The sequence below is a fragment of the Trichomycterus rosablanca genome, chromosome 6 (genome assembly GCF_030014385.1).
Source record: "Trichomycterus rosablanca isolate fTriRos1 chromosome 6, fTriRos1.hap1, whole genome shotgun sequence".
NCBI classification, from domain to species: domain Eukaryota; kingdom Metazoa; phylum Chordata; class Actinopteri; order Siluriformes; family Trichomycteridae; genus Trichomycterus; species Trichomycterus rosablanca.
The window spans coordinates 30,819,824-30,881,633 of record NC_085993.1 but is presented as its reverse complement, the minus strand read 5'-3'; the positions used below and the strand labels follow the sequence as shown (position 1 = coordinate 30,881,633).

At 40.3% G+C, this 61,810-nt stretch overlaps 1 protein-coding gene and 1 pseudogene across 3 annotated transcripts; one reads left to right on the top strand and one right to left on the bottom strand.

The window, feature by feature from the left end:
* Window positions 1–2,730: 2,730 nt before the first annotated feature.
* On the top strand, window positions 2,731–28,130 carry LOC134317023 (NACHT, LRR and PYD domains-containing protein 12-like; annotated as a pseudogene).
* A 19,782-nt stretch (window positions 28,131–47,912) lies between these two features.
* Window positions 47,913–57,990, bottom strand: etv5b (ETS variant transcription factor 5b). Of its 3 annotated transcripts, none has more exons than XM_062996819.1 (12): window positions 57,909–57,990; window positions 55,587–55,726; window positions 55,414–55,501; window positions 55,268–55,315; window positions 54,711–54,761; window positions 53,592–53,715; window positions 52,894–53,163; window positions 51,988–52,277; window positions 51,180–51,242; window positions 50,648–50,886; window positions 50,154–50,261; window positions 47,913–49,189 (listed from the first exon to the last, which is right to left on the bottom strand). In XM_062996819.1, the coding sequence occupies exons 2-12, from the start codon at window positions 55,632–55,634 to the stop codon at window positions 48,956–48,958; spliced, it is 1,563 nt and encodes a 520-aa protein (XP_062852889.1). In that variant the 5' UTR covers window positions 55,635–55,726; window positions 57,909–57,990; the 3' UTR covers window positions 47,913–48,955. The 3 variants fall into 3 exon arrangements, with proteins under 3 accessions (XP_062852889.1, XP_062852891.1, XP_062852890.1); XM_062996821.1 differs by having other exon boundaries at window positions 50,160–50,261; XM_062996820.1 differs by lacking the exon at window positions 57,909–57,990 and adding an exon at window positions 55,885–55,925.
* Window positions 57,991–61,810: the final 3,820 nt, after the last annotated feature.

The window sequence follows — 61,810 nt, the reverse complement described above, 5'->3', positions numbered from 1 at the left end:
GAAAAGCATTCCAGTGGCAACCTGTGAAGCTCTGGTAAACTCCATGCCCAGGAGAGTTAAGGCAGTTCTGGGAAATAATGGTGGCCACACAAAATATTGACACTTCAGGAACTTTCACTAAGGGGTGTACTCACTTTTGTTGCCGGTGGTTTAGACATTAATGGCTGTATATTGAGTTATTTTGAGGGAAGAATAAATTTACACTGTTATATAAGCTGCACACAGACTACTTTTCATTGTGTCAAAGTGTCATTTTGTCAGTGTTGTCCCATGAAAAGATATACTTAAATATCTGCAGAAATGTGAGGGGTGTACTCACTTTTGTGATACACTGTATATATGACAAATATAGTATATCTTCTTCTTTTAAAAGGGCGTCCATCAAAGGCTTAATCTTTGCAGGCAAGGATGGGTCGCGGCTCGCCACTTTGTGCCAAACTTTGTGAGAGCAGTCATCAGAGAAACTGTCGTGCTATCATGATAAATAGATAGAGATAGATAGATACTTAATTAATCCCGAAATAAATTATTGATGGACAGAGCAACATGGGCTTAAGAGGAAAATCTCTGTCACTTATCATTAACTGCTTTATCAAGAAAAACAACCTTAAACAAAAGCTGCGTTCGAAATCGCATACTTAAACAGTACGTACTAGATTGGAGGCGGTGCGCACTGCTTGGCCACTATAGCAGTTCACTCTTTCAGTACGCAAGAGTGCAGACACATCGTCACAGCAATTTTAAAATCAGACAAAATTAATTGTCATTCTCCACAAAGCTGCTAATAATGTTATTTAGGGTTGTATTTAATCATAACATGTTTTGATTTTTGTCTCCACTTTCCAACATTTTTTTTGTCATCCGCTTTGAATGCCTTTGCAGCTCCAGTTGAATTATGGCATAGATTATTGGATCGCACGTGTGCTGTGTTTGCATATCTGGCCATGCTTCTATGAAAAGATAAAAAATGTCCTCATCCATAGCCGTCAGAAAACTAGAGAGGAACAGTTTAGGAGAAAAGCAGGTTTGTCAACAGCCAGCAAACAATAAACCAAGACTATATAAGAAACCTTCCACCTGTAGCAAATTAAAAGTCAGATTTTGGCTGGGGGATGAGTGGAAAATGACCTTTATCAACCTGTTGGGCCTTTATGAGTACAGACCATAACTGAATGTTACCATCCCATCTTGGTTTGGCTGCTCCAGCACTTCTTGGGCTTTGTGGTTCATTCACCATTTTGGTACCATTGTGATGCCCCGACCAAGAAGTCTTCAGGTAGGCCATATGGATGCTGGAGGCCCAAGAGGCCTTTAAAGAAATAAAAAGGCTCCTTGTGACTGCCCCAGAGCTCCAACTACCTGACCCCAAGCTCCCTTTCATCATAAAGGTGGATGACCAAGAGGGTCAACCAAGATCTTGAATGAACACTCTAGCCCTGACCAACCCCACATTTTGGTCAAAACATCTGCTCTGGGCAAAATATGCCCACAAAACCTTTGCCACTAATCCAGCAGACATCGGCTTTCTGTTTGCACTGAGCTTCATCCAGTGCTGCAATAGAGTCTGGAGGGGAGTTACCGCTGCCACTAGAGTAGCTGCTGACCAGCTAGTGTGAACAGTTCAGAGATCTGACCGCTGTAAAAGTCATGTAGTTTTTCTGTGACATTATTATTTCAGGTACTGAAGCTTCAAACCACATCAAACACTGTTAATACCAACAGTCCAAAACAAGTCAATTCATTCATCAAATAATTTTATTTATTTAAGCTGCTGGTTATAAATCTGTACTGAATTTACTTTTAACAGCACAGATCATCTCAACCAAAAACCTGCTAAGAAGCTACAGAAGAAGATCACAGACTTCATCAGCATCTTTGATGTAAGAATGAAGTTTTATTTGCACTAAAGCATATCTTCTCCGAACAGTCAGATTAGGGGTTATAGGCACACTAAATAGTAATTAAAATGGTGATTAAATGTTTTGTAATTGAAAAGCTTAATGTCAGTAAGAACCTAGGAGAAAGAGTCTTATCCTAGTGTGCTAGATGAGATGCAATCATCAATCCAGAAACTCTCCAAACCTTCCAGGCTAAAAGATTCACTCTTGTGAGCTCTTCATTATCTCTGCTAACAGCTTATCAGTGGGCTTTAGGTCAGGTAAAACATGGTAAAAGCTTTATTATGTGCTCTTTTAACTGTTTTATGTTTGATAGAAGCCAAAACCTCAATGTAGTTGTTGTTTATTGACTAAGACAGGCAGATTTTTGTTTAAAACTTGTCGGTACTTTGTGAAGTCCATGATGCATCCTTAAAACATCACCAGAAAGAAAGCATCACAGATCCATGACCATCCCATAGTGCAGGGACTGGACTTCATTTTGTAGATCCATCCTTACTTTGACACTAAATTCCCCCTCGTTGTGTAGAATAATGATAAACTCATCAGGAGTTTTTTTAGATTGATTATTAATAGTATTTTGTACAGATATGAGTATCAGAAGTTACTATAAAATATTGGTGCATCAGTAATGGATCATTGTGATGGGTCTAATAGTTCTGTGTTTTATATTTTTATAGTCTGTTTTGGTTTAAGGAAGTGGAAAAGAAGATCGTGGGGTTTGTAAAAAAGGAACTGGAAATGTTTAAAAATCTTTTGAAAGAAGAAAACACAAACTATAACGAGGAAATGATGGATGAGAAGGTGTTCAGTCTGAGAGACTGTTCTAAATATGATATTTCATTTTCTGAAGATGGAACGGGATGATATCTCTGATGCTCTTCAGAGTAAGACAGATATTTAACACTTCATACATTTATAAACACATGCATGGTGTGTTGTGTTGCTGCCATGATAAAGACAATCTGATAGTTGTTATAATCTTTAAATTTGCTTATAAATCATTTAAAAGCATTACATTATATTTACAGACACTTTTCTCCAAAGCCACTAATGATTGTGACTGAATTCAATGTGAGCAATTGAGGGTTAAGAGTCCTGCTTAAGGGCCCAGCTGTGACAGAGTGGTGGTGGTGGTGGTGGTGGGGCTTAAACCAGTGACCCTCTGATCACAGTCCAGTACTTTAACCACTAAGCTACCACTACCCTGAAGGCATTAAAACTGTGTTTTAATATCAATACAGAAATAAATAACCAGCATCTACAAGATAGAAGTGTAATATAATTCAAAAATCCAGATATTAAAACTTACATTTAATAACTGATTCAGCTGTGGTCCTTCAGCAAATCACGATAAAGCTAGATTTATCAACTTTACATCCACCCACTCCAGCAAATAAAATTTTTCTAACCAACTCTCAACCTCTTTTCTACGCTGCTGATTTGCTGATATTGAAAATCGAACTGAATTGAAGGACTCTGAAGGTGGCATGATACCCATTCTGATACAGCCTCGTGTGTGTGTCTATACACTGTATATACTGTAATGAGACTTATATCAAAAACAATCCAATCAAAACATCATTCCATTAAGAGTCAGATTATTTATATAGCAGAACGATACAGCTGTACAGTTTTACTTCAAGCTTTACAATATCACCCCCTCCTAAAGTGTATTTGAATCAGAGTAAACTTTATTTTTAAAATGTTTAGGTTAAAGCGCATAAACCCCTCATTAATGACTAGATAACACACACTATGATGCCAATCTAGCTGTTTCTTTTCACTCTCCATCTTCTAAATCCTTCCACAAGTTCTGTCATACAGCAATGTCTCATCTCAGGCCCAGAGTAACAGAGCTTGTGGGACCTTATGTGGTTCTGTAGCTCCTTTCCTGTTCTGGCTGTCTTGTACACTCGCTCAGTGGTGATCATCTTCCTTCATTAGATGAGATTCAGCAATTCTCTGATGCTCTCGTTCTCAAAAACCTAAATGCATATTCCTCTTTCTTCAGCATCAAGACTACTTACATCCAGGCTACTTACAGCTTGCAGCTTGGTGATGGTGCTAATTTACTTGTTTTCCTGATCCTTGTCAATTTGACTATCGCCGTCATGCCCACTGCCATTCTTGACCTGACTTCACCAGCACAGTCTGCTGTATTTGATACTTCCCAAATTTAAAAAGTCCACTTCTTCCAGGCTTCTGCTTCCCTGACCATCTCCAGCATGTGTTCATCATCACTTTAATTTAGCTGTGTTTATCAGCATGTTATTTTCTTTTGCAGCTTTTTGAAATGACACACCAGCTCCTGTAGTTCTTTAATTGTCCTTACACCAATTCTGAATCCTCCAGCAAATTTGTGTAGCATCTTTCTCATATCTTGTTTTGCATGGATGTAGGGCTGAAACGATTCCTCGAGTAACTCGAGTAATTCGATTACTAAAAATGATCGATTCAAATTTTTCGCATCGAGCAATCGTTTATTCCATATTCCTCACGGTGTTCCGCACGGACTTTTACTTTCACAACGTGTTTACGCTGTGTTCAGGTGACGCGAGGAGGCTGTGTCCCAAATCTCTCACTTAAACAGTACCTAACAGGACTTTTCACCTGTTTGTACACACTCGTACTGTTCAGTATGTAGTAGTGATTTGAAACGGAGCCGAGATTTGATAGCGCGGACTGTAAAATGGAGAGAGAGAGAGAGAGAGAAGAGAGAGAGAGAGCATAGCGGGATGAGCAGAGAGGAACAGAGAAAACGACTGAAAGTTTGAGATCAGTTGCACAAATTAGAGGCAATGTTTATGTATTATTGTTTATTATATATATAATTAAAAGATGAATATGAGACAAAAGATCAACATTTCATACACAGTTCAGAAGATAGCACCTTTTGTCTAAACCGACCCATTTTTCTTGTGAGCAAAAGTATTGGAACAGGTGACTGTCAGGTGTGTTTTGTTGCCCAGGTGTGTCCTGTTACATTGATTATTTAAACAATAAATAGCGCTAAATGTCTACGCTTACAAGAAAAATGGGTGGGTTTAGACAAAAGGTGCTATCTTCTGAACTGTGTATCAGATCCAGATGTAAATACCTGGAAATAAAAGCTGAAATGTTGATCTTTTGTCTCATATTCATCTTTTAATGTCAAACCCAAATGTTTTCAATCTACAGCAAAAATAAAGGGATTGGCCTCACTGTTCCAATACTTTTGGAGGGGACTGTATATATGTATATATACTGTATATATAATAAACCCTTCAAACTGTCCTGTATGCAAGTAATAAAAATATATAGTTTGTTTCAAGAGACATGTCGTATTTAATCTTACGTATTATGTATTTATTTTTGCTCTTTATTAAAGCAAAAGTATTTCTTATCCGATTACTCGATTAATCGCTGGAATAATCGATAGAATACTCGATTACAAAAATAATCGATAGTTGCAGCCCTACATGGATGTTAAACAAAGTAAGACGTTACATCCTTGTTGGATTTCTTACCCTTAACCATGTTGATGTGTGATTGTCATAACAGCACCATGTTGTTGGCTGTACAGATTCCTCAGTAGTTTGACCCTGTGTGAAGAGACACCCATCTCAAACATGGTTATCCATAATTGGTCAGGCTGTACTGTGTCGAATGCCTTTGTGAAATCAAAATACCTATAGTGCCTGGTTCCTTTCTCTTGCTTTGAGTTTTGTGATCTGATCCCGTTTAAATTAATTTAAAATGACTTGCAGCAGAATCCTGCTAGCATGTGAGACCAGTGGTCCTGTAGTTGCTGAATTGGAGCAAGGCACCTTTCTTAGACAGTAGAATAAAGACTAATGGTGTCCATTCTTCTGACCAGATCCCAGTCTCCCACACTTTCCTGCAGACCGTATGCAGCTTGTTAAGATTGATCTCTCTACCAAACCTGACCAGATCAACTGCTATATCATCAGGACTATGTGTCTTTCAATTAGCCAGTCCTAGCGGGGCACACTTCTGTTGTCAACAGGTCAACAGGTCTGCTATGGCTTTTCCTTCCTTTAATGAATCCAACTCAGCTTATTTATCTCTTCTGATCATCTTCTGTCCTTCAAATCAGTTTTCTGTATCCATCAGGGTTTTTGGTTCATGCTTTTCTCTTATCCAGTTCTTGCATACGCTTTTTTATCTAAAGCAACTTACAATTATGACTGAATACAAGTTAAGCAATTAAGGGACTTGCTCAGGGGCCCAACAGTGGCAACTTGGCTGTGGTGAGGCTTAGACTTGCAACCTAACGCGCAGTACTTTAACCACTGAGCTACCACGGTCTTCTTCTGTACTGTTTCCTTTATCTGCTGCCACAGTCCGTCTGGTATTTGTGGTTCCTTAAGTTTCTCTAGCTCTTCAAACCCTAACCCTAACCTTAACCCTGGTCTTTTCTGAGCTTCTATGCATCTTATCACCCACACATTGACGAGTGTTGTGCCACCTAGAGTTGTGTACGAAGAGACACACCCTAAGAGCACTCTATACAGGCGCCTCTAATCAGCCAGCAGAGGTCGCAATTGCACCAGTCTGACATAGAGAGACCCATATCCGGCTTAGTCCCACCCCACCTGAACAACCGGCCAATCGTTGTTCATGTGACCGCTCAGCCTTCAGCCAGCAGGGTAGAGCTGAGATTCAATATGATGTATTTGAGATCCAGCTCTGGTTGCAACGTGTGTTTTTACCGCTGCGCCACCTGAGCGACCGTTTTCTGAGAGAACAGCTGCTTCCTTTTGAATCAGAGCATAATAATCAACATTACAAGATTGTGATCAGGGTCATTAATGATAATAAACACTAACTAAGAAATTAGGAGAACATGCTACAAAATTTAATAACAGTATAGAATTCTCTAAATCACTAATTGGTCGTCTGTGTTGCTGTACGTACATTTTTAAGCAAGACAGAAACATTTTTTCCCTCAAGTGTTCTATACCTTCAGTCGCAAAAAGAAAAAAAAGTTTCACACAACACACCCTTTCATGTGTATGTTAACTTTTGGCTGTAACTGTAATTTAATTGTATATTTTTTTATATGTTTTTTGTTTAGATGAACTAATTGGGTTTGAACAGCATAAGCTGAAACTGATAATGAGAAAGAAGTATCAGCACGTGTGGGAAGGAATTTCAAAACAAGGAGAGTCCACCATTTTAAATCAGATCTACACGGATCTCTACATCACTGAAGGTGGAGCTGGAACTATAAACCAGGAGCACGAGATGAGACAAATTCAAAAGCAGAAAACCAGAGTAACAAAGGAAGCAACTCAAATGCAGCAGGAGCGACAAATTGACTGCAAAAACATGTTTAAACCACTGCCAGGACAAGACAAGAACATCAGAACGGTGCTGACACAGGGCGTGGCCGGCATTGGAAAATCCATCTGTGTGCAGAAGTTTGTTCTTGACTGGGCTGAAGGGAAAAAATATCAGGACATCAAATTATTGTTTCCTCTGCCTTTCAGAGAACAAAACTTGAAGAAAGAAAAGCGCAGTCTGATGGACGTCATCTCTGAGTTTTTCCCTGAAACTAAAGGACTGAGGTTCACAGACAGGTATAAAGTCATGTTCATCTTTGATGGACTTGATGAATGTCGACTCCCTTTGGCATTTTAGGAAAATAAGACATTGACAGATGCATCGATGCCAGCCACACTGGACGTTATTCTAACCAGCCTCATCAAAGGAGACCTGCTTCCCTCAGCTCTGATCTGGATAACCACTCGACCTGCTGCAGCTGCTAGGATCCCTGCTGAATGTGTGGACCGGTTGACAGAAATCCGAGGCTTCAATGATCAACAGAAGGAGGAGTACTTCAAAAAAAGAATCAGTGATGAGAGCCTCGCCAACAAAATCATCAAACACATTAAAGCATCACGGAGTCTCTTCATCATGTGCCACATTCCTGTCTTCTGCTGGATTTCAGCCACAGTTTTTGAGAAGATTTTGAAGGAAACAGAAGATGAAGAGACACCAAAAACGCTGACCGAGATGTACACCTGCTTTCTGATCTTCCAGATTATCCAGGGAAACCTGAAATATACAGGAAAAAACTCCTCAGATATTCCATGGGATAAAGAGGCCATACTGGCACTGGGAAAGCTGGCATTTTATAACCTGGAAAAAAGCAACCTGATTTTTTATGCAGAAGATCTAGAAGAATGTGGAATTGATGTCAGTAAAATCTCTGTCTACTCTGGCCTGTGCACTCAGGAAACAAGCAGGTTTCATGACACAGTTTTTAGCTTTGTGCATCTGAGCATTCAGGAGTTTATTGCCTCTTTATATGCATACATGTGTCTCAGAAATGAAAATGTGAATGTTTTTGACCAAGAGTCGACATCATCAGAGAACCCTAATGAGAAAACTATGGAACTGCTCAGGATAGCAGTGGACAAGGCTTTGGAGAGCAACAATGGACATCTTGATCTTTTTCTTCGGTTCCTTCTGGGTCTCACAGTTGACTATAATCAGAAACTCATCCGAGGTCTGTTGAAGTCCAGTGGAAGAAGCTTTGACTTCCAGAAAAAAATTGCTACATACATCAAGAAGAAGTTTGATGAAAATCCATCTCCAGAGAGATCCATCAACCTGTTCTACTGTTTGAATGAGTTAAACGATGATACTTTAGTCAAAGAGATCAAAGCTACTTAAGCTTAGGTCGTTTGTCTGAAGCTGAACTCTCACCTGCACAGAGGTTTGCTCTGGTCTTTGTGTTGCTGACATCAGAGGAAGATCTGGATGTTTTTGACCTACAGAAGTTCATAAAATCAGATGAATGCTTTAGGAGGCTGCTGCCAGTCGTCAAGGAGTCAAAAAGAGCTCTGTAAGTAAAAGAGTTTCATTTTAGCTTGTTTTTGTTCACCTGATGCTCATAATTAGAGCCATGAGGGCAAAAAAAAAAACTGTAGGCGTGTCTAACCACATGGAAGGGATGAAAAATTTAAATGTTTATGTCAGTGGTTACAAAACCAAACACTATATTCTCTTTCTGACATTAGATACTGGCAAAATTAATAAGGAAGCAACGCTTTACTGCTTTACACCAAACAATAATTGGAACTTTAAGAAGGAATTACTGCAGAAATCCAGAGTAATATTTTTCTGATGCTTGTAGGTGATCAGATGTTCTGATGTATTTTCAGACTCAGTAGCTGTAATCTGACAAACAGAAGCTGCTCAGCTTTACTCATGATTTTTTATTCTGAATCCAACCTGACTGAGGTGGATCTGAGCAACAACGACCTTCAGGATTCAGGAGTAGAGCTGATATCTTCTGGACTGAAGAATCCAAACTGTAAACTGAAGATACTGAGGTGAGATACTTTAAGTACAGTTTAGCTGTCTGTTAAGGAACTCCTGACAGTTCCCTCTTCTCAACGGGCGCCCCTAGACGGCCTACCTGGCTTTTCAGGGTAGTCACAGTGAAACTGCTTGATGAGGTTGGGGTCCAGAATTGCCAAGCGGGGAACCCAGGAGCATTTCTTGGGATCATAGCCCTCCCAGTTATCAAGGTATTGAAGGCCCCGGCATCTGGAATCAAAAAGGCGACGGACTGTGTGGGCTGGGTGACCTTCAATGAGTCGGGCTGGTGGAGGGAGCTCGGAAGGAGGGCACAGGACAGAGTGGTGGACTGGTTTTAGCTGTGGAATGATGGGTGGATACGCATGTATCTGGGGAGCTTGAGACAGACAGCAGTGGGGCTGATGACCTTTTCGACCATGTAGGGGCCAATGAAACGGAGTCCCAGCTTCCTGGAGTCAGTTTGCAAAGGGATGTTTAGGGATGACAACCAGACAGAATGACCGGGAAAGTTCTGGGGACTGGGTCTACAGTGGCGGTTGGCTGAACGCTGGGTGGAGATCTGGGTGGAGATCTTCCTGCAGCTCTGGGACGGCAGCACGGTCTGACACAATATCTAGGGGGATTTCATGAATCTTTAACACCTGATCAAAGAGAAGCTGGGCTGTCTCAAGGGCCGAAGGGAGCTTGGGTAGGGCTAACAGAATGATGGTCATACCCTGGGATTCCGGAAGGCTTGTAACAATATCGAGAACGGTGTGGGACCAGGGACGCCCAGGAACTGGTAGGGGTTGCAGCAAGCCTGCAGGGGATTGATGAGATGCCTTGCTACGGGCACAGGTAGGGCAGGCAGCCACAAACTCCCTCGTGTCTGCCTCCAGGAAAGGCCATCAGAAATGTCTCTTCAGGAGGGATTCTGTTTGGTTGGCTCCTGGGTGACAAGCAAATTTAGAGCAGTGAGCCCACTTAAGGACAGGAGATCTTACCGCAGAACAAAGAGGCAATTGGGAGGTCCATTTCTTGGGTTCTTGTTCCTGGGCTACTTAAATGGCCCTTTTGATCTCCCAGGTGACACTGGTGACATTGGTGTTGCGTGAGCCAGGGCGGTAGTTCAGGGTGAAGTTAAACCAACTAAAAAACAGGGCCCACCTGGCTTGTCGAGAATTCAGCCGCTTTGCAGTCTGGACATAGGACAAGTTCTTATGGTCTGTCCAGACCACTAATGGCTGCTCCGCTCCCTCCAGTGCCTCCACTCTTCCAGGGCTAGTTTGACAGCCAGGAGCTCTCAATTGCCGACATCATAGTGTGCTTCTGTGGGGGAGAGCCGTCTGGAGGAAAAGGCACAAGGGTGGAGCCGATTGCCAAGGTTAGAACGCTGGGAAAGGACCACACCAACTCCACTAACGGAAGCATTGACCTCCACAATGAATTGTTTAGATGGGTCTTGCTAAATGAGGACAGGTGCAGAGGTAAACAGACTCTTAAGATGGTCAAATGCAGACTGGGCTTCAGGGGACCAGGAGAAAGGGACTTTAGTGGAGGTAAGGTGGGTGAGAGGAGCAGCTACCTTGCTGTCGGCCTTGGGTCGGCCACTCTGCCCCAGCTTGAATCTTTTCTATGTCAGCCTTGATTAGCCCTGGCTGGATCACAAAGCCAGGGAAGGTTATAGTGTCCACATGGAACTCACACTTTTCTGCCTTAATAGCTGGTTCTCTAGCAAGCGGGTCAGGACCTGACGGACATGGATGACATGCTCTTCTAGGTTGTGGGAGAAAATCAGAATATCAGCCAGGTACATGAAAACAAATCAATACAAAAAGTCACGCAGAACATCATTCACCAGGGCCTGGAAGACAGCGGAAGAAAAATCTGGCACCCAAGGGAGAGGAGGAAGGACAGATGAGACCAGCTGCCAGGCATTCAGAGATGTAGATCTCCATAGCTTTCCTCTCTGTGTTAGACAGGTGGTACAGGTGCCTGAAGAAGCGGGGCCCCTGGGAGGAGATCGATGGCACAGTCATAGGGCCAGTGCGGAGGTAGTGTCTGAGCGCGGTCTTTACTGAAAACCTTCCAGAGGTCGTGGTACTCGGAAGGCACTGCCGTAAGGTCTAGAACCTTGTCAGATGGCTAGCGGGGTGGACAACAGACTGCAGGCAATATGAGTGGCAAAAATCGCTCCAGGCAGTGATCTTCCCTTGCTGCCAGTCGACGAGTGGGTTGTGGGTTGAGAGCCATGGGAAACCCAGGACTAGAAGGGATTTGGGAGTCTTGATGACAGAAACAGACAGGATTTCGCGATGATTTCCAGAGAGTACCAGGGTCAGTGGAGCGGTATGGTGGGTAATGCCTAGTTCACACTACACAATTTTAGCCCTGATTTTCGCTCTGTGCTAGATTTGACGGCTCGGGAGCAACTCTGCGTTCACTCGGCGATCGAAACTCGGCTCTCAATCGCTATGTGTGAACTGTTCAACAACTCGATCTGAGCGGTTCGCGGAGCGCTCGACTGATTTCTAGCATGTCAGATATCTAAATCTGAGTTGCACAACTGCCAATGAGTGCTATGTCGAACATCTAATGAGAAGTTGTAAAAAGGTGGAACAGGGGCATAACATAGTTTAAATCAGAATACATCAGCACACACACAAGTTTTACAGTATTTCTGACCTTATCGTTCACTATAAAACATAACACCCATGCTGCATTGCAAAAATATTTATTAACCTCCAACTCACTCTAGAACAATCCAAGCTGGGCATGTAGCCGAATCCACTCAGATTCATTCATTTTTCCTCTTTGTTTTTACGTTGCAAATCAGCACACAAACTTTGATTGCTACCTGTTGGCGTGTATTTTCGGACCTTTGGTATCGTTAAACCTTTCGTCACTTCTCGCGTTTGTTTTCGTGACAAAACGTAGTTTGGGAGACCAGAGAAGCTCGCCTGCGATTCCAGTTGGTGATAGATCGTGTAGTGGGAAACCCCCTATCGCCGATCAGTCGCGTAGTGTGAAATACACACCGACTTGAAATACTCCTGATTACAAGAGATCCAGTCGTGTAGTGTGAACTGTACAGCGGCCTGACGACTTGGAAAGTCGTATAGTGTGAACTTGGCATAATGTGAGCAAGAATCCGGCCATCCAAGGCGTAAGCAGTGACAGGGGAGTCAAGGGCCTCTAAGGTGCAGCCAGCTTCAGTGGCCAGATCCTCATCAATGAGGTTGTCCTCCGACCCAGAGTCGATAAAAGCGGAGAGGGAAAATGAACCTCCTGGAAGGCAAAGGGTGGCAGGGACCAGTAGGCATGGCCATAACAGTGGGGGATCTGTGTCAGAGCTCGTCAGAGTACCCACTCCTACTATCGAACACCCCTTTCGGGCGTACTGGGCAAGAAACGGAGGTGTCCGATTTGGCCACAATAGAGGCATTTACCTTCTTGAGTGTTCCTCTGGGGTAAGTCGGGCACGACCTAGCTGCGTGGGTTACAGGGCTTCAGTGGCAGGAAGTGCCAGTGGTGGCTTACCAGGTGTTTTCGGTTGAGGGGGCCTGGTAGCTGTGGGTCTCTGGGTTGACTGAGCACGCCGAACTCTCTAGGCTGCACTCTCGGAGACGTCCATCTAACCGAATGGCCATCACTGTGATAAGGCTCGGGATGGGTGGTGAATCCTTCTGCCAGAGAATATGGAGGGGCGTATGGCGCCATAGCCGGAGGGGCAAAACCGGAGTCAGAAGTATGATTTAACAGGTTTGTTAAGACAACAAGGATAACAAAAATATTCAGGGCAAAAGGGACTAAGTGATTTAGTGTTTCAGCTTTTATTTTGTCCCGTTCTTTCTGCAAACACGTCTTAAGATGTACAACAGTACGGGGTCATCATTGTCTTATTTTTCCTTTCAAAATTCTCTATTGGGGACAGGTCAGGACTGCAGGCAGCCCAGTCCAGTACCCGTCCGGTACCTGTCTGTCCTTTATTTCTCTTTCTTTTTGCACTCTTTTATGAAAAGAAGATTTTCTCTGTTAAATTACAGCTATGCGCAATTACTTTGGTCTGGTTTCGCCCCAAAAGTGGTAGAGGAGTGTGATTTCATCTTATCTCTAATTCTTTGCTGGCCGAGACTGTTTTGAAATGTGCGGCAGCCATTACATTTAGAATAAGCAATATTTACAAAACTTACATAAATATGTTAAAGGTTCATGAATAATTGCTTTTTTTCTTTTGTTTGCGATTTACCCACTGGCTTTTTTGGGGGATTTGGGTTTATACAGTGCATAATGATTGTCCTGTTTCTCCAGATTACCAGATTGTGGTGTAAGAGAGGAAGGTTATGCTGCTCTGGCTGAAGCTCTGAAATCAAACCCATCATCAGAGCTGATGGAGCTGGATCTCAGAGGGAACCATCCTGAAGATTCAGGAGTACAGAAGCTCTGTGAGGTACTAGAGGATCCAGAAACTAAACTGAAGAAACTGATGTTAGTAATTTATAAACCCAAGTACCAGAACATTTTAAATGAAAATCTGCAGGACTGCTGGACTAAATTACATGTACTAATATGAATATTTTTCTTTATTCCACAGGTTGTTGAGACCTGATGCAGAAACAGGTTTTGTATATCTGAGGAACATTGTGGCTATAAACCCATTACTGCAAAGAGTGCTGGATCTGAGTTAGAAGAAACATGGAAATTTAGGAGTGAAGAAGCTCTCAGATTTTCTGAAGGATCCACACTGTAGAACAACTAAACTCTTGTATGTAGAATGAAAATAGAAATATTTACTAACTAAATGATTACTAAATGTAATGAAACAAAATTCATCCAGGACCAGGATTCAAAAAAGTGAAAACAATAAAACAATCTACGTTACACGGTGAAGACACAATACAGTGTAATAAATACGTAGATCATAAAAAAAATACAGGGCACATGTTCTGGCCTGAAAAAGTGATGGAACAGGACCGGAAGACCAGTGTGGTGTTGGGTAATACACGTTACAGAGTAATTGTAAAGAGAGGAAAATAATCTAAAACATACTTTAATGTATAAAAGGGTTGCACGATGGCTCAAAGGCCTCAGCGTACTTTATGAGGAGACGACGTTCGCCTGGCTTCAGCGACCAATGTGACTTTGAGGAGCGTCTCATCTATGATCATCGACTGCGTCCGAAATCTCTACTATTATACTGAATAGTATGCAGGAGCGGGTAGTGTGTCAGAATATGTAGTATTTATTAAACTGTATGTGAAATGTACCAGGAAGATCGGCTGCTTGGGTAGCATTTTTTGTGTATGCAAACACAGCACACTTGTGTACTGAAAGATCTTCTGTACCGACCAAGCAGTGCACACAGTCTCTAATTTAGTACGTATTGTTTTACTATACTTGGGCGGCACGGTGGCTTGATGGGTAGCACTGTCGCCTCACAGCAAGAAGGTGATGATGAATCTTGTGTAAGCGGTAACTACCTGTCCTGTGATTGGACAGTGATTACTTTTCATCTTGTCTCTAATTCTTTGCTGACTGAGACTGTTTAGAAATGTGTAGCAGCCATTACATTTAGAATGAGCAATATCTACAAAATGTACATGAATATGTTAAAAAGTGGATTTGGGTTTGTACAGTGCATAATGATCGTCCTGTTTCTCCAGATTATCAGATTGTGGTGTAGGAGAGGAAGGTTATGCTGCTCTGGCTGAAGCTCTAAAATCAAACCCTTCATCAAAGCTGATGGAGCTGGATCTCAGAGGGAACGATCCTGGAGATTCAGGAGTAAAACTGCTCGATTTAGTACAAGATCCAAACTGTAAACTGAATAGACTGAGGTAAATAAAGTGACTTATACTACCTTTGTTTAAATCCTTTTACAGGAAGTGGGTGGAGGTGGTCGACCCAAGTGCAGAGCATTTGGTGTGTGTGTGTGTGTGTATTTACTTATGATTATAATAGAAATAAAGCGTGTAAAATACCAACCTGTGTAAATATATAGATATACTGTATATGTATTTATGATATCATAATAACAGCGGCAGTAGTAATAAAAAATTTTGGCGGTTTGGCTCGTGACGGATTCGAAGCACCAACCTCTAGCGTTGTAGCTCGGTGAATTATAAGCATGTCACTGAGCCAGACATGGAAACAAATGGAGAAACCGCTACAAAAGTGGTGGGACCCTTACAGTACTCCCTCCCCTAGGAACGGCACCCGACGTCCCCAAACAGTGGCCCTGTTTTGCTGGAATTCCCAGATTAATTCCGGATCCAGGATCTGCAACCCGTTTCCTGGCTGTAGTTACCTATATGCCTTCTGCCTGCGGCCGGGACCCCTACCTCCCTTTTTTGCTCCGCACTCAAAAGTCGACATGCCCAGGGAAAAGTGCCAAAGGGTTTTATGGGCGTATTCGGCCCATGGCAGTTGGTCCGCCCAGGAGGCAGGGTTATTAGCTGTCAGACAGTGTAACATTTGGCCTAGGTCCTGGTTTACCCTCTCGGTCTGGCCATTGGATTCCGGGTGGAAGCCGGAGGCAAGACTTACCGTGGCCCCCATCTGTTGGCAGAAAGCTTTCCAGAACCGGCTTGCAAACTGGGGTCCCTGTCAGACACCAGGTCACTGGGCATCCTGTGTATCCTGACCACATACTGCAGCAGTAGATCGGCTTTCTCCTTGGTGGTCAGAAGTTTGGGCAGAGCCACAAACTTGCACACCTTGGAGATCCGGTCCACAATCACCAGGATCACCGTGTTACCACCATGTTGGTAATAAAATGATTTTTCTTTCTGCAGGTTGGTGAGTGCTGCTGCAGAGAAAGTTTTGGATGATCTACAGAAAGTGAATATAAACCCGTTATTACAGAGAGAGCTGGATCTGAGTGAGAAATTACAGGGATATTTAGGAGCAATCAAGCTTCTAAAGGATCCACACTGCAGAACCACCACACTCAGGTGTGCATTAGGATTTTATTTTGATATTCACTTCCAATTCTTAATACAGAATCTTATTTTTAATGGACTTCTATATTGGACATGAGCAATGTTCACTTTGCATTTTTTATTCTCAGCATTGTTATGGTAAAAAATCTTAACTGTCACTACAGTAATTTCTGTTTATACTTAAAGTAAAACACTTTTAAAGCTTGTTGTTGTCGGCAGGTTAAAGAAGAGTGGAATTACAGAGTCACTCTGTTCTATTCTGGAATCATCTTTTCAATCCAATCCTTCACACATCAGAGAGCTGGATCTAAGTGACAATCGTTTTGGAAACTCGGGAGTAAAGAAGCTTTGTGCACTGCTGAAAAATCCGTCCTGCAATCTACACATACTGAGGTGAGTTTTTTGCTTGTTTCAGAAAAGCAATATAAAAATATTCAAAATGAAAAGACAATCACATTTTCACCACATATTTGATGGTGAAATAAAGAGCAAAAGTGAATGGGAGGTGATTGTGACTCGGCTGGGTGGTATAATCATGGTATAATCATGGTATATATGGATCATCTAAACTAACAATTGATTGTAAGTAGTGCTGGACAATAATTCAATATCGATATATGTCGCGATAGAAAATGTTTCAATAATGGTGATATGATTTTTAAACAAATTCGATCGATATACATTACGTCAGTACGTGATGACGTACGCCACAGGCACGAAGCAAGTGCTCAGCGTTACCGCTCTGATTACACTACCTACAACACGGTGGATATTAGCGGCAAAATGAGTTCAATAGCTGTGAGTGAACGAGCATCCACAGCCAGGGGCGGAGCCAGGGGGTGGCTAGTGGTGGCCAAGGCCACCATAAATGAATCTTCGGCCGGCCCCCCACCACCGCTTTGCCGGTGTTACTTTTTTGCGGAAGCATTTTTGCACGCAGGTGTTTCCACAGGAATTCAACAGCGCACCTCAAGCAAGTAGTTCTCCACCAAAACAGTGCAGTAATACACTCAACATAAATGTCCACCATCAACACAATTACAGAAGAAGTACTACTACTTAGTAGTTGTGGCGCGCTATGAGTAAAGGCACCAACGGCACCAAAGCCCCTGCGCGTTCCAGTGTTGCCAGATTGGGCGGTTTTCCTCTAAATTGTTTTTTTTTTTTTTAAACAATTTAATAGCATTTAAATAACACTTCTATTTAAAAGAAAATATTCAGTTTTAAGAAGCCCCAGCATTGTAGAAGGCTATTAAATGTAAAGTCAATTTTAAATGCTGATTTGGCTTAATAGTGTTGGTCAGTCTGTATCATATTCTTGAAATAAAATTCAAATGTGTTTTCCATGCATTCACGCTAGCATGTTCTGGGGTTCAATTGAGTCTCATCAGTACACACAAGTTTGCAGCCAAATGATTAAGTATTGCAAAGAAATATCTTTGAAATTCTTCCTCATAATGTTAAGGTTGCTATATTTTAGTTTTTCACTTGTCAGGGAAAATGAGAAAAAATAAAAAGCTTATTATGCTAGGCTTGATGTAATTCTACATGGCACTCACTGCCTGTATAGGTAAATGAGTGTATAGGTAAATCAGACAGTTTCTGTGCCACCCCTGTGTGAGCAATGGTCTCAGTCTGGCCACCCCTATGAAAATTGTCTGGCTCCACCACTGTCCACAGTTGAAAAAGAAGCAGATGAAATAGCTGATAAGAGAGGAAAGACTAATTCAGTGGTGTATTCAGCTTGTATTTCTTGCCAGAAACCTCTAGGAGTCATCATCCCTCAAACAAGGCCATTGCAACAGCAACATGTTTTAATTGTTGCTCTTTTTTCTGTATTCTTCAAGCACAACACCTGCTGTAGCAAATTCTGCAGCAACTCTAAGTGTTTTTTATATTCTTTATCCTGGTTGAGCACTTTTGTTTGAAAATGTTTACATACAAATGAAATAATCAGTCCATGTTGTGGATTAAAGTTGGTTAAGACATATGTTAATATATTATATATTTCAAAGCTTAAGTTTATTTGAGAATGATGTCATGTTTTTGTTTGTATACAAATGATGAATACAAATAAAAGGTGATATTTCATAGACATTACAAATAAATTTTTTAGAGGTTTGCAGGTACAGCCATCCAATTTTGGTGTTCATGGCAGTTTTTCTGACATTTGTATTATTCATATCGATATCGGAATTATATCGTATCAACCGAAATTAGGAGTTATATCGTGATATAAATTTTAGCCATATCGTCCAGCCCTAATTGTAAGTATAAAGTGCATGGTGTGGTGTTATCTTAGCAAACTTGGGAATAAAACTCAAACTGTCGTCTGTTAATTATGGACAAATTTGGGTGTTCCAACAATACACTGAACCAGAAGCCATCAGAACTGGTTTTACACTGAATAAATCAGGCTAAAATAAAGTTTTTGTAATGACCTTTACAAAATCCTGACCTCAATCCTAACAAAAAAAAAGGACAAGACTGAAGTCGTAAAGATCTCTACCAATTATGGCAAGTAACAGATCCAAGCGGAGTTGTAGCGGAAGGTTGTAGATGGTTATTAAAAGCTGATTGAGATGAAAAATATCCCCGAAATAGAAAAAGATGAAGTGCAAGTAAAACCTGTTAAAAAATTAAAAGTTCAAGGAGAAATTATTTGAAGATGTTGTGGCGCTTGGGTGGTACAGCAGTCTAATATGCTAGCACACCACAGCAGAGTGTTGGAACCTCAGCAGAGGCCTTGACCTGGCTGGGCATCCATATAATCACAGTTGGCCATGTTTAAGTGAGGGTAAGTTGGACGGCACTGCGATCTCCAGGACTGGTCCGTCTGAACTAAATACTGCAGAATGAGAATGAAAGACTTTTTCAGAACTTTTGTATCTTGTTTACTGTTCAAATGTCCTATCCCTAACCCAGTCATTTTATAAATATTAATAAACTGATAAAACGTACTGTACAAAATTCCAATAGTGATGGATCTTCACATTTTCATAAATCAATGTGTTGATGATTTTACTTTCAGACTGAGGGACTGTGAGATCTTACAGGAAGGTTATGCTGCTCTGGCTGAAGCTCTGAGATCAAACCCATCATCAGAGCTGATGGAGCTGGATCTCAGAGGGAACCATCCTGGAGATTCAGGAGTAAAACTGCTCTATGATCTAGTACAGGATCCAGAAACTAAACTGAAGGAATTACGGTAAACCCTCATAAAACTCACATGCAGCTGATATATAACATTAAAGAGTAATTCCACTTTAACAGACATGTTTCATTCTAAACCACCACGTGAAAGCCTAGACCATAAAGCCCAGTATAAATCCCAGCAACTCTGGTAACTAGTAAAAGAGAGAGAATTTAAAGTAATCAAAATTAAAACACACCCTCTGCAATCCCTAGTAGCAGTAGTAGTAGTAGAACTTTATTGTCACTATAAATTGCAACAAGTACAATTACAGACAGGGGGGAGACAGGACGGGAAGACAGGATAAGAAACAAGAAATAATAAACACATTGGGAGGATAGGAGATAAAAAAAAAACAGCAACCAGATTGTGCTCCCTGAGGAGCCCACTATGGTAACATGAAAAAAAGCTCCTTACAGCACACAAGCACATGTAAACAAAACATAACATAGTCACACGACCAGCCACTAGTAGGGATGAGGGGATGAAGAGTAACCAACTGCGACAATCAGCCATCTGGTGATTCGCAGCCAAACCAGCGCGCACTACAGACCTGTCCTGCCGTGTTGGTGGAATTAAGCTAAGAGTGGAAAGCGTTGGGTAAAATAGACGAGAGGAATAGGCGTTGGGGAAATAGACGAGACAGTACGATACAGGAGAGGCCAAGCAGGACAGATAAGGAAGGAGGGAGAGTGCGACCGCCTTTCACGAGAGCAAGAATGAGAAGAACAGAACAAACCAAACGCTTCTTTAAATATGTGGTAAAAGTTTATCTGTATTTCATTTATAATAGCCAGTGATTTTACTTTTTGCAGGTTGTTGAATGACGATGAAGCACTGAAAGCTTTTGATTTCCTGCTTTCATATCTGGGCCAAAACCCTTTAATCCTTGGAGATCTTGATCTGAGTGGAAGGAAACTGGAGGATTTAGAACTGAAGCAACTCTGTGCTTTACTACAAGATTCCAACTGCAAAGTGAAGAAGCTTCGGTTCGTATTGAGATTTTATTAGATGAATGCAGTACCAATAAAAGTAGATAAAAAGAGAGTTTAATAATTTAAATAAAAGGAGAGTTTAATACATTTAAATAAAATGAGAGTTTAATACATTTAAATAAAAAGAGGGCTTAATAAATTTAAATAAAAGGAGAGTTTAATACATTTAAATAAAAAGAGGCCTTAATACATTTAAATAAAATGAGAGTTTAATTTGATTAAATAAAAGGAGAGTGTAATACATTTAAATAAAAGGAGGGCTTAATAAATTTAAATAAAAGTAGAGTTTAATACAGTGGTACCTCTAGATACGAGTTTAATTCGTTCCAGAGCCGAGCTCGTAAGTAGAGCAGCTCGTATCTCGAACTAATTTTCCCCATTTAAAATAAAGGAAATAGAATTAATCCGTTCCAGCCCTCTGACAAGTCCCCAAAATATCGTAAATTATGAAAAAATACACGTTTTTAATTAAGAAAAACACATGTATAAACATATAAAACATAACAAAATAAATAAATAAAAGAAAAATGTAGAAAAAACAGTAAGAAAAATTTATAAAATACGTAATAATCAGTATTATTATAAAAAGCACGCCTTGCTCATGCTTTTCTATTATCTCTTGCTTTAACTCAATCGACATCATCCTCTTCTTCTTCTCGCCATTGTCACTTGCACTTACTTTCTTGGGACCCATGAGAAGAACGGGATGAGGGGATGCTAGAGGATTGTGGGACCGAGGATTGTGGGAGCGAGTACTGTACTAGTAGTAGTAGTAGTTGGGAAATTCCTTTGAAACGGCTCCCTTGCGCCGACGCGCAAACTGGCGGTAGCGTCCCCGAAGCTCCAGCCCGGCTCGTATCTTGGCTCGGCTCGGATCTCGAAAAGCATCCATATAATCACAGTTGGCCATGTTTAAGTGAGGGTAAGTTGGACGGCACTGCGATCTCCAGGACTGGTCCGTCTGAACTAAATACTGCAGAATGAGAATGAAAGACTTTTTCAGAACTTTTGTATCTTGTTTACTGTTCAAATGTCCTATCCCTAACCCAGTCATTTTATAAATATTAATAAACTGATAAAACGTACTGTACAAAATTCCAATAGTGATGGATCTTCACATTTTCATAAATCAATGTGTTGATGATTTTACTTTCAGACTGAGGGACTGTGAGATCTTACAGGAAGGTTATGCTGCTCTGGCTGAAGCTCTGAGATCAAACCCATCATCAGAGCTGATGGAGCTGGATCTCAGAGGGAACCATCCTGGAGATTCAGGAGTAAAACTGCTCTATGATCTAGTACAGGATCCAGAAACTAAACTGAAGGAATTACGGTAAACCCTCATAAAACTCACATGCAGCTGATATATAACATTAAAGAGTAATTCCACTTTAACAGACATGTTTCATTCTAAACCACCACGTGAAAGCCTAGACCATAAAGCCCAGTATAAATCCCAGCAACTCTGGTAACTAGTAAAAGAGAGAGAATTTAAAGTAATCAAAATTAAAACACACCCTCTGCAATCCCTAGTAGCAGTAGTAGTAGTAGAACTTTATTGTCACTATAAATTGCAACAAGTACAATTACAGACAGGGGGGAGACAGGACGGGAAGACAGGATAAGAAACAAGAAATAATAAACACATTGGGAGGATAGGAGATAAAAAAAAAACAGCAACCAGATTGTGCTCCCTGAGGAGCCCACTATGGTAACATGAAAAAAAGCTCCTTACAGCACACAAGCACATGTAAACAAAACATAACATAGTCACACGACCAGCCACTAGTAGGGATGAGGGGATGAAGAGTAACCAACTGCGACAATCAGCCATCTGGTGATTCGCAGCCAAACCAGCGCGCACTACAGACCTGTCCTGCCGTGTTGGTGGAATTAAGCTAAGAGTGGAAAGCGTTGGGTAAAATAGACGAGAGGAATAGGCGTTGGGGAAATAGACGAGACAGTACGATACAGGAGAGGCCAAGCAGGACAGATAAGGAAGGAGGGAGAGTGCGACCGCCTTTCACGAGAGCAAGAATGAGAAGAACAGAACAAACCAAACGCTTCTTTAAATATGTGGTAAAAGTTTATCTGTATTTCATTTATAATAGCCAGTGATTTTACTTTTTGCAGGTTGTTGAATGACGATGAAGCACTGAAAGCTTTTGATTTCCTGCTTTCATATCTGGGCCAAAACCCTTTAATCCTTGGAGATCTTGATCTGAGTGGAAGGAAACTGGAGGATTTAGAACTGAAGCAACTCTGTGCTTTACTACAAGATTCCAACTGCAAAGTGAAGAAGCTTCGGTTCGTATTGAGATTTTATTAGATGAATGCAGTACCAATAAAAGTAGATAAAAAGAGAGTTTAATAATTTAAATAAAAGGAGAGTTTAATACATTTAAATAAAATGAGAGTTTAATACATTTAAATAAAAAGAGGGCTTAATAAATTTAAATAAAAGGAGAGTTTAATACATTTAAATAAAAAGAGGCCTTAATACATTTAAATAAAATGAGAGTTTAATTTGATTAAATAAAAGGAGAGTGTAATACATTTAAATAAAAGGAGGGCTTAATAAATTTAAATAAAAGTAGAGTTTAATACAGTGGTACCTCTAGATACGAGTTTAATTCGTTCCAGAGCCGAGCTCGTAAGTAGAGCAGCTCGTATCTCGAACTAATTTTCCCCATTTAAAATAAAGGAAATAGAATTAATCCGTTCCAGCCCTCTGACAAGTCCCCAAAATATCGTAAATTATGAAAAAATACACGTTTTTAATTAAGAAAAACACATGTATAAACATATAAAACATAACAAAATAAATAAATAAAAGAAAAATGTAGAAAAAACAGTAAGAAAAATTTATAAAATACGTAATAATCAGTATTATTATAAAAAGCACGCCTTGCTCATGCTTTTCTATTATCTCTTGCTTTAACTCAATCGACATCATCCTCTTCTTCTTCTCGCCATTGTCACTTGCACTTACTTTCTTGGGACCCATGAGAAGAACGGGATGAGGGGATGCTAGAGGATTGTGGGACCGAGGATTGTGGGAGCGAGTACTGTACTAGTAGTAGTAGTAGTTGGGAAATTCCTTTGAAACGGCTCCCTTGCGCCGACGCGCAAACTGGCGGTAGCGTCCCCGAAGCTCCAGCCCGGCTCGTATCTTGGCTCGGCTCGGATCTCGAAAAGCTCGTATGTGGAGCAGCTCGTATCTAGAGGTACATTTAAATAAAAGAAGAGTTTAATACATTTAAATAAAATGAGTTTAATACATTGAAATAAATGGAAGGCTTAATAAATGTAAATAAAATGAGAGTTTAATACGTTTAAATAAAAGGAGAGTTTAATACATTTAAATAAAAGGAGAGTTTAATACGTTTGAATAAAAGGAGAGTTTAATACATAAAAGGAGAGTTTAATACATTTATTGAGATTGTAAAGATTTCCTCCATAATCAGGTTTTATTTGGAGTATTTTGACAGTAATTCTACAGAAATATCAGAGCTTCTAAATTCAGGACATTTAAGTTTAAAACTGTAAAAGAACTGGAGGGGGGTTTAAACTTTTGCACACAACACAATTGGTGTGTATTTTTAATCTAGTATATTTTTTATGGTTGTTAATTTATTTTGCTGCAGAGGTTTTAGTGACTTTTTCATTGTGAAAATGAACATGAATGAATGAAAATGAATGTTCAGCTTTAGTTCTAGTAACTGAAACTATGAATCCACCTGCTGCATCATCACACTGACAGTAACAGAAGTACAACATTAGTTCAAACGTACAGAGCTCAGTGGTGTTATATATTTATTTGTGTTTATTTTGTACATTTAGGATCAGTAAATGTGATATAAGAACAGGAGGCTGCATGATTCTGGCCACACTTGTTAGTTCCAAATGCTCATGTGTGAGAGAACTGGACCTGAACAGCAACGACCTACAGAATTCAGGTGTCGAGCAGTTAGCTGGAGGACTGAAGAATCCAGACTGTAATGTAGAGCTTCTCAGGTACAGAAATATACAGTGTATCACAAAAGTGAGTACACCCCTCACATTTCTGCAGATATTTAAGTATATCTTTTCATGGGACAACACTGACAAAATGACACTTTGACACAATGAAAAGTAGTCTGTGTGCAGCTTATATAACAGTGTAAATTTATTCTTCCCTCAAAATAACTCAATATACAGCCATTAATGTCTAAACCACCGGCAACAAAAGTGAGTACACCCCTTAGTGAAAGTTCCTAAAGTGTCAATATTTTGTGTGGCCACCATTATTTCCCAGAACTGCCTTAACTCTCCTGGGCATGGAGTTTACCAGAGCTTCACAGGTTGCCACTGGAATGCTTTTCCACTCCTCCATGACGACATCACGGAGCTGGCGGATATTCGAGACTTTGCGCTCCTCCACCTTCCGCTTGAGGATGCCCCAAAGATGTTCTATTGGGTTTAGGTCTGGAGACATGCTTGGCCAGTCCATCACCTTTACCCTCAGCCTCTTCAATAAAGCAGTGGTCGTCTTAGAGGTGTGTTTGGGGTCATTATCATGCAGGAACACTGCCCTGCGACCCAGTTTCCGGAGGGAGGGGATCATGCTCTGCTTCAGTATTTCACAGTACATATTGGAGTTCATGTGTCCCTCAATGAAATGTAACTCCCCAACACCTGCTGCACTCATGCAGCCCCAGACCATGGCATTCCCACCACCATGCTTGACTGTAGGCATGACACACTTATCTTTGTACTCCTCACCTGATTGCCGCCACACATGCTTGAGACCATCTGAACCAAACAAATTAATCTTGGTCTCATCAGACCATAGGACATGGTTCCAGTAATCCATGTCCTTTGTTGACATGTCTTCAGCAAACTGTTTGCGGGCTTTCTTGTGTAGAGACTTCAGAAGAGGCTTCCTTCTGGGGTGACAGCCATGCAGACCAATTTGATGTAGTGTGCGGCGTATGGTCTGAGCACTGACAGGCTGACCCCCCACCTTTTCAATCTCTGCAGCAATGCTGACAGCACTCCTGCGCCTATCTTTCAAAGACAGCAGTTGGATGTGACGCTGAGCACGTGCACTCAGCTTCTTTGGACGACCAACGCGAGGTCTGTTCTGAGTGGACCCTGCTCTTTTAAAACACTGGATGATCTTGGCCACTGTGCTGCAGCTCAGTTTCAGGGTGTTGGCAATCTTCTTGTAGCCTTGGCCATCTTCATGTAGCGCAACAATTCGTCTTTTAAGATCCTCAGAGAGTTCTTTGCCATGAGGTGCCATGTTGGAACTTTCAGTGACCAGTATGAGAGAGTGTGAGAGCTGTACTACACACCTGCTCCCTATGCACACCTGAGACCTAGTAACACTAACAAATCACATGACATTTTGGAGGGAAAATGACAAGCAGTGCTCAATTTGGACATTTAGGGGTGTAGTCTCTTAGGGGTGTACTCACTTTTGTTGCCGGTGGTTTAGACATTAATGGCTGTATATTGAGTTATTTTGAGGGAAGAATAAATTTACACTGTTATATAAGCTGCACACAGACTACTTTTCATTGTGTCAAAGTGTCATTTTGTCAGTGTTGTCCCATGAAAAGATATACTTAAATATCTGCAGAAATGTGAGCGGTGTACTCACTTTTGTGATACACTGTATAACATTACCAAGCTACAACTACACTAAACACCTCCAGCCTCCACTACACGCTCCAGTCCACTGTATAATTCACGATAAAGTGTGAGAAAGTCTCCCAGTAATTCAGTGTAAAAGTCGTCATTACTGTAATAGAACTGTCATTCATGTACTGAATATTGATTTACTTTTTCTTACTGCATGTAAATCTTTTTACTGTAATCATTTATATAGCCAGCTCTTCTGTCTGCAACACTAAATCACTTCTAAACATTACTATATTTTTACCTCTAGAAAATGTTTCATGAATATCTGACTTTGTTTTTTTTTGTAATGGTATTAATATGATAAAAACTGATGAACTGGTTTAAATCATACTGACGTAGCAGAAGGTACTTTGTGGAGATGGATTACTAGTACTGATTTTTATATTTCTGAGGTGATTTTAGTGTCATAAGCTGTAGCTGCTACACCACTGAAGTTCTTATTGATGTGGAGATGATGCATGTGGATTTGCACAAGTCTTTATACAAACTGTATGAAGGTGTTTAGATCAGAATCTTAATGAACGTGATTTTGTTTAATACATTTCTGCAGATTATCAGATTGTGGTGTAGGAGAGGAAGGTTATGCTGCTCTGGCTGAAGCTCTGAGGTCAAACCCATCATCAGACCTGATGGAGCTGGATCTCAGAGGGAACGATCCTGGAGATTCAGGAGTAAAACTGCTCGATGATCTAGTACAGGATCCAAACTGTAAACTGAAGACCATCAGGTATAATGAAGCAAAAACAAAACTTAAAAAATGATTAAGTGTACCTACATCCCTTCAGCAGTCAGAGATCAAACGTTTACATTACACCTGTAAGCGACACATTTTTTACAGAAGTGCCTGGAAGTTTTCTTCTCTGAGATTGGATAACATACATTTTAATAGAAAGTGACATTATTGTGCACTCCGTATATATACACACACTAGCCACTGCTTATGTACGTTTACCCAGAGCAGATGATCATTATCACCTTTTCAGTATAATTGGTTTATCATACACCTGACTATAATGCTACCAAATCCCTGACTTTGTGCAAGTCTACCAGATATCATGTACAATAATATACACCAAATATTCATTTCATTTACATTTCTTTTTTGTTAATTCAACATTACTAAATGTTATCCTTATAGTGGAATCTTTCTGTATAATCATGCTGTTACTGATATTTGGTAACTATGAAGATCATCTCAGGTGAATTAGTTTGAGAATAATTCTATATAATTTAATTGCAGGTTGTTGAATGGTGCTGCTGCAGAAGAAGCTTGTACTTGGTTATGTTCAGTTTTAAATACAAACCCATTACTCCTGAGAGAACTGGATCTGAGTCCCCACCAACCAGGAGATTCAGGAGTGAAGCAGCTTTCTGATTTACTGCTGGATTCACACTGTAAAATCAGGAGCATTAAGTACGTGGATCACAAGGGATCTGCTTGTGTAATCTGTTTCTCACATCCCTACTATTCTAACAACATAATGTTGTAAAATTTTTATTAGTGATTATAACAGTAGTGAGTCTGCTAGTAAAACTGAGCTGGTGTCTCTTTTTTGATGAAGTTTCACTGATTTTAGTTGAACTGTGTGTTTAGACTCAGTAATTGTAGAATAACAGAAGATGGATGTTCAGCTCTGCCAGCAGTTCTTACATCAGAGTTATTAGGTCTCAGACTACTGGACCTGAGCTCCAATGCTCTACAGGATTCAGGAGTGAAGCTGATTTCTGATGGATTAAGAAGTTCCTCCTGTACACTGGAGACGTTGAGGTAATGTCACAGTTGCTTGATGCAGTTTATTTCCTACTCCTTGAGAATTTTGAAAGTTACATGTTTACATTCCTGTTATCATTTATATTTAGCTTCATAAAAATGATACAAAACCTTCACAAATATAGAAGAACTGACTTTTTTATCTGCAGATTATCAGATTGTGGTATAGGAGAGGAAGGTTATGCTGCTTTGGCTGAAGCTCTAAAATCAAACCCATCATCAGAGCTGATGGAGCTGGATCTCAGCGGGAACGATCCTGGAGATTCAGGAGTAAAACTGCTCGATGATTTACAGCAGGATCCAAACTGTAAACTGAATAGACTGAGGTAAATAAAGTGACTTATACTACCTTTGTTTAAATCCTTTTACAGGAAGTGGGTGGAGGTGGTCGACCCAAGTGCAGAGCATTTGGTGTGTGTGTGTGTGTGTGTATTTACTTATGATTATAATAGAAATAAAGCGTGTAAAATACCAACCTGTGTAAATATATAGATATACTGTATATGTATTTATGATATCATAATAACAGCGGCAGTAGTAATAAAAAATTTTGGCGGTTTGGCTCGTGACGGATTCGAAGCACCAACCTCTAGCGTTGTAGCTCGGTGAATTATAAGCATGTCACTGAGCCAGACATGGAAACAAATGGAGAAACCGCTACAAAAGTGGTGGGACCCTTACAGTACTTTCTCCCCTAGGGACGGCACCCGACGTCCCCAAACAGTGGCCCTGTTATGCTGGAATTCCCAGATTAAAGAGAGAGTGGTGTCTGGTGCACCACATAAAAATGGCCTGAGGTGCGACACATGGAAGGTGGGGTGGACGCTCATGCTTGGTGGCCTTGAAGGGCCCCACAAAGCTGAGCCAGACACGCTGGCTAATGCAGAAGGCCAGGGTGTCACGCCGCTTGTGATCTGCAACCCGTTTCCTGGCTGTAGTTAACACTTGCAGGGATGCGCCTGCCAGGCCCGATGGCAATGGCGAACATATTAATTGGCGGCCGGGACCCCTACCTCCCTTTTTTGCTCCGCACTCAAAAGTCGACATGCCCATGGAAAAGTGCCAAGTGTCAGACAGTGTAACATTTGGCCTAGGTCCTGGTTTACCCTCTCGGTCTGGCCATGGGTTTTCCGGGTGGAAGCCGGAGGCAAGACTTAGCGTGGCCCCCATCCGTTGGCAGAAAGCTTTCCAGAACCGGCTTGCAAACTGGGGTCCCTGTCAGACACCAGGTCACTGGGCATCCTGTGCATCCTGACCACATACTGCAGCAGTAGATCGTCTGTCTCCTTGGCGGTCAGAAGTTTGGGCAGAGCCACAAACTTGCACACCTTGGAGATCCGGTCCACAATCACCAGGATCACCGTGTTACCACCATGTTGGTAATAAAATGACTGTTCTTTCTGCAGGTTGGTGAGTGCTGCTGCAGAGGAAGTTTTGGATGATCTACAGAAAGTGAATATAAACCCGTTATTACAGAGAGAGCTGGATCTGAGTGAGAAATTACAGGGATATTCAGGAGTAATCAAGCTTCTAAAGGATCCACACTGCAGAACCACCACACTCAGGTGTGCATTAGGATATTATTATGATATTCACTTCTAATTCTTAATACAGAATCTTATTTTTAATGGACTTCTATATTGGACATGAGCAATGTTCACTTTGCATTTTTATTCTCAGCATTGTCATGGTAAAAAATCGTAACTGTCACTACAGTAATTTCTGTTTATATTTAAAGTAAAACACATTTAAAGCTTGTTGTTGTCGGCAGGTTAAAGAAGAGTGGAATTACAGAGTCACTCTGTTCTATTCTGGAATCATCTTTTCAATCCAATCCTTCACACATCAGAGAGCTGGATCTAAGTGACAATCGTTTTGGAAACTCGGGAGTAATGAAGCTTTGTGCACTGCTGAAAAATCTGTCCTGCAATCTACACATACTGAGGTGAGTTTTTTGCTTGCTTCAGAATATCAATTTAGCAATATTAGCCTATTCAAAATGGAAAGACAATCACATTTTCACCACATATTTGATGGTGAAATAAAGAGCAAAAGTGAATGGGAGGTGATGGTGACTCACCTGGGGTGGGTGGTATAATCATGGTATAATCATGGTACAATCATGGTATATATGGATCATCTGAACTAACAATTGATTGTAAGTATAAAGTGCATGGTGTGGTGTTATCTTAGCAAACTTGGGAATACAACTCAAACTGTCATCTGTTAATTTTGGACACATTTGGGTGTTCCAACTATACACTGAACCAGAAGCCATCAGAACTGGTTTTATACTGAATAAATCAGGCTAAAATAAAGATTTTGTAATGACCTTTACAAAATCCTGACCTCAATCATAACAAAAAAAAGGACAAGACTGAAGTCGTAAAGATCATAAAGACCAATTATGGCAAGTAACAGATCCAAGCAGAGTTGTAGCAGAAGGTTGTAGATGGTTATTAAAAGCTGATTGAGATGAAAAATATACCAGAAATAGGAAAAGATGAAGTGCAAGTAAAACCTGCTAAAAAATTAAAAGTTTAAGTAGAAATTATTTGAAGATGTTGTGGCGCTTGGGTGGTTACAGCAGTCTAATATGCTATGCCTCAGCAGAGACCTTGACCTGGCTGGGCATCCATATAATCACAGTTGGCCATGTTTAAGTGATGGTAAGTTGGACGGCACTGCGATCTCCAGGACTGGTCCATCTGAACTAAATACTGCAGAATGAGAATAAAAGACTTTTTCAGAACTTTTGTATCTTGTTTACTGTTCAAATGTCCTATCCCTAACCCAGTCATTTTATAAATATTAATAAACTGATAAAACGTACTGTACAAAATTCCAATAGTGATGGATCTTCACATTTTCATAAATCAATGTGTTGATGATTTTACTTTCAGACTGAGGGACTGTGAGATCTTACAGGAAGGTTATGCTGCTCTGGCTGAAGCTCTGAGATCAAACCCATCATCAGAGCTGATGGAGCTGGATCTCAGAGGGAACCATCCTGGAGATTCAGGAGTAAAACTGCTCTATGATCGAGTACAGGATCCAGAAACTAAACTGAAGGAATTACGGTAAACCCTCATAAAACTCACATGCAGCTGATATATAACATTAAAGAGTAATTCCACTTTAACAGACATGTTTCATTCTAAACCACCACGTGAAGCCTAGACCATAAAGCCCAGTATAAATCCCAGCAACTCGTAACTAGTAAAAGAGAGAGAATTTAAAGTAATCAAAATAAAAACACACCCTCTGCAATCCCTATTTAACAGAACAAACTAAACGCTTCTTTAAATATGTGGTAAAAGTTTATCTGTATTTCATTTATAATTGCCAGTGATTTTTCCTTCTGCAGGTTGTTGAAAGACGATGAAGCACTGAAAGCGTTTGATTTCCTGCTTTCATATCTTGGCAAAAACCCTTTAATCCTTGGAGATCTTGATCTGAGTGGAAGGAAACTGGAGCATTTACAACTGAAGCAACTCTGTGCTTTACTACAAGATTCCAACTGCAAAGTGAAGAAGCTTTGGTTCGTATTGAGATTTTATTAGATGAATGCAGTCCCAATAAAAGTAGATAAATAGATAGTTAATTAATAAATTAAAATAAAAGGAGAGTTTAGTACATTTAAACAAAAGGAGGGCTTAATAAATTTAAATAAAAGGAGAGTTTAATACATTTAAATAAAAGGAGGGCTTAATAAATTTAAATAAAAGGAGAGTTTAATACATTTAAATAAAAAGAGAGTTTAATACATTTAAATAAAAGGAGGGCTTAATCAATTTAAATAAAAGGATAGTTTTATACGTTTAAATAAAAGGACAGTTTAATACATTTCAATAAAAGGAGGTCTTATTAAAATTAAATAAAAGGAGAGTTTAGTACATTTAACGCGCGTCACTCACTCTTAAGCACGTAACAGTGAGATAATGGCAACCAATGCAGAGAGTAGTACCGGAGTTAGCACTGAGGATGAACTAGTCCCTACAAGGGGAGTGACTGTAATTTTCAAAACGTGCAAAAATACTGAAGACATGTGGTGGCAACATCAGCACCGGTTCAAGAGATTCAGATGTATGAACAGATGATCAGTATGATCAGAGCTTCGAATTCAGATTCTGGGCGGAATTTCAAGCTCTCTTTTCATTGGTTGTTGTATATTTGACAGACACCAGCAAATCATGATCAAATATTAAATGTTTTTTGGATTTTTTTGATGCTCATTTATTTGAAGTCAAATGGAGCAGAAATGTGATTCTGCTGGTTTGTTTAATATAAATGTTGTCAATATTAATACAAATACAGCCTTATAATAATACAAATTGTAAACACTGTAATTAGTCAGAATTGATCAGAACTACAATGTTTTTTTTTAAGAGAACTTAAAAACAATATAAGGTCAAATATGGGCGGTGGCCTGCCATTGTACTTTAAATTTACATTGTATCGTATCGTGTCAGATATCACCACTCCTTAAAAGCATATGGAGATATGAGTTTTTTAGCCATATCGCCCAGCCCTACTGGAAGTGATGCTTAATTTAATGTACAATTAGTAACATTTGTACCTCAGATTTCCTGAGTGTCTGCAAAAGAAAGGTGTTTTTAAAATAAACTTTTTTTTTAAATGTTCTTATATATCGCGAGTAAATATCGTTATCGCAAAAATATCCCAAAATATCGTGATATTATTTAGAGGCCATATCGCCCACCCCTAGTACAAATGTATAGAGCTCGGTGGTGTTATATATTTATTTGTGTTTATTTTGTACATCTAGGATCAGTAAATGTGATATAAGAACAGGAGGCTGCATGATTCTGGCCACACTTGTTAGTTCCAAATGCTCATGTGTGAGAGAACTGGACCTGAACAGCAACGACCTACAGAACTCAGGAGTCGAGCAGTTAGCTGGAGGACTGAAGAATCCAGACTGTAATGTAGAGCTTCTCAGGTACAGAAATATATCACAAGCTACAACTACACTAAACACCTCCAGCCTCCTCTACACGCTCCAGTCCACTGTAGAATTCACAATAAAGTGTGAGAATGTCTCCCAGTAATTCAGTGTAAAAGTCTTCATTACTGTAATAGAACTGTCATTCATGTACTGAATACTGATTTACTGTTTCTTACTGCATGTAAAGAAATTCCAGAAGTTCCTGGAATTTCAGTCATTTCTGCAACTGTTTTCTTCTCTGTGATTGGATAACATACATTTTAATAGAAAGTGACATTATTGTGCACTCCGTATATACCCACAGTAGCCACTGCTTATTCTTTACGTTTACCCAGAGCAGATGATCATTATCGCCTGTTCAGTATAATTGGTTTATCATACACCTGACTATAATGCTACCAAATCCCTGACTTTGTGCAAGTCTACCAGATATCATGTACAATAATATACTGTATAATAGGAATGTAAACAATTATAAATGAGGTGAATAAATAAAAATGTTATACAATACTTCTTATTCATCATAATTTAGAAAAAGAGAATTAGCATAAACTGTTGCTAATCAGATTCAGTTACACATTCATGAAATTTAGGTTGTTTTCACACTTGCTCAGAATATTTGGGTCTGTAACCGGTTGTCAAAAACTTAACTTGCCAAAATACTTAAGATACAATAATATAATAAGTTTGGTTTCTTTAAAATATAGAAATCAAACCAACACCTGAAGTAGCTGAAAATATATAGGTCTGAGCTGCTCCTCTGCACGACTGACTCACATTGCTTACAAGATCTCTATATATCCTAACTGTAACACAAGGGTGGGCTTTATTCCCACACTTCTTCACCCATTCCATCTCTGTCTGCACATTTTTCACACAACATCAAAGTGTTGGAACTGCGAGTTGGAAACTCAGCAGACCTGCCAACCTGGCCAACCCATGTTCCATGAAGCTCTACACACTGTTCTTGAGCTAATCTGAAGTCCACATGAAGTTTGGAGGTCTGTAGTGATCGACTCTGCAGTAAGTTGGCGACCTCTGCACCCTATGTTCCTCAGCATCCGCTGACCCGCTCTGTCATTTTACGTGGCCTCCTGACTGTATTCTTTTTACCACACAGAGTTCACATACAGTCATGATAAGTCTAGCTATGAGCAGTTTTCTCTTCTCATGCTTATTCTTCAATTTCCCACACAAAAATAACCAGAAACAATAGCATAATTGATTATATTGGCAAAATTACCAAAAATGCTTTAATTCTACAACTCCAAATCAGAAAAAGTTGGGACAGTATGGAAGATGCAAGTAATAAAATACTTTGACTTTTATTTCATTTTTTTTAAATACATTTTATTTGCATTTTCCATACTGTCCCAACTTTTTTCAGATTTGGGGTTGTGAATCTATACACTCATATTTTTAAATAATTTGTATCATTTTTTTAAACTACAGATTCTGGATTTAGTTAGAGAGGACGTCATCATAACAGGTTTCTTTTTGAGTTTCAGTTTCTCCTGTTATGGTGTCAACATGCTACATAGAGATTACATTGTTATTATCATCTAATAATCGTATTAAACGGTTTCTTTAAAATGAGTGAATGTTGTGTTTACCTCTGTTTTCTGCATGAAGGGCTTTCTCCGGTGCTGAATATTGCAGATACAAAGTGATTTAATCTTCTGTAACTGTTTTTTAGTTTCCACATTTTCTGATAGAGGAAGTGTTGATGTTTCTGATGAGTGTTGTATGTGCAAAATCTTTAAGTTACTTAAAAATTTAAATAGCACACCAGCGCCAAAATTCTAAACTCGGTTTGAAACTTGGCGTTGCCACCGGTTGGCTAGGCACCATCTGGTGGGCATAATTGGCTAATTGGCTACTGTTTCTGCTAGGGAGGGATGACTGGACTATGTGGGTGGGGCCTTCAAACGCTGTGTAAGAACCATGATGAGCAGATAAAGAGGCGCTGTGCAGGGTTCACATGCTGAAAAGGGTTCCACTAAGGGCTGCGCACGGGTCGGAGCAGGCGTGAGCAGCAATATACCCACCTCACCTGCAATCAGGGATCCACCAGCAGAGGGAGACAAGCTGACCATGATAAACTGGGAGAAAAATGCAGAAATAAAATAGTAAAATTATTATTAATGTTATTAATGTTAAGATTCGTGTTTCTGGATGTTTCTTCTCTACAGGTTGTTAAAAAGTCCTGATGCAGAGAAAGCCTACACCACTCTCAATCAGATTCTTGGTAAAAACATCTTACTGCAGAAGGAACTCGATCTGAGCTCCAAAACACTGAAAGAGATCAAAGTGAATCATCTATCAGCTCTGCTGGAGGATCCACACTGCACAATTCAAAACCTTACGTAAGAGGAACCATTTCCTACCCTTTATTATTTATTTATTCTACTATCATGCAAACATTCATGATTACAACCTTATCTTATATCCCCTTACATTAATATAGACCTTCAATATAGATTAAAACATAATAAACATTTAACTGTTATTATGAATAAACACTCGTATCTTCTGGTATCTCTGGATTTTTGCAGGCTGTATAAAAAAGGCAGCATTACAGAAGAAGACTCTGCTGGTTTACTTTCAGCTCTGGTTTTAAATCCTGCTCACCTGAGAGAGCTGAATCTGAACCAAAATAAACCGGGAGAATCAGGAGTGAGAAACCTGCGTGAACTTGTGAAGAACCCTCGGTGTAAACTGGAGAAACTAAAGTAAGTCATGATGTGTTTATATTCACATTGAATCTCTTTTGAACTATTTCACTAGCATACAGATTTATTCACTATTGTAACGTTACAGACTGAAACGAGACGCTTGCGGTGAAAATTTAAATAGGCTTTAATTTGTAGCGCTGAACCAACTTAATGTCGTATTTACCAGCGGGAAACTCTGATTTCTTGATGAGCCCCAAGTTTCCGATGTGGGGGCGTGTCATTAACAAAACGTTATGGCGACTGCCGGTGTGGATGCTGCCCCTACAGTAAACGGTAAAAGTTTGAGCTTATTAGCAGTAGTTTTACATGTTAAATGTAAAGTTCAAGCTTGTATACATTTTGTACACAACGTGCACTTGTTCTAATGAAGAAAAGCAATAGTCCATTTTTACCCGACCAAAAACCACTTGAACGCACATCATGTCGTAATTATGACCTCTGAACTCTAGGTAGGAACTTCTGAGGAGGGCTTGAAGGCAGCGTTAGAACACAGGTGAATTGTATCTAGTAATCAGACCATTCATAGAGTAAATTTAACCCTGTTTCAGATAACATTTGGTCCCACTCAAAAATAGTGTTATAATAAAAATATTTAACACTGTGGTTTAATTCCACTCTTTAGAGTAACATAACATTATACCAGAGATAATATAACTCTAAACTGCATTTAGTATTATTTGCCCTTACAGTGTTATTCCTAAATCTAAGTTGCGTAATAGTGTTATTTATTTACTGTAATGTAATTAATAGCAAAAGCAAATAAACACGGTAATACAAATCAACAATACTAGAATTTATTTCCATAACAATAAATAAACACTGAACACACGAGCAAAACATTATAGGCAAGGTGAGCATTGGCACAGGGTTGATAATCAACACATCAGTGTCACAATGACAAAGAACATGCTCAACAAGTAGAGCAGTGTCATTAATTCCATATGACATTTGTATGTCGAAAGGCCTATGGTAACACAAGTCATATGCATGGAAATGTTCTCGAAAAGCTACAGTGACTAAAGGCACAGTGAGCAGTGACAATCTTTCATGTATTATCAGAACAGAAACAATCTTATAGAACAGGGGCATTTCACACTGGGCGATAAACAAACCCATGATATTTTGCCCAATTCACTTTTATAACCTGAGTGCTACTGGGCATCTGCATTGCCATAACAGTTCCAGAACCTCCTTTTACCATGTTCAAAGACACCATTTTCCCTGGACCATTATCTAAAGGACTAAGTGTTGTTAAAGATCGCAAACTGTGTGCGCCATGTGATTCTGATGGGGTTTTTTTTGCCAATGTTTTGGTTACATCTGGATGCAGCAGGGATAATGGATAAGAAAATGGTGTTTTGGTAAAAGTTTGTTTCTGAGGAAACAACTACTTGAACAGTTTATGGTGTTCGACAATCAAATGCTTTAAATAAACAAACACACCTTTTGCCGAGCCCAGCTGCCGCTGATTCAATAAATTATAGCAATAATAACCTGGCATACTACTTTATCATTTTAAGGTAGTGATTAATAAAACAATAACATTTCATAAAAACTGTTGTGACTGTTTTACTATGCTGATGAGAAAAAAAAATGGTTTTACAAAATTTGTGGTGTTTTTCAGCAACTTTGTCAATGTGTAGTATTCAAAATGTAGTTTTAAACAAAAAGGCATGTTAATATTTACTGCAAAAAAGAAATATTATCATGGTGTTCCTTGTCCTAACCAAGATAGGAAATGTTGACCTTGATGACATAATGGTGGCCTTGTACCACACCCCTTGCAAAATCCCACCGGTGGTAAATGTGCCTCTTTTGGCAAATGGCTGATAGAGCCATCAAAATGAATGGCTGCTGTATCGCCGAGATGCCAAAAGCCTTGGTGTGCAAAAGCACAAAAGCTCAAGATGTTCATGACTGAGGTTGCAGATGCACTTATCCACTGAGGAAAGAGGTCAAGTCAAGTCACCTTTATTTCTATAGCACATTTAAAAGACAATGTGTGTCAACCAAAGTGCTGTACATTAAAATCAAGTATAAATACCACTTAACAACATTTAACAAATCATTAACATACATGCAAAATAACATACATATGCACCAACATATAAATCAAATAAAACCACTAAAACACAGATGGCTATGACAACCCAACAAATATTAAAAACGTATTCATTAAGAGGACTCAAATGCCAAAGAAAACAAATAAGTTTTTTAATTTGACTTAAAGTAATCTATTGTGAAATGTATTTATGAAAAGTGGAAGACTATTCTAGAGTCTTGGGGCAGCTACAGAAAAGGCCCTGTCACCCTTGAACCTCATTTGAGAACGTGGAATAGCTAAGAGCAGCTGGTTAGAAGATCGTAGCGTTCGTGGAGTAGAGTGAACACAGAGAAGGTCAGCGATATAGCTCAGAGCCAAGCCGTGTAAAGCCTTAAAAACAAATAATAGAACTTTAAATTCTATCCTATATTTTACTGGTAACCAATGCAATGATGCAAGTATGAGGGTAATGGAAAGAAGAAGGGAAGGGAGGAGAATGTGCCCACCAGATGCATTCAAAGACCAACAACCCCAAGACCCGTGGATGATGTCCGCTATGATCAAATTGATCACTTACCAGGTTTTACTGACTTAATTTTTACCCCTTTTTCTCCCTTTTTTTTTTTTTAGCGCATCCAATTGTTCAATTAGCATCATGCTTCCTCTCTGTCTATGCCGAACCCTGCCCTGACGGAGGTGATTGAAGCTAACCCGTATCCCCTCCGAAACACGAGCAGCAGCCAGATGCATCTTTGCCACCCACACATTGACGAATTTTGCACCACCTAGCGTTGCATGCAGAGAGACACACCCTAAGGGCACCCTCTCCCATCTCTGTGTAAGCGCCTCCAATCAGCCGGCAGAGAACGCAATCGCATTCTGACAGAGAGAGACCCACATCCGGTTCTTTGTCCCACCCCCCACATGAGCAACCGGCCAATCGTTGCTCATATAGCCACTCAGCTTCGAGCCGGTGAAGCAAGGCTGGATTCGATACGACGCTTCTCAGAATCCAGCCCCGGTTGCAGCGCGTTTCTTTTTACCGCTGCGCCACCTGAGCGGCATTTGTATGTTTTTTGTCATTTTTGAATCAGCTGAAAAATGAAGTTGGACTTCGGTTGCTATTTACAGCTATAAAACTAAAGGTTGTGGTAGGCCTTTAAAACCAGTTAAAAAAAATAGTATATGTAATGTAAATGACAAGAATGTATCATTTAAATTAAAATGTTTATTATTTTGACTCTTTCTTATGGAGCCCCTAAGGTGAAACCCCCCCCCAAAAAATAATGCGTGGCCACGCCTTAATAACTCGTGGGAACGAGATAATTAAGTCGTGGCCACGACTTAGTAAGGAGTGGGAATGAGATCGTGGCCATGACTTAAAAAGGTTGAAACAGTTAAATATGACATGATCATCTGTTACACCCAGGAGGGAGACTGCATATTACATCAAGGCTCCAAAACAAACAATCTACGGCTCCCTAGAAAATGGAGAGTGAATAGATTTCTTTTTATTTCCATCTTGGAATGAATTATGCTGATATTTTGGAGTCTCTTGCAGTGAGCCATGTACATGAATTCCCCTACAGCATATATCCGATTCTGTATGATTTGTGTAAGCTGTGAAAATAAAAGGATCTCGTTCCCACGCCTTATTAATTATTTTACCACCACCATGCTTTCAGAGTACTGTAGTAGGGCAAACACACTTATTAACCATGTGAGCATTCCATTCCATTATGAGTTATCCATAATGTTTCTGGTCTCCTTCTTCAGTGTTTGTATAGATGTCCTCAAATGGAGAGGAGTCTGGTACCAGTAATGCAATGAACACTTTTTACCACCCAGTGTAGAGCTTTCTTGTTTGCAGCACCAGAGCTGGCATACCAAGACCAATATGCTCTACTGCCATCTATAGCAGGGGTTTTCAACCTTTTTGGACATGCGCTGTGCCAACCGTGAACTTGCGCGCCCCCCCCCCCCCCCCCTCCCCCATCTAGCACCACGCCCCCCTCCCCTTCGTCAACCACCGCACAGAAATCATTGAGAAAGCTTCTGACAAGCTAAAAGAACGTAATTAATGTTGTGCACATTATATAATTTTGCTGATTGAAAATATTATTTTAGAAAGTAATACAGTCTGACCCCATCTGAGCCGATTCTATCAGCACATTATATAAATTCGTGGTTCACTTTGGTAAATCGTAAGCGGTTCTTGCTTTTTGATGTAGATGAGAGCAGAAAACGTTACTTCACAGAGCATAGACAAAAGTTAATCAATTACTAAGTTGGATCATCTGCTCTGACTGAAAATGTTAAGCTCCACAGGCAGAACGACTCTGACTGTGGTAATAATTAAGCCTGAGCTTTTTAAGGTAAGCGAGTCACACAAAATGTTCTGTAGTAGTTGGTGTTTATTTACAACCACAACATTCATTATAACAGTAAACACGGAGAGATGACTGAGAAAAGAAACTTACGCTGCGCTTAAAATGAATTGATTCCCAAGTCACTTATAATCGATACTGTGAACAGAGCGTCTCTCTTAAAGACACAAACACGTCCTATAACAGCGGTCGTTGCTTTTGACACCGGTTATCTTCGCTGTGAGCCCTATTTTGAAGGTTGTTTTTTTTTAGACGGAACTGAATAACATTAAACGTGTGTGTGAGCGTGGTCAGTTAGAGTAATGAAATAAGTCTCCCGTGGGTTAAAAATGAATTGCTTTAGTTTTAGAAGTAAAAAAAATCTCGTAATGCCACGCCCCCCGGTCAGGCACTCGCGCCCCCCCAGACAAGTACGCGCCCCACAGGTTGAAAACCCCTGATCTATAGAACGAAGAGACGACTGTTGCACTCACCCTGGCCCTGAGCAAATAGAGGCAATCTGCCATTGTGCTGTCATTGAAATGTATTTATCAGTTCATTACCTGCTTTATCCTGGTTAGGGTTGGTCAGAAACACTTACTACAAAGCAAATACACACCCTGGACAGAATGCCAATTCATTGCAGGATACCACTCAAACAGGGGTGGCATGGTGGCAAAGTGAGTAGCACTGTCGCCTCACAGCAAGAAGGTCCTGGGTTCGATCCCCAGGTGGGGCGGTCCGGGTCCTTTCTGTGCGGAGTTTGCATATTCCCCCGTGTCTGCGTGGGTTTCCTCACACAGTCCAAAAACATGCATAAGGTGAATTGGGGACACTGAATTGCCGTGTGTGTGTGTGTTGTGTGTGTGTGTGTGTGTGTGTGTGTGTGGTGTGTGTGTGTTGTGTGTGTGTGTTGTGTGTTGTGTGTGTGTGTGTTGTGTGTGTGTGTGTGGTGTGTGTGTGTGTTGTGTGTGTGGTGTGTGTGTGTGTGTGTGGTGTGTGTGTGTAACAGTAAACACGGAGAGATGACTGAGAAAAGAAACTTACGCTGCGCTTAAAATGAATTGACTCCCGAGTCACTTATAATCGATACTGTGAACAGAGCGTCTCTCTTAAAGACACAAACACGTCCTATAACAGCGGTCGTTGCTTTTGACACCGGTTATCTTCGCTGTGAGCCCTATTTTGAAGGTTTTTTTCAGACGGAACTGAATAACATTAAACGTGCGTGTGAGCGTGGTCAGTTAGAGTAATGAAATATGTCTCCTGTGGGTTAAAAATGAATTGCTTTAGTTTTAGAAGTGTGTGTGTGTGTGTGTGTGTGTGTCTGCCCTGCGATGGACTGGCGCCCCGTCCAGGGTGTTACTGTGTGCCTTGCGCCCATTGAAAAGCTGGGATAGGCTTGACTGGATAAGCAGTTAAGAAAGTGAGTGAGTGAGTAATACCACTCAAACATTTACTCATTCACACTTAAGGACAAGTGAGTAGCTAATCCACGTACTGTCATATGTTTGGGAGGTGGCAGAAATCAGTACACAGAGGATACCCACATGTGCAAAAGGAAAACATGCCAACTTTAACTCCCCACAGACTGTAATCTATGGTGAGGATTAAAACCTTTTTTATTTTGTCTTTTTATTCTGGTCAGTGTGGGTCCGATGCAACTCAGAATCACTGGCTGCAAGACACGAACACATTGGAGAGGATGTCCATATATTACAGGACAACATTCATGTGTGTTTTTCATGTAGTTACCCAAATCTTTACCTTCACCACACCCAAGCTTGAGGAGGAAGGCCATACACTATCACCTACCCTCACTGACACGTAAAAAAGGCCCCTTTTCACCAGCCAGCGTTGGATTCTCACATAGGGTTTCCAATTAAACTATGTTCATCCGCCACCATTCACCTCAAGCAGACAGATGTCGCTGTTGTGCAGAATCTTCTCGTTGGTGTAGCCCACAATAATTTAACAAAGGTTTTCATTGTCCAGTAGGTGGCAGTGTCACACAAACCAAACGCAAACATACAAAAAGCTAACTATGATGCACCAAAATGAAGTCTCTAATCCTTCTTTGTTAGCAAATTGGGACAAGCAAACAACTAAATCCACAGTTCTATAATTCTGTTTATTTGATAAATATAATATATTATAGGGGGTGGGAATGACACTTATGTCTTTTTCTCCCAATATGTTACTTTTTTTTGGATTGTGGCCATGCTGTTCCTCACTCCGACTGCCAAACATCTGTGCTTTTTGATGCTTTCTCTATTTTGCACTAATTACTTAACTAATGTTTAGTTGGGGGGGCGGCACGTTGGCTAAGTGGGTAGCACTGTCGCCTCACAGCAAGAAGGTCCTGGGTTTGATCCCCAGGTGGGGCGGTCCGGGGTCCTTTCTGTGTGGAGTTTGCATGTTGTCTGCGTGGGTTTCCATCGGGAGCATCCGGTTTCCTCCCACTGTCCAAAGTCGTGCAAGTGAGGTTAATTGGAAATATTAAATTGTACATGACTGTGTTCGATATAACCTTGAGAACTGATGAACCTTGTGTAATGAGTAACTACTGTTCCTGTCATGAATGTAACCAAAGTGTAAAACATGACGTTAAAATCCTGATAAACAAACAAATGTTTAGTTTGGTAAATGCCACCTGTGACACGCCCTCGTGTTAAATTATTTAGTAGTTCTACTACCTATTGTTTATCAATATTATTCAGTCTGCACGTCTGTAAATAACTTATTGTTTCTTTATATACACAGTGCAATGTTGTGTCCAAACTTTTGCACAACACTGTAGTTCCTTCAAAAACACTTTAAACTTGATAATCAGTACATTTAGTTTTATGTTAAATCAGATATTGAATGCCAAAGTTTTTCCTAATCAAGAATTAGTATAGCAGTAACGATTTATTTATTTATTAGGATTTTGACACACTTTTCTTTGGTTACATTCATGACATGTCAAACACAGTCATGGACAATTTTGTAACTCCAATTTACCCCACTTGCATGTCATTGGACTGTGGGAGAAAACCAGAGCTCCCGGAGGAAACCCACGGGGAGAACATGCAATCTCAACACAAAAAGAACCCGGACCGTTCCACCTGGGGATCGAACACAGGACCTTCTTGCTGTGAGGTGACAGTGCTACCCACCGTGCCACCCCAGTAATGATTAACACTATTTAAGTAATTCAGTAGACAATAATAGCCTTCACTTTTTATGGGATGGCTTTCCTTCAGATTCTATAACGTATCTGTTGGAATTTTGTGCCTATTCAGTCAAAAGAACACTTGTAATGTCAGGAGCTGTTGGATAAGAAGGTCTGGCTTAGAATCCAGTGTTCCAATTCATACTAAAGCTGTTCCTTAAGATTCAGGTCAGAGTTCTGTGCAGGTTTAACTATGCGCACAAGGGCAGATGTTGCTCCAAAGTTGGAAGTATATAATTTATTTTATACTATTGATTTTATACACCTGTTAGCAATAGGTGTAAAACACCCTAAATCAATAATTTGGGGTGTTTGCAAAATGTATGCAATATTTAGGGTGTATTATCTCTCTATGCCTTTTGTACCTAATGACTGATTTCCTCTATTTTTAATTATTTCTCAAACTAAATAGTTATATATTATAATATAAAATGTAACATTGGATCAGAAGAACAAAAGTAAACATTTAATTTATAGAAGGAAAAACAAGCATATACACTTAAATATAAAGCTTAACTAGTTTTGCCACTTTTAGACAATTCAATACCTTGAAATCTTTACATTGCTATGGAGAAATGTTTGCCCAACCTTTAGACCCGTTTAAGTTCCTCCCACACAGTGGTGTAATTAGGAGCTCATGGGCCCCAGTGCAAAAAAAAAATTGGGCCCCCTCAACAAATTGTATATATATACAGTGTATCACAAAAGTGAGTACACCCCTCACATTTCTGCAGATATTTAAGTATATCTTTTCATGGGACAACACTGACAAAATGACACTTTGACACAATGAAAAGTAGTCTGTGTGCAGCTTATATAACAGTGTAAATTTGTTCTTCCCTCAAAATAACTCAATATACAGCCATTAATGTCTAAACCACCGGCAACAAAAGTGAGTACACCCCTAAGAGACTACACCCCTAAATGTCCAAATTGAGCACTGCTTGTCATTTTCCCTCCAAAATGTCATGTGACTCGTTAGTGTTACTAGGTCTCAGGTGTGCATAGGGAGCAGGTGTGTTCAATTTAGTAGTACAGCTCTCACACTCTCTCATACTGGTCACTGAAAGTTCCAACATGGCACCTCATGGCAAAGAACTCTATGAGGATCTTAAAAGACGAATTGTTGCGCTACATGAAGATGGCCAAGGCTACAAGAAGATTGCTAACACCCTGAAACTGAGCTGCAGCACAGTGGCCAAGATCATCCAGCGTTTTAAAAGAGCAGGGTCCACTCAGAACAGACCTCGCGTTGGTCGTCCAAAGAAGCTGAGTGCACGTGCTCAGCGTCACATCCAACTGCTGTCTTTGAAAGATAGGCGCAGGAGTGCTGTCAGCATTGCTGCAGAGATTGAAAAGGTGGGGGGTCAGCCTGTCAGTGCTCAGACCATACGCCGCACACTACATCAAATTGGTCTGCATGGCTGTCACCCCAGAAGGAAGCCTCTTCTGAAGTCTCTACACAAGAAAGCCCGCAAACAGTTTGCTGAAGACATGTCAACAAAGGACATGGATTACTGGAACCATGTCCTATGGTCTGATGAGACCAAGATTAATTTGTTTGGTTCAGATGGTCTCAAGCATGTGTGGCGGCAATCAGGTGAGGAGTACAAAGATAAGTGTGTCATGCCAACAGTCAAGCATGGTGGTGGGAATGCCATGGTCTGGGGCTGCATGAGTGCAGCAGGTGTTGGGGAAATACATCTCATTGAGGGACACATGAACTCCAATATGTACTGTGAAATACTGAAGCAGAGCATGATCCCCTCCCTCCGGAAACTGGGTCGCAGGGCAGTGTTCCAGCATGATAATGACCCCAAACACACCTCTAAGACGACCACTGCTTTATTGAAGAGGCTGAGGGTAAAGGTGATGGACTGGCCAAGCATGTCTCCAGACCTAAACCCAATAGAACATCTCTGGGGCATCCTCAAGTGGAAGGTGGAGGAGCGCAAAGTCTCGAATATCCGCCAGCTCCGTGATGTCGTCATGGAGGAGTGGAAAAGCATTCCAGTGGCAACCTGTGAAGCTCTGGTAAACTCCATGCCCATGAGAGTTAAGGCAGTTTTGGGAAATAATGGTGGCCACACAAAATATTAACACTTCAGGAACTTTCACTAAGGGGTGTACTCACTTTTGTTGCCGGTGGTTTAGACATTAATGGCTGTATATTGAGTTATTTTGAGGGAAGAATAAATTTACACTGTTATATAAGCTGCACACAGACTACTTTTCATTGTGTCAAAGTGTCATTTTGTCAGTGTTGTCCCATGAAAAGATATACTTAAATATCTGCAGAAATGTGAGGGGTGTACTCACTTTTGTGATACACTGTATATATACTGGTGCTGGTCATAAAATTAGAATATCATGAAAAAGTTGATTTATTTCAGTAATTCCATTCAAAAAGTGAAACTTGTATGTGATATTCCTTCATTACACACAGACTGATATATTTCAAATGTTTATTTCTTTTAATGTTGATGATTATAACTGACAACTAATGAAAACCCCAAATTCAGTATCTCAGAAAATAAGAATATTGTGACAAGGTACAATATTGAAGACACCTGGTGCCACACTCTAATCAGCTAATTAACTCAAAACACTCAAAACACAGCCTTTAAATGGTCTCTCAGTCTAGTTCTGTAGGCTACACAATCATGGGGAAGACTGCTGACTTGACAGTTGTCCAAAAGATGACTATTGACACCTTGCACAAGGAGGGCAAGAAACAAAAGGTCATTGCTAAAGAGGCTGGCTGTTCACAGAGCTCTGTGTCCAAGCACATTAATAGAGAGGCGAAGGGAAGGAAAAGATGTGGTAGAAAAAAGTGTACCAGCAATAGGTATAATCGTACCCTGGAGAGGATTGTGAAACAAAACCCATTCAAAAATGTGGGGGAGATTCACAAAGAGTGGACTGCAGCTGCAGTCAGTGCTCCAAGAACCACCACGCACAGACGTATGCAAGACATGGGTTTCAGCTGTCGCATTCCTTGTGTCAAGCCACTCTTGAACAAGAGACAGCGTCAGAAGCGTCTCGCCTGGGCTAAAGACAAAAAGGACTGCTGAGTGGTCCAAAGTTATGTTCTCTGATGAAAGTAAATTTTGCATTACCTTTGGAAATCAAGGTCCCAGAGTCTGGAGGAAGAGAGGAGAGGCACAGAATCCACGTTGCTTGAGGTCCAGTGTAAAGTTTCCACAGTCAGTGATGGTTTGGAGTGCCATGTCATCTGCTGGTGTTGGTCCACTGTGTTTTCTGAGGTCCAAGGTCAATGCAGCCGTCTACCAGGAAGTTTTAGAGCACTTCATGCTTCCTGCTGCTGACCAACTTTATGGAGATGCAGATTTCATTTTCCAACAGGACTTGGCATCTGCACACAGTGCCAAAGCTACCAGTACCTGGTTTAAGGACCATGGTATCCCTGTTCTTAATTGGCCAGCAAACTCGCCTGACCTTAACCCCATAGAAAATCTATGAGGTATTGTGAAGAGGAAGATGCGATACGCCAGACCCAACAATTCAGAAGAGCTGAAGGCCACTATCAGAGCAACCTGGGCTCTCATAACACCTGAGCAGTGCCACAGACTGATGGACTCCATGCCACGCCGCATTGCTGCAGTAATCCAGGCAAAAGGAGCCCCAACTAAGTATTGAGTGCTGTACATACTTTTCAGTTGGCCAACATTTCTAAAAATCCTTTTTTTTGTATTGGTCTTAAGTAATATTCTAATTTTCTGTGATACTGAATTTGGGTTTTCATTAGTTGTCAGTTATAATCATCAACATTAAAAGAAATAAACATCTGAAATATATCAGTCTGTGTGTAATGAATGAATATAATATACAAGTTTCACTTTTTGAATGGAATTACTGAAATAAATCAACTTTTTCATGATATTCTAATTTTATGACCAGCACCAGTATATATAACCATGCTTCCTGTGCTTTACCCCTGCCATGGGCCCCAGTGCACCTACCCCCCTGTAGTTACGCCCCTGCAACCACAGCATCTCAATACAGTTTGAATAAAGACTCTAAAACCTGTTTTCTTTTTATTTCTCTTTGAGCAATTTAATAGTATAAGCTTTTGAGCCTCAGATCATTGTATTGTTGCATAACCCAACTACTCTGGGTACTGATGTTGGACGAAAAAGGATTTTGTGCAAGTCACTGGAGTTTATTCATACCAAACTCATAAAACTCTGTCTTTATAAACGGGTGCACAGTTATGCTGCAACCGTCACAACATTGTAAGCAAAATGTATTACACTTAAATAATTGTATATACCTGTAAGCAATAGGTGTAACTGAAACACCTGAATAAGTAACAGGTAAGTAAAATAAGTAAAATGTAATGCACCTTTTTCTCCTCAGACATGCATCTAAAGGATTTTCTGTCATTTTATTAGTGATTATTTATAGAGTGGCATCAAAAACAATATGTCACTTGGCCCATCAGTGTCAACGTCACATCTCAGTAATTGGCTCATATTTCTCTGACCAGGAAATGTGTGCTTCTGAACCGGAAAGCCACCCATGCTTCCTGTGATTTACTGCACCACTAAGCAAATCCCTTTGTAATGAATAGAAGCTTTTGCCAAGCACTCACTCCAGTTCTTCTACTACCTCCATGGAAACAGCTGCATGGCTCTAAGACTACCCATCAACAGAGGCTCTGCTCCATACAAACACTACACCCCAGTCCCTTTGTCTCAACGTGCATTTTTTAAATCTGAAGAAGCAGCTAAGGCTAGAAAGAATCCAGACTAGACACACACTAAGTGAAGCCAAAAGGAGTTTATTGTACCCAGTACAGATTATAAAGCATAACAATGGAAATAGGGGCACACAAAAGGATATGAAGCCCGAATTACAGAAGAAATGATCCACTGAACTGCTAGACATCATTTGGTTATCCCACATTGGTACAATGCAGGCAAACCTTAAGTGAGCAGTTAGCAGTGAGCATAGATTTATAAGATGAAAACACCCATAGGGCTACTTTTAAAATGGTCTGATTTTGCTGTATGAACTGTTTTGCACATCAAACTCAAGCGCACATATTTATTTTTCATTCAGGCAATGGAACCAGTGTTAAGTCATTAGGATGTTAGGTGTACTAAAATAGAAAGCATTTGATTGCTTGTCTAGACTTGCCCACGTGTCCATCATGAAAAACGGATTGATGTTAGGTTGACGAATATCTGCTATACAGCTTATACAACAAGGAAAACAAACGCAGATTTTGCAAAAATAGACCTATATAATATACATAGATTTTACTCTTTCAATATTTCTACAAAAGCAGAAAACCTTGCAATCTTTCAGTCCGGTGATAAAGCATGTACACGTGCACGTCTTTTAATCAAACGAGTAATAAACTTTGCATTATGAAATTATGCATTTGCTATCAAGAAATGCTAAAGAACTTTAGAAACCTCACCGAAGCACAGATGAAAAATAGACAGCCGGTTCTATACAAAGAAACTGCACAAAATCTGTTTGAAAATATTCATTAGATTATTAATACATATAAAACCCAAAGCTGGTTGTAAAATTCTGACCCCCTATTTAGTTTCCGTTGATTAAAAAAAGCTTGCGAGACAAAATAACATGTCTGTTACAGGAGAGAAGAGTTTGTGACATCGGCTTTAATGATTTAGTGAAGGATGAAGAACACAAATGAGCAGGTGTTACACACTCTGATAGTTCACTGTTAGATGGTTTTTTTGTGAAACGGCATGCGTGTTGGATTGTGGGCATTTTTGGTCCTGCTTGGAAATGGAGCTGATCCGTGAGTCCGAACTGAGATAAAAGCAGTTCAGTATGCATAGCTGTCAGGGTAGGACAGTCCAGACACGGACTGATCTCTGCCGTCTGTGCAAGAGGCCCCGGAGGCTTCGTCGTAGTGGGAAAGAGGGACCGTGTCGTCCTCGAGGACCTGCATGCTGTCTGGGTCGGCTTTCAGGCTCGGCCTCTGGTTATCGGGGAACGCCATGGAGAAGAGAGCCTCTGGGTCGCATACGAACTTGTAGACATATCGCTCACCTGCAACCTGTTTATTGAAGAGGGAAAGATGTGTTAATCCTTGATTGAATGTAATTGAAGGAAAGCAATTACAATATGGGAGTGGCTAAGGGTGTGATTTGATGGGCAGCTATTGGTTTGTTTGTTCGATTCTTAACGCCTTGTCAGCTGCTTTGGCTATTATTATGGCTAAATATCAGTTTTTTATAGGAATTCATAAAAAGACTATATGGATTAAGGTGTTTGAGTAACTGCGAGAGTGTAGAGTTTAATTGATTTGATGGGCATCTGATGGAAGTCCTATTGCTTCTTAGTATTTAAGCAGTTTTTTTGGGGTGGGGCGAGGTGATTTCGTTGTAGTTATATTTGTATTGTACAGTTTTGTGGTAGCTATTGGACAGTAATGCCTAGTGGACACTAAATTGAGTGCACTTTACTTTGTAAGCACAAGGTAGTGCACACTATGTGATCACTACCCTGTTCTCCAAAAGTCTGTAAATAACTGATGCAGAGCTTGTTGGACACCCCATTCAAAACCAAAAAAAATGAATAGATATGAATAGATCTATAACAGGCTCCAATCTTGGGTTCAGTATGTGGGGCTTTACATGAGTAAGTAAGGTCAGACACTGATTTTTAATGAGTAGGCCTGGCTTGCAATCGATGTGCTAACCAAGAGGGTTCAATTGAATTAAGGTCAGGGCAGGCCACTGGCAACCAGATAATTCAGCTAGAAATTGCCTAGACAACTATCATTTTCTTAAGCTACCCATTTTTTTTTACCAATAGCTGCTTCAGTAAAACAACTATATACACTATATGACCAAAAGTATTTGAATAATTAGTATCTGCCATCTAATTATTGAGTTTAGGTGTTTCAGCCCTGTTTACTGCTAACGTGTGTACAAAATTAATTACATACTTTTACCATATAGTGTGTACTAGGTATCAAATACTGAATAAGGAAAAAAGAAATTGGAACGGGAACGTGCCTTTACCTTCTGCATGATGCCCTTTTCGTAATAGTAGCGAAGGGACCTGCTTAGCTTGTCGTAGTTCATAGCGGGTCTGTTCTTCTGGATGCCCCATCGTCTGGCCACCTAAAAACATTTACACTGAACGTGAGTACTTAACACGCAAGAATGTAATATAAATAATATACATGATAAAAAGCTAGAGACATATTTTGGACCAAAATGTTCATACAATTGATGACTAAGGGCAGTTGTTGGCACAGATTATTCTAAAATATTGGGAACATTTAGTTTTTGGTCCATAGTGACATGACCACATTACGTAAGTGCTAAAAATATTTTACGTCCCAATTTATTGACCCACAAATCCTATGTAACCAGAATAACAAAATAAAGCATTTACACTATCTAAGATTTAATGACCTTAGCCAATCTGACCATGCATTACTTAATAAAAGTGGCATGAATAATTTCCAAAATAAAAAAATTATTGAAATGATGGACAAACTGACCTCTTCTGGCTCGATGAGTTTGAATTCAAGACCGCGCCCGGTCCAGGTGATGAAGTGGCTGTTTGATGGGTCGTCCAGGAGCGTGACCAGGAACTGCCAAAGCTGCAGGGAGCCCCTCCTCTGGTATGGAGGACCCTCTCTGAACCCCATTCCTTCCTGTTTGCACTTCCCGTCCAGCCTTTCGGGCACCACGCATGCATCATCGTAGTAGAGATGAGGCTCTCCGTCGTACATGAGCCCTGTATATAGGGGTTCACAAAGAGGTTAGGGTAAGCCATGGAAACTTCTAGCAAACACCCCTTATTTGCTCCCAATCTAGTCGTTTTCAACCCTCCAGGCCTTTTTCCAGCCAATTGTGCCTGTCTGGGTGCCTGGCTGGGTTAATAGCACAGTCTACAAACATTGAATATCAGTCGTAGTGGGTTAGCGATGTAGACCAATGCACCCCAGGGGCACATATTTAGTTGAATGCAGTGCAAGCATTACATATTTCATCTAGAAGTGTAAATTAATGTATAAGTATGTTGTTTACCTTCACTGTTAGCCTGGTAGAAGTTCGATGACTTCCCAAAGGATGACTGGCAGTTCTGTATCTCTGTAATACAGACATTAATTCAAGTATTAAATTGGTGCATGGTGTGTAAAGGTATGTTATACAGCCAATCTACCTACTGGCCTGTTTGGGATGCAAGTTTTTGATGTGTAGAAGGTATTTGTTGATGGACATATTGAAATACACTACATGGTCAAAAGTATGTGGACACCTACTCACAAGCTTGTTGGACATCTCCTTCTAAAACCAGAGGTAGTAATATGAAATGTATTCCACCCCCTACACTGTAGCTATAGCAACTTATATTTTACTTTTCTTGAACAGCTCTCCACAGAATCTTGGAATGAATCTGTAAAAACTGGGGCCGGGTCAGTCAAAAAAAGCAATATATTTTTTAATTCATCCCAAACGTGATCAATGGGGTTGAGGTCATGGGTCTGTGAGTTCCTCCAAACCAAATTAATGTAATCAGTGTAATCATGGACCTTGCTTTCTACACAGGTGCACCTCCATGCTGAACCACAAAAAACTGCCTCAAACTTGGAAGCATTTCATTTACAAATGATTTTACACCCCTGAACTCAGTCATTAGAAAGGGTGTGCACATACTTTTGGACATGTAGTGCACCTGAATTCTTAGGGCCTTTGCCAAACATTTTTGGGCTGGTAGAAACTATGTTGCATCAAGCAACACATTCTCACAGGACATCTTCATTTAATCCATCTAAACAGCTTGAACCCTTAAATGCTTGGCACTTAATGCATGTTGAAAGTATGTCAGTCTCACCAGAATCGATGCCGTAGTCTCTGGGTTCCTGTTTGATGTGCATCTGGTGGAAGGATGGGACACGAGGTGGCGCCATGCTCGGTGCACTCTGCTCGTTGTATCGGGGATCCACCATTTCTTGCTTGAACCCCCGCGGAGGAAGCGGGATCACGGGTTCGGACATTTGACGATGGTAGTGTGGCCGATTGTCTCGTGGGAACTGGTTGGCTGTCTGTGGTGGGTATGGAGTCCCAGATCGGGCGTTGTGCTGTGGGAAGGGCAGACATGGTTCTGAGAGCTGCCTGTGGAATCTGGAAAGATGAAAAAACAGAGAGGAAAAGTGAACTAGGGGAAGAGATTACAAATGAGAACAAGAGGATTCACCTTGTATTTAGGGCAAACTGGACTTCAAAAGGCTTTCCACCACAGGTTACCCTCTGGGCTAAATATAGTACAGAGTAACATCCAGGTCAGTGTAGAATCATTAAGAGGTTAATGCTCAAACACAAAGCCTGAGCAGATTAAAGCTTTCAGTGCTCAGGTAAAAGACACAGATTAACCAGTGGCTTTGGCCAACCTACATACAGGAGCTACAGGAGGTGCAACACTATAGAAAAACGTTTTAGCCCTGTATTAAATACTAATACTATACTAATTTGAAAACTTGTTTGCATGTAAATCTCCATATCAGTGTGTATGATTATGAATAGAACATCTAACAAGCTAATAGTTAGGCATCTACAAACTTTTGGCCATATACTGTAGCTATACACTACCATACAATCAATATATACTTGACTATATTTGACTATAATTCCAGTCTGGCTAACTAATCCTCATAACATTTTTGCTTTAAAGCTGTCATTTGTTAAGCTAATGCTTAATGATTATTTTGTGCTGGGACAGGGATCACATGGTGGTGCATACCTGTGATCTGCACTGTAAGAGGCGTCTGGGTGACTGACGGGTGGCCGTGGGACCGCAAAATGTGGTCTTTGGCTGTGAACTGGGTTCTGTATTGTATGGTGGGTATGACCAGCTAGGGGTGGCTGGCCCTGGCTATGAGTATGGACTGGAGGTGTGACTCTTTTCTGCAGGGGGTGTGTTCCTTGACTGTGAGTAGAGTTGCAAGGTGAGGAAGGGGTTGATGGTGGAGTCAGTGGCTTGGTGAACCCAAATGGCTTTCTGTCGTAGGCACTGAGGAGACAAAACGGAAGAAGGGCAAAATGTCAGTTCTGCTGAAACGATGAGAACTGATTGCAGGAATTATTACACTGACTATAAGGCTCTGGAAGTAAAAATGGTACTGGTTTTTGCCATGAAGAACTGGGTTGTAGTGCTTAAAGCAGGAGGCTGACTCACCATGAGCTGTCACTGTCAGCCTGACTAACTATTTTTAAAAGCTATGAAGTATTTAATATGATTCACTCTTGGATTGTGGGTAATTTACTACATCATGAAATAAGAACCAAGTAGTTTCATGCTTAAGTTTCACGGTCAATTGGATGGGTTTAACAGTTTCAGCTTGTGTTCATTTTTAGATGTTTCAGTCTATGTATTGGTTTGACATCATATATAAATCATGGATATCTTCTTCTTTATTAAAACAGTCATTATTTGATTACCTGTAGTTGTAAAGGCACTTTTCTCCATAAGGTGAGAGTCTCTGATCTTGTCCACAGGGAGAAAACTCTCTGCCCGGACTGACCTCTCTCTTCACTTTAGCTTGAGGTGGACCATGTAACATCACTGCACAGAGCAAGAAAGATTTTAAGTACATGTTTTCGTATAACTATAAAATCCTTTTATACCATACAAAATGTGGGGTAGTACTTAAAGTTGACATAATAAGTTCACACTTTGGTGGGTGGTTTTCCAGATGTGCGACAAATCCCCATAGTTCAACTGTGATTGGCTGTTCAGAAGTAGTATACATTACTAGTCTGAACTAACGTGGTTTGAAAATAAACGCCTTATTTTGTACTCACTCTAGAGGGCGCTATAGTTGGGATAAAATAGTATTTTCACAGCCACAACTGTATAAAAAAGCAACGTGTGTGTTTTAATGTAATGTATTTTAAAAACCAGCACTCAAATGTATCGTTGTTTGGTCACAACCAGTTTGACTGTACAGTTAAGCTAACCAGCAGTTACATTGCCAGACTTAAATTAACTGGATTGCTTCTACAAATTCACAAAAAACCTTTTACCCTGCCCCCCCCAGCTAATACAAGAGCTCAAAGAAATCTTGGTCCTTCAGCTCAGGTATGATGAAAGAGGGGTCTGTGTGCTCTAACGGGCACTGTGCCAAAACTGTTGAACCATGCCAAACCAATACACAGGGCACACGTGTGCAAACATAAGCATATGTATGTACCTTACTATTCTCACATTTTCATAAACGCTATAGAAAACTTAATCATACTTTAAATGGCAAAAGGGAGTTAAACTGCTAACATGGGAAACAGAAAGACCAGTGTTCAGGACATGGTGTGCGTGTGTGGATCCTGGCCCATTAAAATGTCACCCTATTAAGAGCTGCAATGATTTACAGCACTGGCATGAATATACAGCACCCATGTGCACCCCCCACACCTTCGAGCCCACATGCTTTTTTTAATTCGGAGATCTAAAAAGCTAGATATGGATATGTTTACACCCACACAGTATAGCTAATAATACGAGTATACTGTTGGCAGTATTGCAGCCAGTTACATATGGGCAAATTCTAAACAGTTACTTACAGTTATCTGACTGGAAATCTGGAACAAACTGTTCGTCTTCAGGATCTTGGGCTAGAAAAAAATGAAACAGTTCAGCTTGCTTCTGTGTAAGTTACTATGCACATTAAACATCACTGATCAGTAATGAGGGTTCATGTCCACAAATCAAGGTGGTCATTAATCTGCATTTACTTTCCAAACAGAACAAGGGACTTTACACAATCTTTGCTTGAATTGGGGGTTTACTTATAGAAATCTGGGTGGCGGTAGCTCAGGGGTTAAGATGACTAGTTATTAGAAGGTTGCTGGTTCAAGTCCCATCACCACCAAGTTGCCATTGTTGGGCCCCTGAGCAAGGCTCTCAACCCTCAAATGCTTATCATTGCATTCAGTGATAATTGTAAGTCACATCTATTTTCTCTGTACTGTTAATTATAATGCATAACTAATGCACCCAATGACAAGTCATAGGTGGACTTAATGAGTATGTGCTAATACCACACACATTCTGCCAATTAATCATCTTATTCCAGAAATTACATATTGAATAAATGCATGCACATTACTCAAAATCTTACCTTCAGCTATCCATATTTCCTGCAGCTGGATTAGGTCCTGAAAGAGCTCTGTAAATGCAGGGGTTAACATAGGGTTAGGATTTTTTTTAAATCATTTTTACTGTATAGGCACATTCAGATAGGTAAATAGACTTAAATTCGTTTACCCTCTGTGTCCTGGGCGAGCTCAGTGTCCATAAACTTTCTTTTCCTGTCACTCAATGGTCTGCATGTTGGCCCCTCCATATGGCATTTCTGCAAATTATCGATATTAACACCATGTGAGAACATGCCTACTGAGCATATATGATTAAAATCGGGAATGCTAATCGACACTTACGTTGGATGGCAGGACGAAGGGGACCTGCTGATCGTAAAAGCCGCCCATGCTGTGGGTTCAACAGCAAGGCCGGAGAAGTGAGGAGGGATCCGGGGGAGAAGTGTCCTCTCTCGCGCTGGGGATCGAGGGCCTGTCGGGTCCTGATGGGACAAAAGCCGAGAAAAGCGGCACTTAGAGATGGGTTCACTGGCAGCAATCAACACACACCATGACAAGACAAGACCAACTGGTTCTTTGATCTGATGTTTTCCTTGGGTATATTCTCTTGTCACACGAAAACCAAAAAAGCTTTGCTTACTCACTCCTGACACAAATGCAGCACACAAGCAAAGCCTCATGGCACAGATGGGACTTTACATAACCAAACAGACCAGTCTATTGCCTAAAGAAGAGTGGCACTCTGATTCAACTATTCTTGAATAGAACAAGAAAAAAGGAAACTACTGAGCTTATAAATATTCAAATATTTCTAGGGATGGGACAGATAAAACAGAATCTAGGTTTAATAATATGCATATGAATATCCAAGCCATGTGAAGAAAAATGGTTAACTTAATGGGGTCAGTTTTGTACATTTGGGCTTATAACTAGGTGCAAGTCACATTTTCTGTTCATCTGCACAATAAACCTTGTCCCAATTAATACTAAAACAAGAAAGAAAAAACTTAAATCAAACTTTGCACAGCATTCCTAAGAATTGCAACTATGGAACTATGAATCTAAAAATCACAGCATTTCAAAACCTTGATCCAGCTTGTAACCAATATAAATATAATACAATGTAATCTCAAGTGTACAAAAGTGCATCTAGATATACGGCAGAATCTAAACCTAAAGCTGAACTTCACTACAAATAAGCACAAATCTTTGTGCCGAATTAAAAAAATAATAAAAAAGCATCCTAACTGTAAAGCATGGTGGTGGGAGCATCATAATTGCATATGGAAATTATCCGAACATAATCATAATTGCTCTAGATCATGCTAAGACAATTTAAATCCATGGAAACGTATTTATTATATTTTATTAGGATTTTAAGGTCATGTTTTACACTTGGTTACATTTATGTTACATGTGGACAATTTTGTATCTCCAGTTCATCTCATCTGCACGTCTTTGGACTGTGGGAGGAAACCGGGCCTCCCGGAGGAAACTCACACAGACACAGGGAGAACATGCAAACTACACACAGAAAGGACCTGGACCATCCCGCCTGGGGATCGAACCCAGGACCTTCTTGCTGTGAGGCGAGAGTGCTACCCACCAAGCCACCGTGCTGCCCCATGGAGATGTAAAGCTTGCTTGACTGTGGACAGTGTCACCCATGTAGCAGATCTTGTTTCATGGGGTTTCTGGATTACATTAGCTATAGTGAATTATAATCGGAATTATTAACAAGAGTTTTTTAGAAGGCTGCGTTACAAACACACACACACAAAGTTAATAAAATGCATTTTACACCCAGCATTTTCTTTAGAACCCCCAGGGTAGGTTATAAAGAAGCATTGCAATAGTTTGCAAGAGTACAAGCCTACAAGCTTGTGCAAACTTTTGACTACAGCTGTTCGAAAGTTTATTACAACTAAAGGGAATAAACACGCGCGGGCGCCTATTTTCCCTGACGCAAAAGCATTACTGCAAAAAAACGCCCTAAAAACACATAGCAATCTCATCAGGGGTGTAATTAAACATCCATCATTTAATGTTATTGCTTCCTCTAGATTACAAAACAGACATGAACCCAGACTCAAAGCAGCAGCTTTCCCCACACTATATAAAACTTGGGGGTTATAAATACACACGAGGTTTGCGCACTTAAACCACCTCGTTAAAAGAAATCACAGGAAAGGGTTAACTCTGTGAGGCTCTTTAAGTTCAAGAAGTTCAACCCCATCTTGGCTACCATTCCTCCCCTCCTCCCTCTCTCTTTTGCAGCTTGTTTTTCTCAATGAAGTGAAATTTGATCCTCGCGGGGCCGCGCAGAGAAAAAAAAACGCGCTCCATTGATAGAACTCGCAGCGCACTGTGCAGCACGAGCGTTTTTCAGCAAGAACGCATTCATTCCTGCTTCAGTGCGTTAGTAATACAGTACGACTCGCTTTTATATTACTTCACAAACTAAACAAAAAAGCAGAAATTAACCAAAATTAAGAAAATGGTGGCTCGAGATAGGGACAAAGAAAATGGCGGAATGGTCGCCCCTTGGATAAACAAAATCCTGCGAAGTCGAACTTCTGAGCAAAAACAAGCAAAACAAAACTCGTGCAAAAAACTACACTTAAACCAGACCAAACATTTAACGCACGCTTAAACTTTACTCACCCTTTGCTTATTTAATCCTCAGCTTAAAATAAAACACACACAGTTTCTCATTAATCCAAAGACAAACACACGCGACCGTGTGACACACCGCTGCTTCACGATCCGTAACCTCAACCACACTGAAAATTTTCTCAATGGAATCGCCTGCTTTGCCGTCGACCGGGGCTTAACAGTGGACAGCCTTCTGATTGGTTATTACAGCACGCCTTTCATAGCGCTGACCAATCGGCGTGAGCGGATCGCTAATGTGTGCGGTGGCCCACCATCAGCCAATCACAAAGAAGCCCAGTCCTGTTTTTATGAATGGCTGGGTTTCATTCAACAACCAGATGTTGTTTAACAGTAGAGGCTGCTCCTTAAAGGGCCAGACACATAAAAATTGTGAATACAAAATGACCTCATTTAACGTCCTTTTTATGTTTGGTTCACAAATTATAACGTGTACTTAACTGGCAGATTAATTGTTAATTTGTATAGATTCTCTATAATACTTCAGAGCTATATTGGAGGGATGGAACACCAGTCGTTCAATACATTTACATTTTCAGCATTTAACAGACACCTTTATCCAAAGCGACTTACAGTACAGGGTTAAGGGCCTTGCTCAAGGGCCCAACAGCAGAAACCTGGCAATGGTGAGGCTTGAACCAGCAACCTTTTGATTACTAGTCCAGTACCCTAACCACTAGGCTATGGCTTGCCTCAACAGATTTTTCCATAGGAATATTTTGATGATGGTGGTAAAATTGCTTATAATCAATCATAGATGTTTAGTTAAGCTGAGTTTTAGTGATTGTAGAGCTATGACATATGATTTACCTTGCGTCCTAGTCACTCCCAGGCCAGCCTTAAAGTGTTGCACATTTTCCTTGCTCCAAACACAACTGTTTTTGCTCATGTGTTTATAAAACTCCCTTTATAAGTGAAATCAGGTGTCTTTTGGAACAGACGAAACTTACAGGCATTTATTAAGTACTGTACTGTACTGTTCTAATTCATCAAACCATTTATGGACCTTACTCCATGGTATGGAATGTCACTAGAGCCCACAGTTAGTGCTTGTTTTCATTCCCAAATGCCCCTCTACTGTAGCAAAGTACTGTTTTGAAACTGGTTTTCCTCCTTGGCCAGGGACCAAACACACAAAAGTGGGCTGTAAAGGTGGGGCAAGAAACAGCACAGACCCTTGACTGGTCAAATGCAATTGTTACAGAATAGCCATTGAACTACACTACACTACACTACAAGCAGCATGTTTAAAACCCAATAACAACAGATTTAATGGAAAAGAAAGGCCACAACAAACGCAGTGGGACAAACCCAAAATTGCTCAGCTGTTTCTAATGCATTTGTTTACATTTACATTTTCGGCACTTAGCAGACGCCAAAGCCACGTACATTACAGTTACAGTATACAGTCTGAGCAATTGAGGGTTAAGAGCCTTGCCCAACAGCAGCAACCTGGCAGTGGTGGGGCTTGAACCAGCGAATATCCACTGAAGCACTACACTACAAGCATAAGTGACAATCAGGTGTTTTTTGGAACAGAGGAAACTTACAGGTATTTATTTTGAATGCACTGTTCTAATTCATCAAACCATTTATGGACCTTACTCCATGGTATGGAATGTCACTTGAGCCCACAGGTAGTGCTTGTTTCCACTGCCAAATGCCCCTCTACTGTACTGTTTTGAAACTGGTTTTCCTCTTTGGCTAGGGACCAAACACATAAAAGTAGGCTGTAACGGTGGGGCGAGAAACAGCACAGACCCTTGATTGGTCAAATGCAATTGTTACAGAATATCCACTGAAGCACTACACTACAAGCATAAGTAAAAATCAAGTGTTTTTTGAAACAGAGGAAACTTACAGGCATTTCAAAGTACTGTTCTAATTCATCAGACCATTTATGGACTTTTTCTGTTGTATGGTACTCCATGGTGTGGAATGTCACTTGAGCCCACAGTTAATGCTTGTTTCCACTGCCAAATGTACCTAAGTACTGTTTTGAAACTAGTTTTCCTCCTTGGCGAGGGACCAAACACACAAAATGGGCTGTAACGGTAGGGCGAGAAACAGCACAGACCATTGACTGGTCAAACGCAATTGTCACAGAAACACCACTGAAGCACTACACTACAAGCACCATGTTTAAAACCCAATAACAACAGATTTAATGGAAAAAATAATAAAGGCCACAACAAATGCAGTGGGACAAATCCAAAATTGCTCGGCTGTTACTAATGCATTTGTTTACATGTACATTTTCAGCATTTAGCAGACGCCTTTATCCAAAGCCACGTACATTACAGTTACAGTATACAGTCTGAGCAATTGAGGGTTAAGAGCCTTGGTTAAGGGCATTACTGGTAGTCTTGGAAACCTCAAGAAGTGCGAAGTAATGAAGAATTAACAGCACGCTATATGCAATTCATTGCAAATCATCTTTAAACACCGATTGTTGGATGCTTTGAAAGATCTCTCAAGAATGTTTTGCTTTTGTTACCAATTGACTTCAATGGAACCACTTACAGTAAAAAAGCATTTGCCCCTATTAATAAATTATATTCTTAAAAATATTTTGTCACACTTATTATTAGTTTCAGGTCATCAAATGTTTTTAATTTTAGACAAAGTTAACACTTTAAAATGCTTTTTTTAAAATAAGGGTTTTATTTATTGAAGGAAATGCCGTTCAACCCTTTCTTGGCCATCTGTGAAAATGTTATTGCTACTAAATCAACCAGTTAACCAAATTCAATTGACAACTGGGTTCAATTTTACTAGCCATGATTACTGAATGATTACTGCCAGACCATCTAAATCTAAACATCACTCAAACAGAACCTCTCTGGCATTGTGAAGCAGGCCGGAAAGTCTCAAAAAGCAGCACATGATGTTACATTTAACTACAAATGTGCAACAAAGTCAGTGAATCTACCTGTCTGTCAAGGATTACAAAGCTATTGTTAAGGCTCTGGGACTCCAATGAACCGCAGTGAAAATATGTTGAAAAAAGTTGAACAGTGGCAAAAGTTTTCACATCAGCCAGCCAGTAGGACCTTATTTTAACCCAGGAGATTTTAACCCAGGTCTCAGCAGTGGTGGGATAGCAGACGGTGCTTCACGACTCTGGAGTCACACACCTTTGTTTATAATTTAAAAGCATGTAAGCCTATGTAGTCTGAACATGAATTCCCCAGGGTTCTTTAATTACTTCCTATGTTTTTGTCTTTGCACTGTGACATGTACCTACAGGTTTATTCCACAGCATTGATTCTCTGGGAGTTGGATTACTCGATATGACAAAAAAGTACCCTTTTAATTATTCAATTCATGGGTTTCAGTCACACCAATTACTAAGAGGTAAAGAAAAGAATTTAAATAAAATAAATGATATGGTTCCAACATGAGAAAATTCTAAGAAAGGCTCCTTCCTGTCCTTTGTCCATTGTCACAAAACAAGAGTTTGGTGTGTAGGTGGCCCACAAAGAACTCTGACCCAAAGAACCTTAAACTTCTTTGGAATAAATTTGAAGCTTCGATTGGCAGCCAGATCTTTAAATCCAACATCAGTTTCCATCCAACATCAAGCCTTCCCAACTCCATAATTATTATACGTGGTTTTGAAATGGGCACTTGGCCGTATAGAGATCTGTGCTAGCTTTTTTAAGGATTAAGCCTTGTCCGGGGTATTACTGCATTGCTGCAGGGTATTCCAGTGTTTCCTGGTGGAAACAGGCACCACTTACAAAGATACCAGGATAAAGCGGTCAGTGAAAATGACATGAATGCAAATGGTGTTGAAATGGGATGTCCAACAAGCTCATGCTGAAGTGTCAACCAATGTTTGGCCATATTGTGTACTTTTATGTGTAATAATGTGTTTTCCACTAAAGTTT

Bases quoted from the DNA above. Each gene is read 5' to 3' on its own strand.
- etv5b (XM_062996819.1), bottom strand. From the start codon at position 55,634: ATGGGCGGCTTTTACGATCAGCAGGTCCCCTTCGTCCTGCCATCCAAC. The intron at 50,887-51,179 runs GTAAACAACATA...CCCTATATACAG, and splicing joins CTACCAGGCTAACAGTGAAG to GGCTCATGTACGACGGAGAG. The intron at 50,262-50,647 runs GTCAGTTTGTCC...AAATGTTTTTAG, and splicing joins AACTCATCGAGCCAGAAGAG to GTGGCCAGACGATGGGGCAT.